General features: G+C 40.0%; 1 protein-coding gene across 1 annotated transcript; it reads left to right on the forward strand.

The window, feature by feature from the left end:
- Positions 1-7,375: 7,375 nt before the first annotated feature.
- On the forward strand, positions 7,376-57,604 carry LOC139744747 (vang-like protein 1). Its single transcript, XM_071655170.1, has 4 exons — positions 7,376-7,575; positions 38,389-38,548; positions 40,986-41,225; positions 55,634-57,604. The coding sequence occupies exons 2-4, from the start codon at positions 38,486-38,488 to the stop codon at positions 57,023-57,025; spliced, it is 1,695 nt and encodes a 564-aa protein (XP_071511271.1). The 5' UTR covers positions 7,376-7,575; positions 38,389-38,485; the 3' UTR covers positions 57,026-57,604.
- The last annotated feature ends 1,157 nt before the right edge of the window (positions 57,605-58,761 follow it).

Consider the following 58,761-nt stretch of genomic DNA (forward strand, 5'->3'; position numbering starts at 1 on the left):
GCATTTATGGCTGCATTTATCTAACTTGAGAGAGAGAATCACGTTTCAAAATGCGTTTGGAATGGTGTTCGCAAACGTGGTTTGAAACGTGATTCTCAGGGTGTAGCGTTTATCTAACCATCATCCAATCGCGATTCGAGTGGTGTCACTGCACAGCTGCTTTGCGCCGTTTGACCCGGGAAGTTAAGGTCAACTGCATACCACCAAACATGCCTCATCAGTCACACACAAATAATGGGTAGAGAGCACAACTGCAAACAGCAGGGATTTGACCTTGAGATACTGTATAAACGTGTTTCAAAACGGCATTGCGTTTATCTACTCACAGAACGGCGATCGTGCTCTCAAACGCGTTTCAAAACGCCCTTGGAAAGGCATTTCAAAACGGCGTTTCTAAATGCGTTTGAAAACACGGTTGCGTTTATCTAACCCCTGAAAATGCCTCAAACGCGTTTAGGATCGTGATTCTGCCTCAGACAATTTTTAGATAAACGCAGCCTATGATTACATTGTCTGTCAGCCACTTGACACAAGTCCACCCCTGTGATGACTGTACCTTGGTAAATTATGGTGATTTTGAGATGGCGCCACATCGTCATGAGCTACAGGTCTTGCATTTAACAGGGCCTATTGGGCGTGGTGGGAGTATGTATGGGTGGTTTGTTATGTGGGGTGTAAAGATGTGTGGGTTTATGGGTACATGGAGGGAAAAGGGTTGCAAAGGTTTAGAGTTGGGTGGATTTTTATTCGAGAGTATTATGCAAAGATTATTGGTTACCAATCTGTAGGATAATCCAGAATATGACTCTGGAGGGACCGATGCAGCAATGCAATGCATCCCAACAATTATACAATCATGTGTACATGTGAACAATTGCCTAATTGTACACATTATACAATTGTACATTTTTAATGCAATTGTACACAATTGCAATACAATTGGTCACAATCAACACTAACATTCGAGTGTCGCTCAGGGCTGCCATGAAGTTGGCAACTTGGAGAAGGTGGGTTTAAAGTAGAGGGGGAAGTGAAAAAAAAAGGGTGGCTTCAAAACTTCTTGCTTGCCCAATTCCAGGCAATCGGGCAACCACTTATGTAGCACATTGGTATCTGTGGATGATTCACAGTATGGGTGGCTAGCTGCACGTAGATGTGATTGAATGGGACGGGGATGGGGTCGGGAGAGTGCTGTCAATGTCGTTTTCAGAACATCATTACAACTTGAATTCTATGTTAAGCATTGCTATGATAATATTTGTCTGCCATCCACTTGATACAATCAAACCTTCCTAAAGGACGACTATACCTTCGAAATTGTGCCAATTTCCTCGAGGGCGCCACTCAGCGAGCAACAGGTTTTGTGCAGTTATTTTTTGTTTTCCTTTCTTAAATTTCCTTTAACAACTATACTATTATTGGCCTCTGCTAACTCTCACTCTATCTTTCTGCCATTTTCTCTACCGGAGCCAATTTTCCCCCTCTGAATCATACCCGTCATCTCAATTGATGAAGAAATTGGAGTTGATGTTTCCCCCTGCTGGGGAGAGACCCCGAAGCTTACTTCGATTATCATCGTTATGCCGGCCACTCTATGCCGTAGACATTTGTAGCAAAAGTTACTCTTCGGGAGTCGATTTCAGATGTACGTGTTCCATGCCCTGCCACCACAAACTTGTTTACGATTGTAGTATCGATGCTATTTTTGAAGCCTCTGCAATACACATCCATACATTCACAACACACAGGAAGGGGCTAAAGTTGTTAGATGTTCTGAGTCCAGTATCAGGGATAGGACATGGATCAAAACTGTGTTTCACCGTGTCAGGTGAAAAAGAAATTTTAGAAAGAAATCTTAATCTTTCTATCAAAGCCATTTTGCTGGACAGAATAACAATGTATAAACATGAATTTAGGCCATGAATGCAGACACTTTTGCCTAATGTACATTATGGGAATCTGGTATACCAGGTTCCTGTATATCAGTTGATGCCACAGGAACCTGGTATATCAGGTTCCTGTAAGGAACAGGTCAATTACATAGAGTGATGATTTCATTCTGTAGAATGATACTACTATGTATAAGCTGTTATTTTCACATACAGATATTTTCACAAACGAGGAGATGACAGACATTTTTGCGAGGTGTTGTTATTTGTGAATTGACACAAAGGCTATTGTAAATGCGCTATTACCCTAGCGTGTGGTGACATTTTCGTATGTTGTTAAATTCGCGGTCCAACTGTGATTCGTGAAATTCATGAAAATTAAACCCTCATGAAAATAATAGCTTATACAGTAATAGATGAATGATAATTTCAATATAAATGTATAATCTAGTGTTTTAGTTACATGAGCTGAAGGACATTACTTGACTGATAACGCTAAATTTTCCTGAGGAAGATACTTGCGACAGTAATTTGTCGGACGTTATGGTCAGTGGATTGTAGATAATAATAATAATAATAATAATTGCATTTATATGGCGCTTCATACTGACGTTTCTAAGCGCACTTTGCTGCTCATACAAATAGACTAGAAAACCTAGATCACCTCCCTGATTACACCATGGACCATGCTACTTTGTGGTAGGGTCCATGATTACATCAAGAGCAACTAGCATCCTTTTTTCCCCTCCTAGACTCTTTTGAATTCTTTTTACTTTGTCTATTTCATTCATCCCTCACTGCTGACCACTTTTACCTCACAATCCAACCCATAATGACTTCCTGTCTATCAAAGGAGGTCATCTCATGTCAGCCAATAGGATTAACTTTTCTATTGAGATACTTCAAATAGTCCTCCCATACCCAATCCAGGAAATAGGTTTGTGTCCTGAGTGTTGCTGAGATTTAGTTGAGATGGAGATTCAGGTTTTAAAGGGTTGGTATAGTTTTGGTTGAGCAGGAGCTCCAGGTTTCCACCTTTTCTGTGATACAATTTTCAATGATGAGAAACCTCTTATGAAATATGAAAGAGCATACAATTCTAAAGAGGAATTTGAAGCTTATTTGATGAAAATTGGCTTTGAAATGGCTGAGATATCCAAAATCAAAGAGGTCCAAATAAAAGGTACAACCCACATTTCATAAGGACCTCTTTGTCTTTTGTTTTTGGATATCTCAGCCATTTTATATCCGATTTTCATCAAATAGACTTTGGATTCCTCTTACAATAATTGTATGCTATGCTCTTTAATATTTCATGTATGTGGTTTCCAATAAACACACAGTAAGTTAAAGTCTGATTCACCATCTCAACCAAAACTATACCCTCCCTTTAAAGGTTCCTGGAAATAGGATTAGCATTTACTGTCACTCTCATTTTGCTGGAGTCTACCAATAACCAAATTCATAATGTCTGAGGGTTAATTAAATTTAAATCTACTGTGTTAGCTTCTTCAGTCTCACAGGCAATATCGTTGCATATAGCAAGCATGCTGCAATGCTTTATGGTCCCAAGATACCGCTTGGTATTAAAGAGAGGAATTCTGTTATTTAATAGCCATAATGTAAAAGCAGTAAAACAATGTCATCATAACATAAGCATTGTTCAAAAGTGGGTGCAAAGGATTTACAGAAAACTGTATTTTTTAATAAACATGGTTTATCTGTGGACTTTCTGATGTGTTTATAGCCATCCTGTTTTTGGACTTTTGAGTGTTTGTACTTGTCTCGCATATTTTCAGAGATCAAATTACTGAACCTCTCAACAGCTCACATATTTTCATCCAAAATAGCTCAAATTCATCTAGATATGCATGGGACCAATATGTTTCTCAAGTCATACTTTAGTCTTCTATATTAGGGTGTAGCAATACTTTATGATCCCAATGTATGAGAAAGTTGGAGAGATATAGGACAGCTGTGTTCTCTCTCTCTCTCTCTTAGGTTTATCTCTCACTCATTTTTCTCTAATCCCATCTCCTTTTCCTGATGTTTTCGTCTGTCTCCATTTATGCCCTTCATGTTTAAATGTGTATGTTTATATATTTGCTTGTGTATCTGTGTGTGTCTGTCTGTTTGTACATCTATGTATCTGCTTATTTTGTGTGTGTGTATATATGTGCCAGTCTGAATTTGGTTGTCTTTTTGCCTAGCTGCGTGTCTGTCAATCTATTTGTAAAAGTGTGTTGCTTGTTTGTCATCGTAGTTTGTGTATGTCTGTTTTTTGGCCATCTGTTACCTTGTTGAGTGTTTTTCTGTATTGCACTTGTGTATGTCTATAATATCTGACAGCATTTGTCCATATAGTTGTTTGTATTGTATATGTTTAACCATGATTGTTTACTCTATATAGATCTGTATGTCTGTCTGTATCAATCTGTTTTTGTGTCTTCTGTGTTTTCGATCATTCCTCTGGATGTAAGTTTTGATGCTACAAGTTTGTCTACATATATCTATTTGTTCTCCCTATTTATCTCTTTCTCTCCCTCATTTTCTACTCTTTGTCATATCTGTCTGTCCATATATTCATATATAAATATGTAGGTATCTGTCGATCTGTCTATTCATTTTTTGTCTATTTGTGTACTAGTGCGTATGTCTATCTTTCTATCCTATAGATCTATCTCTATATCTGTCTATGTACACCCAGGGTAACAGGTATATTCACCTATCTATTAATATTGTTTCTCTACTTATCATTTCATCTATCCTGCCAAAGTATCTGTGTCTCTCTCTCTATTCTATATATCTATCCTATATCTCTCTCTCTATATCTACATGTATATATTCATCTATCATGTCTGTCCATGTATGTATCTCTTTCTATCTCTATCTATCTACAAACTGTATAATCTGCCTATGCATGTATCTCTCTTTATCTATCTACTCATATCTCTATCTGTCTGTGTATCTATCTATCTATCTATCTATCTATCTATCTATCTATCTATCTATCTATATGTCCCTCTCTTCATCTTTCTAGTCACATATCCATCTATCTATGTATCTACCTATCTATCTGTCTCTCTCCACTGACCCTATGCCTGATTAACCTCTATAAATTAAACCAGTCTGCTTTTTAACAAAGGAACCAATATGAACTCAAGCGTGGCCAAGAGTCCCATTGTGTTGACTTGACTGTGTACACAAAGAGTTGGATTGGGCATTGAGCTGCCATTTTTATTCAAATGTGAACAAACCTATTATGCCAGTTAATTCTGATTCTAGTCTCTGTGTTTTACCTGATTCAGACCCCAGTTCTTCTCCAGCAACAGCGGGGCCCTGTTGCATCAAAAGTTCTGAATACTCAATTAGCTGATACTTGAGTGACTTATGTTTGACTTTCAGACTCACATTTGATTTCATCTTTTTATTCAACATGGTCCTGAACATATCTTTTTTTCCCCTAAAGTTTAATCGATTCAGAATTCAACTAATGATGATACTAATGCCAAACTTGGAATGGCAATCAAGACAGAGTAGACAATAGTGTATTCTCTGACTCATATTTCATTGTATTTTCTCTGCGTTTATTGTGGATTTTTTTTTCTAGATTCTATAAAAAGTGAAATACATGCATGATGCACTTGTATGGAATAAAAGAAGAGTTTTTTTTAATAACCTTGGGCTGACCTCGAGGCTCTTTCAATACTGGCTGTTCAAGCTGGGCTGACAGTATGGAAATGAGACTAGATGTTGTAAATGTTGACCTCTTAAAGTTCACAAAGGACTGTTGCTCTCAGAAAGTGAAGTATGATGTCCTTTGAAACATGTGTCATACAAAGTAACACAAGACTTTGTGTATTTTGTCTTGGATCACTGATTATACCTCCTTCTCCCCCCCCCCCCCCCACTTTCCTAATATAATGTGGCAGAGCCATAGATTGCAAACAGGTTGTAGTAGCTGTCATTGTGCTTTATACCTTGCCAATATTCACATTAAAATTTCTCTCATCTCTAAAGACCACATACATTGTACTTGAGTGGTATAACCCAGTGCAGCAACCTGGGCTAGGTCATTTATGCCCAGATATTTATTGTTTTTTATAATTGAAAATATCTGTGGATTTGTTCATATTTAATCATGTCTTGTCATTAAGTGAGAAACTACAGTGTACATTTCAGTCAGTGAGGCTGCTTACTTTAGAGTGGATAGCATTAATGAGCAAACTTGGTCAAACAAAATGTATTATAACCCTTTAAAGAATATTAGTAGTTTTATTTGATTTTTCAAAAGTTTGAATGTTTAACTTGTTTGTTGCAGTTTTGATTTCATAATAATCAGGGCTGAACATGACCTGGATTCACCAAATTTTCTTCCTAGTGGCCTGATTGGGCATTTAAAATTCAAAAGGAATTTTCATATTTCTTTATATTTCGGGTCACCAAAACTTCAGATTTGAAGATTTTAGTGGCCCAAATGGGCCACTAGAGAAAAACTAAGTGCCAAGACCTGATAATGATTTTGAAATAGTGTATAAAATATGTATTATTATGATTTGTAGTTATTATTATCAAATCTATTTCCTCTTCTTTTTCTTCATAATCATAACTAGTATTGTTTTTATCATTAGTGACTACTGTTGCTCTGCAGACCTTCAGTATTGTAGAAATAAGTCATGTACCATACTCAAAGTATTTTTCATGTGCCATACATCTTTATCCCAATGAATTGTGATACCCAGATTTTTAAAGGCAATATATTTTAGCAATCATGTAATCATGCTCTTTCTTAAGGGATAAGAGCACATTGTAAAACAAAGAATTCAGGAGAAGACACATTATTGCACAAGGTAGGCCCTATAGAATTTCAAGCATGTATTCAAAAGTAAAGTCAAGAGCTTCATAAATTTGCAAGTATATCTAGAGATACAGTTTGTAGATGGAATCTGCAAGTTCTCAATCTTATTTTCCTCTGTCAGTTTTTATCCCTTTGAGAAAGATATACTCATATATATATAGAGAGAGAGAGGGAGAGAGAGAATTGGAGACAGGTATATTGATGGAGAGACAAGGGTAGAGAGAAAGAGAATATATGGGAGAGGGAAGATATATGATGCCTTCTTGTAATACCAGAGACTAAAGTATGTATGACAGTCTGTATGACAATGACGTGCTATTAAAGGTGAGATGGAGTGTTGAAAAGACTGCCAAAGAGACTAATTGTTCCTGATGACTTCACAGACACCGAAACCTGTGCAAACTGGTGTGTCAATAACCTCTTTTCTCTTTTTCCCTTCCCCCCTCTCTCCTTTTCTTTTTATGCCAATAGTTATCCCTCCCTCTGAGCTGTCCTACACGCACCCCTGCTAGTGCCTGCTGAGTGGTACAATCCAGGCTCCGCAGGCCTTTGTCACGCTCGGAGACACACACTACTCATGCCAGTGTGCGCTTCAGTGAAGTGCGCGAGCCCACCGATCGAGCTGGGGTGTAGTTGTTGTACCCATCAGCCAGAGAAGACAAGAGACGAGTGGAAGCCGCCCTTGCCTTGTCGCTAGCTGGATGAGGAACTCTTCTGCAAGCTAGCCGCCGTGCCGCGGACAGCTAAACTGGGACTTTATTATCTCGGATATTCTCACACCTTCCATCTTGCCACGGATGAAACATTTTATGGGGTTCTGCTGAATAGGTGAGTCTTTTACAACTTCAGTGTGCTCAGACTCCATGAAAATATGTGTTATTCCTCCCCTCTGCTTGGGCTGTAGTGGAGTATTTGATCAAATGATTGCCACATCTTAGTGGTATCAAGACGGTACGGTGTAGAGCTGGGGGAGGGTGAGGCCGCCCCATTGCCCGCGTTTCCCCGTGCCTTTAACAAGCGAGCAATGGAGTATGTCTGTGTGTGTGTGTGTGTGTGTGTGTGTCATGTGTGAGTCGGCCCAGAGGGGTGGCTGTGTAGAGCTCTACAAGAGATTGGGTTCTCACATAGGGTGAAGATGCCGGGATCGAGATGCGGGGGTTGGGGTGCATTTTTCTCACACCCAAGCTGAGGCATACTATTACTACTAGTGAAAAGGAGCTTTTGCTTTGAACTCCATTACAATGTGCTATGGATAAAGTACTGAAAGGAAAACTAAAGAGAGGGTGAAAAACACGAAACAGATGGAACTTAAACTTCATTGGTGTATTTTGTGTTTTGAAAAATTATCAAAATTGATATCTGTAGAGAAAGATCTACAGTGTATATGCAATCAGCAAACTGTTCCATACCATGGCAGCACAAGGTAATATGTTACACACTGTCATGTTAATATCCCTGATAACTGTTCATGTTTAGATCAAATCAAAATTTTATAATTGTATGATTATATGATCTTACTGTATGTTAACATATAGTTGCTCTGATTATGTTGCAGATAATAATTCCAAGTAGGCCTAGTCCAAATTTTTAGTATTCCAGAGCTTAAAAAAAGAAATCTGCTAGTCATTAAACAAAGAGGAAAGAGAACATACAATGTATTTGCCAAATTGTAGAAAGGTGTATGGATTATTATTACAGTTCGACCTTGATTATCCGGCCTCCTATTATCCGGAAATCTCTATTATCCGGATGCGTTCACGCAGTGAAGGACTTTTTTTTTTCATCCAAAAATTGAGAAAAACAAGTGACCTTAAACTCAATCAAAATTTCTACACAACTCACGATTAACCTACAGTATTCCCGACAGAACTAACATAAATTCACATCACATTATCATCGTAAAAGTAAGCAGTCATGATCTATGAATTCACCATAAGAATATGGTTGGAAAACTTGTCAGTAAATCACGGCGCAGTCGAGGCCATATCGCGATTGGTCAGCTTGGACGGCAGCTATATACATTAACATTGTGTCTCCCATATCCGGCCAATTCGCTTATCCGGATGAGCGCCGGTCCCGACATGGCCGGATAATGGAGGTCGAACTGTATTATAATTTTTTTTTTTTTTTAAGTAGAGCAGTAGTCTGATTAAGGAGTGCTTTCCACCAACAATATAGCCTAATGTTTTGAACTGTAGTCCCTATAGCCTATCAGATTTCCAGAAAAGATTTCTAATTCTCCTGCTCCACACATTCACCATGTATGCCTACTTTTTTTTTTTCGAAATACACTGCCAAAGACATTGAATAGTCATGTAACGATTTGAATAGCATTTGTGTGGAGATTTTCTCTTAGGAATGCAAAATTATCTCAGAAAAATAGGGAGGGCCTACTGTATATAGCTAATTCAGCATCATCCATGGACCCATTGAAAAACAGCTATTGCTGAATGGGTCTTTCCCTGTTGAAATAAATAAATGAAATTAAATAAAATCCTGACCACCTTTTTGGGATATGGGACTGATATAGAATGGGTTATTATCCTTTTTATTTACAGCACACTATATACAATTGTCATGGCAAGATAAACTGTCGTTTAACATGGTTATAACCAATTGGTTGAGTGTTCTTAAAGGGGAAGGCTAGTAACTGATCAGTGGGAATCAGTGGAAATGCTGGGAGATGATTGTTCCAATCCTTATGGGATTCATTCAAGAGTTCATTGTATATCTATTGTTGTGTGAAAATGATTTGCTTCAGTATGGTCTCATGTTCAAGTAATGTGCAGTTTAATGCTTCCAGGTTAGCGTCCCTGGTCAGTGACGGAGCATTAATCTGCACATTACTTGAATATGAGACCGTTCTGAAGCAAATAATTTTCACACAACAATAGATATACAATGAACTCTTGAATGAATCCCATAAGGATTGGAACAATCATCTCCCAGCATTTCCACTGATTCCCACTGATCAGTTACTAGCCTTCCCCTTTAATCTCTGTGAAGGGATATAGTATTGGTTGAGATGAGGATTGAGCTTTTAACTTTGCAAGATACCGTTAAGAAACCACTTATGAAATATTACAGAGCATACAATGCTAAGAGGAATTCAGAATATATTTGATGAAAATCAGTTTTGAAATGGTGGAGATATATCCAAAAAGAAATAAAACAAAGCAATCCTAATAAAAGGTGGGTCCCACCTTTTGTAGGATCCCTTTGTTTTGGATATATATCTTAGCCATTTCAAAACCAGTTTTCATCAACTAAACCTTGAATCCCTCTTTAATAGAATTACATGCTTATTCATATTTCATGGGAAGTTTTTAATTATCTCACCAAAAATTTGGAAACCTGAAGCACCAAACTAAAACAATAGCATCCCTTTAAGCAAGTCTCTATAACACCAAACACCCCAAATTAACACCATAACACCAGAGTGTAGTCCCCATAGTGTCCTGATGAGTTCTATAGTGGACTGCTACCTTCAAGAATCGCCTGACCCATTAATAGGTGTAGTCTGTACATTAATTAGCCTGATTTAGTTGATGCGTCGACGATGCCCCCGATGTCCACAAAGCACCCCAATTATCCAGTTGAGTGGGATTGGATGAGATGGAGTAGAATGTTTTAATTAGCCGAGAATGCGACCAAAGTAGTCGTGCCCCACTTGCTGGATCCCACTTTAAAGTGCTCCCTCAAACCCAAAAGTCAGTGTAATGCATATTTCTAATCAATACTTCTCTGGCATACACCATTGGTACATATATCCACCTGCATTTGCTTATCGGGGACAGCTGTCTAGGTCATTAGCAATAACAATAAATGTACTTAAGTACTAATATCATTAGGCCAGTATTTGAAGGCAACCTGCCATGCGAAAATATCATCACATGTATCCATATATGTCACCTTGAGATGATTTTGCTTTGTTATATTCACATTTTCACACAACTGTGCTTACAGGGATTTTTTGTTCTCGTCTGCTATGTACAGGCTTAACCCATTGAGGACGGGCTGATTTTGCCATAACATGCATTTTCTGTAGACGGCTACCCGAGTATTCTTGGGACTCTTCTTTAGTTTGCAAGGTAGACAGATTTTCGTAGAGAACTAGTTAATGTTCTTGTGTAGGGGTGTGTTTATCTAGTCACTTCTTCCCTCTGGTGTAGGATTAAGGTTTCCAAGCAACTTTTAGGGAGATTTAGGCAGTGAGTTACACATTTCTGAAGTAGCAGTAAAAGTGTGATCACAAATGTGTTTGAGCCAGAAATGCATTTCTGCAGAGCTGATGAAAGTAACTTTTTAGGCATTTTGAAATGCACTTTTAGCTGTGACCTGTGTATGCCAACCACTGCCAACTACACATCTCCACTCCTCAGGTCAAACTGGCGCAATGGAGAGCTCTGCACAGTGACAAGGCCTCCCAATCGACTCATCACATGGAGTCGATAAATGCAACAACTCAAGAAGCGCAATCTGAAAGGCATTTACAAACCCGTTTTGATTGTGGATAAATTGAAATGTGTTTCAAACATGGGAAAGTTGGTACAGTGCTTGTAAGTGCAGCCTAGGTTTCTCAAACTGAAATTCTGTAAGAAGCATTGCTTCTTCTTTTCTCAGGGCTCAAATTCACCTTGATGATACCTTGATGACCAGGGTAGCGTCAGAAAACTGGAGAAGGATGCGTAATGCAGATGTGGGTGATTAATCCGAACTCATCGCATCTAGTCGAGAATTGATTTCTCAGGAGGGCTTCGCTTGAAAGTGCTAGCGTATCGCCCGTTGCAAATCAGCTCTGCAGATGAATGTGTGTCAGTGATTATGTTTGTGTGTGTGTCTGTGTGTGTGTGAGAGATGGCTAAAGTGTCAGAGGAAGAGATAAAAAAAGGGAAAAAATAGAGAAAAAGCATAGGATCATAGGATGCCTAGACCCTTTCATCTACTTAAAGGTGAAATGTACAGAGTGCATAGTAGTTCTCAGAAGGGCTCAAAATTCATCTGCCACCACTTTGAATTTGCTTGTGCACAGCATATTGATAGGGTCTACCAAGAAGCTTTAGAAAGAGAAAGAAAAGAGATAGCAAGTAGGATGCTATTAAAGTTCCTTTCATCTACAAATCATCCAAATTTGTGTGTAAGAACAGTAAGATTCCATTACATATGTACACTTGTGTGTGCTGTGAGTATAAAAAGGGACAGTATACAAGTACAATCATAGTTTTAGTTGAAAAGGGGCTTCAGGTTTCCAATTTTTTGTGAGATAGTGAGAAACCTGTTCGGTAATATGAAAGAGCATACAATTCTAAGAGGAATTCAAAGTTTGTTTGATGAAAACTAGTTTTGAAATGGCTGAGATAACCAAAAACAGTGCAGGTCCTAATACAAGGTTGGACCTACCTTTCATTACAACCACTACATATTACTTTAAGCTTGGATACCTCAGCTGTTGCAAAACCAATTTTCATCAAATAAAATTGGAATTAATGTTAGAACTGTATGCTCTTTAATATTTCTTAAGTGTTTTTCTAATTATCGTGCGAAAAATTTGTAATCTGAATCCCTACCTCAATCAAAACTATACCATCCCTTTAAAGAGAGAGAGAGAGGGGAAAAAAAAGAAAGATAATGAGATTCCATTTGTTTGCTCAGCGAGCTCATGCTGGAGTTTTAATGATACCTCTGCTGTCAATAAAGATGTATTTTCTGGCAGGGAAGATGTACATAATGCCCGCTGGTATTAATCGACACTGACTCACGCACCCACTCGCATAGTAAATGATGCCCTGCTCTTGTGGCATCGTGCGAGTAAGTATTGAGCGTAGTGTTGCGCATAAAAAGGAGCAGCACCCATGTCTCTTTCAGAATCTACCTGTTGGGCCTCCGTCAATCTCAGAATGCTAAATGAGAAACATAAATCTGCCAGGAGCATACTATGTAAAACACTCACCTATTGCCTCTTGTACAGTTGATGCTATGCACATACATGTGCCATTATAATCAGTGGTAGTGTGTAGGGTATGTTAAATGCCGTCAATGCAAGAGTTAATCATGTGGAAGGATTTGTGCAGGTTGTCATGGTAATTAGCTGCTGTTTTCAAGTTTATGGTTAACCACAGAACAATGCAGTGGGCAGGATAGAGTTCCCATACAAGAGATATATTTCTTATCCATTAGTCCCTATGTATTTCAATGTTATAAAAATGCAATTTGTAGGTATCACTGTGTTCATTTGACTAATGTACATCTTGACTTTGGAAGAGAAATGGATGGAAAGTGGAAAAGTATTAAATGGAAAGTAGAGAGCTGTCCATAGCTGAGGGGTGAGTGATAGAGAGTTAAAATGTAAAAAAAGATTTGCTGTACATACAGTGTGCATGTTTGTCTTGGAAGATCGATTCAGAACTTACACAGTACAGACTACATGTATTAAACCCACAAGCCATTTTGAGAGATACAATGTACATTTGTAGTACAGACTGAAAAGAATATGAAACTCGCAGGAAGCGGGGGAAATGTGTCGTTAATTTAAATCAGCGATACCCTGAAAATTAATCACTTGTGATTGTGTTCATTATACACATTCCTTGGAAATAGCAGCTATACTTGCTGACTCAAGGAACCCTGAACCCTCCATCCATCCATCTCTCTCTTTTTCTTCGTCATCTGTCTTCTTCTTTTTCTCCTTCTCCTTCTTCTTCTTCTTCTTCTTCCTCTCCTCCTCCTCCTTCTTCTCCATTTTCTTCTTCTTCATTTCAGTTTCCCCTTCCTTTCCTCCTCCTTTTCCTTCTCCTTTTACTAAAATTTGGTGGTATCTTTTCCTTGCCTCTTTCTTCCAGCTATTCTATCATTCCGTCTTTCTTCTTCATCTACCTTCCTCTTGTTTACTTTCCTCTTCTTTCTCTTCCTTTTCCTTCTCTTTTCTGTACTATTTTCCTCTTTTCCTACCATCTTTCTTCCATAGCTACGGATTTTGTGCTCTGTCCCTCTCTATCTCTCCTTTTGCTATATAATTATCTGTCTTTCTTTCCCTCTATCTATCCTTCCCTCTCTATCTCTCTTTCAATCCTTCTCTCCCTCTGTCTCTCCCCCTCCGTCCCCCTCCATCTTCCCTCTCTCCCTCACCATCTCTCCTTCTCTCTCCTTTGATCAAAATCCTAACCATTACTCTCCAGTATCACTTGTCAGACCTCGTTCTTCCGGCCAATATTTGCTGCCGGCGACTGTTAACGTTGTTGGCTAGCGGCAAAATTGCCCAAAACTCCTTCCCAAATTGCTTCGAGTGGAGCACTCCCAGAGCATGGCAAATATCAACGGCAGGCAGACTCTGGAATTAGCTGCGGAGAAGGCGGAGCAGGCTGGAGGAGGGGAGGGGAAGGGTGCCACTTCATCCTGTTCTGGTTGCTATGGAAACTGAGATGATGTATCGTAATTTTGTTACATTTACAAACTGCAGGTTCAGTCATGGTGTAGACCTAGTAACTTATCTACGTATACAGATAGTTGAAACTCTCACAATAGTCCAAATGAATTTAGTTTACTAGGATACACCATGTATGTTTGTGTGTATGTGTGTGTGCTTATGTGTAATTTTATGTGAATTAATTCCTTTTCTAATTCAGAGCAGCCGAGTCTCTGTGATTTTGCAAAGGCTTCTTGAACACTCAAACATTTCTTCCATCTTCTGTTTGAAGATCGTGGATATCCCTCTGATTCAGGAATTATCATTAAAATACGTCATTCCTACGTATATATGTATACACATTGGATATATAATGTGCCAAAAACAAGAGAACAGACAAACAAACCATATGTGTGTTCAAGTCTAATTTTTTTATATACAGGACTTCCAAACAATTTCCTGAGTAGTTAAGTTTGGAGTGTAGCAATGAACAAAGAAATTTATATTTGTACACACGCGTATGTCACATTCATGTTGGGGTCAGAGTTTATATTTCACATTGAGACATTGTAAAATGTGCAAATACATGTAGCACCCAATGCAAGAAATTTGCAAAAACGAAAGCCATGTGAAATATATGGCGTATATTTAATACTCCCAGATTCCTTTGTGGAATCTCCCTGACTTTGAAGGCTAAATGTTAACTCTTAACGTGCCATGGTCGCCGAACGGCGACCTTAGTGCTGACGTGCCATGGTCGCCGATCGGCGACAAAGAAGAGCGCGAAAAACATTGATTATTTAAGTTCTTATGGTACCATAATGTGTTACACCAAGAAACTGACAATGATATGTACTGGTAGCTGACTAGCATAGCCATCGTTTTCACCAAAAATATGAGTATGCTTACATTGGAAAATTTTGAGTAAATACGTGGTTTTTCGGCTAGATGTATTTTTTTCGCGTCGGGAAAATCCGCAGCGAGCGCACCCTCTGCGAGATTTGTATAGATCAAAAGTCTCATTGGTAAACCACGCGTGTGTATGCTATTTAATCTGCGTGTATTGCCTATGCGGTTCCAGTTGTATTGTTCCGCTTGGATGCTGTCCGGCGGGAAGCTGCTTTGATTTTGTCCCTCAAAGACGGTAAGCTTGCGTTCGTCGGTCAAGTCTTTCATCCTTTTATTTTGGTGAACTTCACTAATCGTCCCCACGCTAGCATACAAAAGAAGAAGACGCTTTTGTTCTTGTCTTATGCACGTGTGCAGTGAACGGAAAGTAGACCTGTAAACTATGCCGCTTGGTACCACACGTAGTTCGTAGTTTGTTTTGGCGTGATTACCTTCTCCTAGTTCGAAGCGAAATGAAATTCAAAGTAGAAATCTAGTGTTTCGGAATTTCAGACAAAATATAGATCGCAAAAGATGAACATTATTTTGCTTAGTTCAGTTTAAAAATTGTAGGCAGCGTTCGCAAAGAGCGAATAGAGCTGTTGTTTTGAGCGACGACATGCAAATAGTACAAATACTAATCAACACTGGTTTTGACCCAAAACCGATTTTTTTTTTCTCAAACTTACGAAAGTGACTGGAACTGTAATTTTAGCGCAAACTGGCTGTATTGGTTTTACTCCACCGATATGAAAGTACATTATAGAGCCTGATTTTCTATATGTATGTGACGATGTGCACGTGAAAATCAGTCAAACTATGTTGTTTTCCATGTACTGGTTTTTGTTTTTGTGCTTGCGTCCACGGTTGCATTTTTTTTTTTCTTTGAGGGTTTCTCTTCAATTGGTCTTCATACTGTACCTCTTTCGGCATGCCTTCTCTCTTATTATGTTGCTTCTTCTTTTCTCTATACATTTTGAAGAAAACTAGTTTTCACGCATTGAGCGTATCTCCGTATCAGTAAAATTTGTCATTGTCCTGCCGTATTTTGGAGGATGTTTTGGTTCTTGTAGCTTTCCGGCTATAAATAGCGTGTAAATAACATTGGCTATGGGAACAGTAAATGTCTCTAACTACGTACTCTCGAATTAGCGACCAGAATCGTTGCGAACGTCAAGAATATTTATCTTATTTCTTTTGGCCAAAAACAAAAACAAAATCAAAACAAACAAAAAAGAACCATCGTCAGTCGATTGGTGTATTATAGAAATTGTTTACTCAACCACGCAAAATGATCAATAATTATTTATCATTTCATGATAACAAAAATCGAAGCTGTATCGTTTATCGCCAAGCAATGATGCAGACACAATCCCTACAGCACAGTCTCGATAAAGTAGAACAGAATTCGTAGACAGCCAATATCAAATTCGCAAACGGGTTTTCTTGTTTGATTTTGATTTCAACTGTTTAGGAAGCTCGAAACCTATAATTTGATAGGTTTCCAAACATTCATCGCTCAGTGAGACACAGAATTAAAGTATATTTACGCATTTATGTTATTTGTTGAGCTTTGCTTATCGTTTATCCTACCTCTTATAGAAACGTGTTATTTTCCCCGAGTCGCAGGTGAAGAGGAAAATGTTCAAACTCAAGCAAATCCATCAAAGTTATTATTACGTAGGACTTTAGATAAGAGAGAGAGGGAGAGAGAGAGAGAGAGAGGATGCAAAGTAACATCAAACTATTTGTTAGCATGCAGATTTTGAAAACTTCAAACTCAGATCCCGCTGTTCAGTCCTTGGAGTAAAACAGTGTTGGAGATCACACAAAAAAAGAAAGAAAGAAATGTCGGATGATGCTGCTTCATGAAAACTGTGTCACAACGCAATGAAGGTACGAATTCAAGTACGGAACTAACATCCATCGGCTATTATAAACCAATGAAGGAACTTCAACAGTAGAGTGATCGATGTTATGATTTCCATGAACGTTCAAAATAATTCTGATGGTTACAAATCGCTCGGTATGAAACCTATATTGGCAGGCGCTATAGAGATTTCTGACGCCATGTGAAAGTATGGAATGTGCCGTTGAATAATGTCATATTCAGATAATCAAATGTTTCACGGCGAATGAGACTAAAGACAATCAAAGACAGCAAACATTGAAAAAGCATACCAGCAATGTAAAACGTGATTTTATACTTGTCGGCACCTACAGTTTTGTCTTCTTGTCACCAATTTTGCTATGCAGATCAGGCCTACTGTCAGGGGGCTTTTGATTCTTTTTAAGTGTTATTTGTACCGTAATGATTTTGTTGAATGTAATTGCATTGTTCGCTCCTTCATCATGATATGTGTAAAGCTGCCTTTCCTTTCACTGTTTATCTGTGTCATGTTTTAGTGTCTTGTCTCAATTCGTTGTTATTTTCGCTGTTCTGATCGGGCTTTTGGAAATTTCAAATCTGACTGAATTCATTCGTTTGCAAGATTCAATTACTTCACAACTCTGGCCGCATAGTTCACAAGTACAGCGCTATTGAACTTTACTATTTCAAAGTGAGATGATCGTTTCGAGAATGAGAGGGCTCCTCCCAACGTAGCGCTATTTTACCGAATCATGAAATGAATGGTGAGCTTTTCAGTTGCACGCACATGGCTTCAAACACCAGCGCTGGGCTTACAAGCACGTGGTGTGCTGCTCCGAGCGACTGACCTCGTGGTGCTGAGATTGAACTGGTTTTCTAGCCAAACCCACTTTACTTTGATTTCTCTGGATTGGCAATAAACACAAAAGTGGTATACTACCGTGAATTAACTTTGTTATAATATTTTGGTAATGTTGTGATCGGATGGACAGTGGCTGGCAATAGGTTGATCGGATCAACATTCTTGATTGATACAGCGTTAGACAAATAAAAACCGGAAGGCGTGTGCACTTTTATCGGTCAGATCACGGCAGCATCTTCGCTTTCGGTCAGGAGTCATGTTCATCCTTCAAGCTGCCCCTAGCAACCGCTAGTGTGTATTGTACTCAATCAGTACTCGGATGATCTCTGCCGTTACCAAGGAATTGCGCGCGCACAAATCCTCGCTGACAAAGGCCTGCCGATTTCAATAGAGTGCGCCCGCCCGTAGTCCGCATAGACAAAAGAAGGATTAGAGGGTGCTTCCTTCTCAAGTGGACAAAAGACACTTTCCAGGGCCCGGGACAATTAGTTTAGTTTCAAATACAGGATCTGGGACTAAAGGACTCAGATTTGGGAATGAATTACTGAGGCAGAAAGAGAAATTGCTAAGACAAAATAAACCGCTTGTATCTTTGGAATCATACAATTCTAGAAGACAATTTTGCTATCATTTGAAACGGGAGATGTAGCTCTAAAACTTTCTCACAGAGTCAAGGAGCGTTCTATTGAAGAAAAACCACGACTGACTCTTTCTTTTCATACTACACAAAAATTCCAATAATTTTTTGATGATATTATTCATTTCTGCAATATTTCAAGTTCAGATAGATATTACGGAAAACTGACTACATGGCACGAAAGAACAATCATTTCTTGATATTTGTTGTGTAGAACTCAATTCAAAACAGTCGATAGTTTGAAAGATATGGCAGTTTTAAATTACATTGTCAGTCCAGTTTCGATATATTCTGGCCTTAAGTAAAAACCTCTGGCACGTTAGGGGTTTTGGGCCTGGCACATTAAGAGTTAATACTAGCCTTGCTAATTGTATCTTTAGACTCAGTTGAACTCCCTCTCATGAGGATTACACTGTACGAGCTGAAATTTTTGCGTACAGATATTTTCGCGAATTGCTACTTGGAGGACATTTTCACGTGTTGTTAATTTCGCGGTTGCGAGGGTCTAACTGAACTTAGTTATTCGCGCGTCGTTATTTTTGCGTGTTGTTATTTTCGCGGTTCAAAGGCGATTCGCGAAATTCGCGAAAATAAAACCATCGCGAAAATTTCAGCTCGTACAGTATGTGTTTGTGATATATTATATATCAGGTGCTAATAAATGCAACACTGAGGAATGCTGCTGAAAATAATTTTCAGCTGGCAGGACAGTCTGCCACTGCATAGTTTACAGATTTCCAAGGCTACTGTAAAACGTGATATATTCGCGGCACGAAATTTTCGTGAATTGGAGCCGACGGCCTTTTTCGTGGCATGAAATTTTCATGATTTGCCACTGGCGTTCAATGCATATAGTGTAGACAAGAAATTTCGTGTGCATTTTAATTTTGCAAATCTTGGCGCTCGCGAAATTCGCAAAATTAAAATGCATGCGAACATTCCTCGTTTTACAGTATTACTGGATGCCCATTGCATTAGTTGAAACTCTTGATTTCTTGGCCTGCATGTACAGTAGTGTGGTGTAACCACACAGTTTTTTTTTTTCATTTCGGTGTGAACAACAATGTCAAATATTGTGAATTTTTATGTCACAATTTTTCCCACATGAGAATAGGCCTGGGTATTGACGCCCAAGTTTCAAATTTCATTTCATTGACCGGCCTGGGAATGGAAGTCAAAAAACGTCTGCCGGCAACGACATTCCAGGACCGAGTGCTCTTTGGATTTTAGTCGAAACGATGGATAATATCAAACATGCACTATACAAACTGTATGTCTGCACAGTGATGCATCATACAAAATTAGTGCATTGCGCAGTCTCCTCAAAGTGTTTGCTTTTGCAAAAAGGGACTTTGGTCACATTGCTGTGTTTGCAGGCACACAGGTTCGAAGTAGATTATTCCATTGTGAAGAAAAAAATCAAGTCTGTTCGCCGCTCGCGGGCAAACAAGGACCGAGGCAAGGCGGTCAAAGGCAGATGATTAGGGGCAATGTGTGATGCATATCACACGCTGATCAAACAGTCACAATGTGTGGACTTCCTGTACGTTGCTATGTGTTTGTTTGTATGCTAGTGTGTCTTTACACTGTAAAAAACCATACATTTTTGCATGCTGGAGTTTCACCAGGAGCCAAGATTCGCCTCCTTAAAATATGTGCACGGAAGGTTGTGTATAGACACAATGCATTGAATGCCAGTTGAAATTTGTGACAGTTTCATGCCCCAAGAGTTTTTGGTTTTACAGCAGTCTGAGTGTCCTCAGGGCTCAAAATAAATGCTTTTATACAAGGGAAGTGTACTCAACCGTGTGTGTTGATTCATGTAATGTAGGAATATCCACTAGGACTCAAGTGGAGGACATTCAGTGAAAGTTTGAGGAAAATTGGACAATACACCCAGAATCTTCAATGTATTCAAGTTTTATTTGTCTTTTTGCTGTCCCTGCTAGATGGGAGCTCTACTACAAGTTGTGATATGACAGTAGTGTAGGATTTTCAAAGGAAAATTTAAAATGAAGTTCATAAAAAATTCTTTTCCTCAGACAAAGACAGAACACTTGACCGACAACTCTGCCTCCTCTGTTAGAAGCAGCTCGAAAATGATGTTTGTCGTATAACGTTTCTCATCTCATGTCAAAGGAATGTAATGCCTACTTTTTTTAACATGGATATATACCATGTGTGAAATTCCTTGTATAAACACTAGAGTTGTTTTTACCTGCACCCCACAAAAAGTAGAATAGAATAATTTTACTGATTACAATGAGGTAATGTTAGGTATTTGGTAGTTTTTTAATTGCAAATTGTTAGCAGTGTTCACAAGTACTGTACATCATGGAAGACTTCCTACATACCTATGTACAAAGTATTTGAAAAGACTACAAGTAATCAGACTTCCTTCATATTACAATACCTCCAACCTGAAAGTTATCTTACGGAAGCACAGAGGTTGCCTCAAATCAATAAAAGGCATCAATATAAGATGTCTTGGGAGATCCCATGCACTCTCTTTTTATACCAAAGGTACATTCCACCTTGTAAACTAATGCGCCCTGCTGGTCATTGGACCGTGTTATTAGAAGAGAATTGCAGTATTACTTTACATGTGCCTGGCCAACAGAGTTTTTTTTCCCCAAGTGTCATTAAATCAGTTTCTTGATTATAAAGAGGGTCCAGAATTTCGTGAATGTGACATTTTCAGAGATCAGTGTCAAATTTTTACATTGCGCCTCCTCCAATCTTGCTCTCGCCACATACAAAATTGTACAAATGACTGACTCTGAATGCACTGCAATCTACATTACAGTATATCATCACCTGAGAACCAGAAAGGCTCTAAAGCGTTCTGAGATTTGAGAATAAATAAAAAATGAAACAATCAATTTTCATGACATTAAAAGTTCAAATTCAATCAAAAGTGGGTAGATTAAAGTTCCAAATATAGGTCAAAGTAGTCCCTTTGTGGTTTTAACTTTGAACATTTTACTGAAAATAAAAATAATTTGAGATTGAAACCATTACGTAGAGGAGATTTGTAGCTCTGCAACATGATACTATCAATTCAGTAGGCCCTACCCCCAAAATTGCAATAAAGCCCTTCTCCTTCTCAGCCGACGATATATGTGCATCATACATATTTCAAGTTCCCATCTGTGATACAAACTCACAGAGTATTTTGTTGTTGCTGTTTGTTTTTTTTTCTAGGATGGTGTATGATTCTTGCTTTGGACGATGACTACACATGCAAATGACAGGGTATGGTGAAAAAAAAAATCAATGATTGTGCATGCAGTACTTGGAGTCTGAACACAGAGCTTGTCTATATCTGGAGGATCAAAGGCACATTGTTGTGTGTTGGTTCAGTTCACACAGCAAAAAGTCTTGATTGAGAAGCGGTGGGCGATGCTGTGAAAGACGTACTAATGTGACGTGCGAGGAATATCCAATTATGAGCACAAAGGGTATACAGGTGCAGTGAGCCTCAATCCATTGTAGGCTAAAGACCTGAGTATTGATTGCTGATTCAGTCTGCTTTACTGGCGTGATCTTAATAACAGGATGTCAAAGTCCTACCTTGAACGCTCATTGTATAGTGATATTGTACATGAGATATTGTGCATCAACTACTAGTAGACAGAATGTAGGTTTTGTTTGTTTGTTTGTTTGTTTTTTGCATCGGAAGTGCAAAAAAAGATCTTGTGCCAGTCCATGTCAGGATAATAGATCTGGAATTAAAGTGATTTTACAGTGGATAACCAAAGCTTGACTGCATCAGTATTCACATCTTATGCATACCCATCAGAGATTATCAAATTGTGCCTCTCGTGTAAACATGATGTGATTCTTGTGTACATTGGTGGACGTACATCTCATTTCGGAGTATGCATGGGACTGATGAAGTGATGTGGGGATCCAGGGAGTGTATCATGTGACACATTCCTTGCATTTCCTGTCAGGAGGAGTCCTTTTGCTGTTCTCAGCGCACGTTGAACTTTGACCCCACAAACATGGGCAAGAAGCAAAGGCATTCTGTTCGTAATGTTTGATGGAGAAGAGAGCATAAAACGCATCATTTGTTTAATATACAATGTTTACATGGCCTACATTCTGCGGACTGAACTTGACTTACAGTTGGTACTAGTCAACTGTTACAGCTGTAGGCCTACCGGTACTTGATGTGTGTGTGTGCACTTGTGTTAGTGTATTTCCTATCTATATGTGTGTGTATTTTCTTTTTCGCTAATGCACCAAGCACCTACCGTACATTTAGACCCATACATGCATACACATAGGATCATACAACCTTCCAGGAAGTTTGAAAGGCTCTATTAGAATCTTTTTTGATGTTACAGCATGGACTCCAGATATATTTGATAATGAGTAGAATTACAATGGTTTTAGCCGTTAAAAATACATATACAGTCAAACCTGTCTATAGCGGCCACCCAAGGGATACGGGAAAAGTGGCCGTTATAGACAGGTGGCCGCTATAGACAGGTAACATGTATCATCGTTGTATACATCTATATATACTTACATGTACATGTATGTGTGTACGTATGCACATGTGTGTATCATACATAGAACAATACCAGTGTTTATGAAATTGTTGCACAGTACATGTAGCATGTGCACAGTCATGAAGAAAGTGCATTATTGTGACTGAATAAGTGATGAATGCAACGATGGTGATCACTGAACGTTGCCCAGGAATGACTGGCACGGCTAACAAGCAGAAAAACACGCTGAATTATCGGCTCGGCTACGGCTCCATCGAGTTTTGGGCCGCTATAGACAGGTTAAAATCTACCACGGGAAACAAAATTTGTGGCCTCTGGCCGCGTTAGACAGGTGGACGCTATACACAGGGTCTTTAACATTGCTTTTCTCTCGGGGGGATTTTTCAGTGGCCGCTATAGACAGGTGGCCGCTATAGAGAGGTGGCCGCTAAGGCAGGTTTGACTGTATATATATATATATATATATATATATGTATATATATATATACATGTATATATATATATATATATATATACAGTCAAACCTGTCTATAGCGGCCACCCAAGGGATACAGAAAAGGTGGCCGTTATAGACAGGTGGCCGCTATAGACAGGTAATCCAACTTTGTGTGCATTGCCTACATGTACATGTATCATCGTTGTATATACATGTACATGTATGTGTGTACGTATGCACACGTGTGTATCATGCATAGAACAATGCCGGTGTTTATGAAATTGTTGCACAGTACACTAGATGTAGCATGTGCACAGTCATGAATTAGTGCATTATTGTGACTGAATAAGTGATGAATGCAACGGTGGCGATCACTGAATGTTGCCCAGAAATGACTGGCACGGCTAAAAAGCAGAAAAACACCCTGAATTATCAGCTCGACTACGGCTCCATCGGGTTTTTGGCCGCTATAGACAGGTTAAAATCTACCGCGGGAAACAAAATTTGTGGCCGCTGGCCGCGTTAGACAGGTGGCCGCTATACACAGGGTCTTTAACATGGCTTTTCTCTCTGGGGGATTTTTCAGTGGCCGCTATAGACAGGTGGCCGCTATAGAGAGGTGGCCGCTAAGGCAGGTTTGACTGTATTTAAGACTCGATACTATCTGTTTTGTTTGGTGGGCCATTCAGGCCACTGAAATCTTAAAACATAAAATTTTGGTGGCTAGAAAAAGGTGTAGTGGCCGAAATATATTCTAAGCAAAAATGACAATCCATTTTGAATCTTAGATGCGCAATCAGACCACCAAAAGATAAATTTGGTAGCCTGACACCAACTTGTAGTGGCCCCAGGGCACTGCCAATGTTGAGCCCTGTTATTACTGGTGGTGTGTAAATTATGAATCTTATGAGTCAAACCATGTAGGCATTGAATTTGCTGATTCATATTGCATTCATAATGATGGGTTGAAATTTTATAATGGTGTGAAGTCACCTCTAGAATTTCAGAATCAAAAAGTATGATTATATGGTTGTTTTTGCTTTTTTTTAAAGAGTAATCCCAACCCAACTCCCCCCCCCCCCCCCCTCCTCTGCTGATGGTGCCAATACGGACCCGTGTCTAGCAAGTGTCTTAAATCTGAGAAGAGATATTCTAGACTCTGGGAAAGAATTATATTCTAGAATGTGTGAAATATGCCAGAACTGTTTAATATTCCTCATTAACATATTCATGATCAGGCGGTAGAGAGGATACAAGGAGATATTGGGGGACAAAGAGGAAATGGCTAATGATGATGAAGAGGAGGAGGAAGATTTAGGATGGTGGGGGGGGGGGAGAGGATGATGCGAGCAGTCGGATAATGAATAAGAAAGTGAGAGATGTCGCTGCTTTGTGACGGCGAGAGGAATGACTTCATCAACATACTTCTCATCCTCCTGATGAGTGTGAGTGGTAATCAGTGTAAAATGACTCATAATTTATCAGACCTCGCATGCTCACCCTCCTCCGAGAGAGATTCTATAAGCCGTCTTCCCCTAGCTCTCCCCCTCCCTCCCTTCATCCTTCGCTCCCTCCCTCCCTCCCCGGAGCGCTTGACTTTAGTCAGCTCCGGTGGCTCCGATGGTCACCACGGTGACAAACTGTCGGCTGGAAGATGGATGGTTCTTCCAGGCGGAGCCCAGTACATCCTGAGCTGCACTGAGCTGCGTTGCACTGGACGTTTCCTTCTTGTTGCATTTTGTGAGACGATTGCGATGAGGGGAGAACACTTTGATGGATGAAATTACTCCATGCAAAATTTTTGAAAAATGGAAGTGAGCAATTCTACGTTCAGAGGCAGAACGTGTCCCGCATTTTGATAGAAAAAAAGAGTAAAGACTTTTGGAGTTAGTGTGATTCTCATATTGAATGATTGTATCAGTGCTTATACTATCAATCAATGAAATGTAAGATTCACAAAATCAATTGTTATAAAAATGTAGGGAGACATTATAGATATCACATTGTGGAAACGTTTTGACACTTGTAATTTTTTTTTCAGAATTATGGATATGACTGAACTGTATAAGAAAAGAGAGATGACAAAATGCTGACCATTTGTTTCAAGACTACACTGATAAAAAAAAAAATGAATTTTGATATGCAGTACATGCACTGGATTCCATCTGCAAGAACAGAATAGTGCCTGGTTCTGCTGACTTCAACAAGCATTAGGTTCTAGCTTGATGTTCTAAAAGTGTGTAACGCAGTGTTTTCCAAGTTCTGCCCCTATGCGGATTATATACTAAGTAGATTGTTGGTAGACACAAAGGAATGTACAGGTGCGTCAGTGGTAGTGCTGTGGGGAGTGGTATTAACGGTGTTGCTGTAGAAACCACAGGAGTGACTCATGAATCGCCTTGGTCACCAGTGTGGAAGAAGTTGAAGCGTAATTTTTTTCCCTTTGTGTGTTGTCCACACATCATAACCAGTGTAGGTATATTACTGAAAGACCAGCCAGGTTTAGCCTGATTTTTAGACTTAAATAAAGGCATTATTTACCATGTGCAGGTGAAACAAAAACCCAGCTTTATATATAGTGCTTCACAATAGTTCTTAAATGTGAGTAACGGTTAGAAACAATCAATGTAAAAATGTTGATAAGACATAATCAGTGCTAAGTATTGCTGAATATATAGAATGTGAACAATAATTATAATAGAATTGTTTGTGCTAGAATAAACCATCTACAGTTTTATTGAGAAATATAGCAATATCTCCTAAATTATGTTTTAGGCTTGATTACAAAATCTTTATATGGTAGGATGTTTTATGATACAACTGACCTACTCATATATGCATCAAACGTGATAACTCGAACACTTTTAAAGTCACTGCCCCCAATGGTAAACAGTACCTTTAACCATTTATATGCCCTTTTCTCTCTCTCCCTCTCTCTTTCTTTCTCTCTCTCTCTCTCTCTCTCTCTCTCTCTCTACCAGAATTCTAATTGATAGTCTTTAATCAGGCTGAATCCTTAATATGCTTCCTTCATGGTATGGTAGTCCAGATTTTCATCTTGTATGCGAGTCTCAGAATATGTTCAGGCTGTCATCGCTATTTACGATGATAGATTCCTTGCGCAAATATTCTTATCAAAGTGAGTCAATAAACTTTAACAGCTTCAATTCCTTTGTTGGGTTCCTTATCAAAATGTCTGTAATGTGCGCAGAAAAGCAACTGAATCTTTATACTCATGAATAGTGATCATTATAGAAAATGGAGTTATGTTCAATACCAAGAATCAGCAATTCTGTTTTGTTAAGTCTTTTCGCAAGTTACTTCACAAATTTTGATATGGTTACTGTGCAACTTCATTTGAAGATACACAGTGTTATGGCTAAAAGTACATTGCATAGCCCTACATGTACATGCAATGTAGTTCTACTTTACATAAATTTGTATCTCAGTGAACCAAGTATAGGATATAAAACAGTAGTAGTGTAGGTTTTGATTATGAGTAGATGACTTATTTAGTAAAGACCAAGAAAAAAAAAATCACTGATAGTATGGGATAAGACTAGTCAATGATGAAGCTGAATGGTTGGTGAGCCAGAAAATGAGAGGGCAGATGGTGAGTGGGAAGTAATTTAATAATGGATGGGATTCAACTCTGCCCGCGTTCATGCGAATTTCGTATCCAGAATCACAAACATGAATCATGATTCAAAACGGCGTTTCAAATCACGGTCTCAGCGGAAGAGCGTTCATGCGGGCTTTCGCAACGCTGATTCTGGCTCTGCTCATCCTTTGCCACTGCGCAGCGCACTGCGCAGTTTGACCTTGTCTCTGCAACTCGAGCCAGACCTCCTTATGCCAACTGATCAGTCAATTCATTATAGGCCTTTACGTTTTTATTTCGGTGAATACTTTCCAATAAGCTGTGGCATTCAGGCTCTGCCCACTGATCGAGGAATAATCTTAATTCTTCGTCTCTCCAATTGTTTCCCTTGGTCACAGCAGCCATTATCAACTCAATCGGAGAGTAATTACATGTATTATTATATTAAACAGCTAGATACTGGCATTGATGTAAACAAACAAGTGCAAGTATGGTACCGAAACACACGATTCATAAGACGTATACAAGCGCGCGAACAGAACAAGAAGTTGTGGGATACCCCATGAGACACGCATGCGCACAGCGCACAATGACGTCATAGAATCATGATTGAAATCACGGTTGCGTTCATGCGGTTTCTGCGATCGTGATTCTGGCAGAATCATGATTCAAAACGCCCCTTTTTCCGCGTTTCAGATCGGCGTTTTGAAACGCGTTTAAATGGAAAAATCGCATGAACGCAATGCAACTAAACACGTTTAGCGACTAAACGTGTTTAGAAACGCAATTCTAGTTTCGCATGAACGCAGCCTCTATGGGATTTTGTAAGGAGATGCTAGTCTAGAAATGAATACAGGTAGTTTGGCTCTTTGGCCAACCTGTTATACTCTCAGTCATCTAAACAAAGATTAGATTGACAGGTAGCAGAAAACAAGAAGTGTGATTTAATGGTAATGTTGGTTCTACACCTGTAACTGTTTTAAAGGGACTGTACAGTACTGGTTGAGGTAGGGATTCATGGTTTGAACATTCCTAAGTGAGATAATGAAAAGCCTCTTATGAAATATGAAAGAGCATGTAATTTTAGGAAGGATTCAACGTTTATTTGATGAAAATTGGTTTTCAAATGGCTGAGATATCAAAAAAAGTGCTAATAATAAAAGGCGACATGCCACAACTTTATTAGGATCTCTTTTTTTCACCTTGTTTTTGGATATCTCAGCCATTTCAAAACCGATTTTCATCAAGTAAAGTTTTGATACCCTTTAGAATTACATGCTTTTTGACATCTCATAGAGTGGTTTCTGAATATCTCGCAAAATGTTAAATGCTAAATCCTCACCTCGACCAGAACTGTACACACCCTTTAAGATTAGATTGACAGGTAGCAGAAAACAAGAAGTGTGATTTAATGGTAATGTTGGTTCCATACCTGTAACTATTTTTAATGTGGGGAAAAAAAAATGAAAGGTGCTCTTTGGCATCCCCATAGTTGTGTTTCTTTGTATGTGTGTGCTTCGTATGAACATTCCAGGCAGTACCTTTATCATTTTACAGGGTGATTCCATCTTGATATCTTGTTACTTTGTATTGTAATAGAAAAAAAAATCAGGAAAGTCGATCGATACAAAGCAACATATTTTTAGATACGACCACAGAATTTTCTTTCTCCATCAGTATTCCTTTAATTGGCCAACAGTTTTCTAAGAATTGTATCCAATGGACAGTTTCATTCATAAATTTGCCCCCCCCCCCAAGAAAATATATATTATCAGTTGTTTGAGCCAAACTTTGACATGAAAATTAACAAGATTTTGATTACTAGTGACACTGCTAATCATACACATATGCCATACTTTTATTGTTGAAACTTTTTTTTTTAAATTGAGCAGAGAGGCTTTGTCAAAAAAACAAACTCCCTAATATCCCCATAAGGCTGTAGCGAGCTCTCTGGTGCTCAACCAAATTAATTTGTCAACATACACTTGTAAAAGTTAGCATCAAAATTGCATTGTTTTTAATACTTAAAAAAATACATGTATCAAACAAACAGATGTTACATTTAGAGAACTTTGATGGAAATTCCTCATTATTTTCTTTTGTGTGTCCAAGATGCATCAATGTATTATTTGAGAACACACCAATTTTCAGCATCCTCTCTAAAATTGAGATAAAATTGTTTTAAAGGACTGATAAATTATAGGGATTTTAGAGTTGTATGTTTTACTTTATGTAACAATTCATCAAGCCACGTGGGCAATATTGATTATTGCAACAGTCCTGAATCCCATTGTGGTGTGTATGTATTTGTCTGTGAGTGTGAATACGTGACTGAGTGTGTGTCTAATAGTGTTTATAGTGTGATTAGAAGTATGTGTGTTTGTTTGTGCATTATCATGTGTCACACTGTGCCAGTTCATCGTCTACAAAATGGCGACAGTAGCTGTGGGGTTTACTTTTGAAATAAGGCGTAGTGTTCCCCACACTGTGGATGACACTTTCAGGGATACAACTATTGAAGTGAATTTCAGTGATTCATGGGAGATTGAAAGAGCAGCATTTGATGGGTTTCCGTGACCTCAGTCTGCAGCTCAGAGAAAAAAGAAGAAGAAGAGGAATCATAGAAATGTGTAGGTATAATGGAGGAAGGACATTTAAGATGACAATAGTTGTGGTGTTGGCGCGTAAAGAGAGAGTTATTTTGACTATTAGAATGTGCGAATGCAACATTCTACCAATATTGGAGGTTACGTGCACAGCAAGGATGTCTGTAGTTGTCATGGAAATATATTAAGTAAACCATACAATATGGCTGTATTCTGTGTCACCATGGAAACAAATCATGTTGGTCATCTGGCCATGATTGACATTTGCAAGTGCAATTCATTTGCTTAATGCATACATTCATAGAGTAGTGCACACATACTTTGTTTATTTTGTGAATCAGAACTTACAAAGATAATTTTGCACGTGGTTAAAGCAGCCAATTTAGAACCAAACCGATCGAAATGAAAACTAACTGTTTATAGCTTTTCAAGAAGGAAAGACAGTGATATCCAACCCAGGAGATGATGCATTGTAACTGGAGGCAATATTTTACCATGTCAACTTCATGAATGCTAGTTGACTCAAAAAATTCTCATGCACACCAAAAAAAAAAAAAAATAAATAAATAAAAAACCCAACAAACAAACAAACAAAAACAAAACAAAAACATAAAAGCAAAGTAGATGAATAGAATAAGAATACTAAAGCAAAACCCTTTCTAGATACAAACTTTATCCCTTCATGAAAATATGATCTCAGCAGTTGTGTAACAAATATGTTCAGGTCTTTATAAACTATCTAAAGCTATTCCACACTCAAACTGAATCCCCCTGATGCTCTGTGAATGCTATGTACAATGTACACCTTTAAGCAATCACCGTGCGCCATAGCTTCCTGTAGAAATTCTATAGCATCTGATGTTGGGAACCAGAGACACGCGGGCAGGAACCCTTCATTGATCAGAGCGGCGTCGGTGACACGCCAGATTCCAGTGTCGGATGTCTTCTCTGTTTCCGCTGGCAACGGGGGTCATCCTGGGTCTCCTCAAGAGATATGGTGAGGAGGATAAAAAGATGAGGAGGAGGAGGAGGAGGAGGAGGTTGAAGAGAAAAAAGAAGAGGAGAAAGGGGAATTATATATTCTGAAAAATAACACTCAAGACCAAAGAATGCAGAGGCTGATCATGATGACCAGGTTTCCAAATCGGAACATTTCACCAGAAAGACAATATGATATTAGATTTTGGGAGGATACAAGAGAGGAAGTTTGAAGATTTTGAACCATGGAAAGGTACTGATGAAGGAAGATTAGAAACAGTGAGAATGAGACTGGAAAGGAGAAGGGGAGGATGGAATAGGAGCATTTGTTTGCCCCGCCCCTCTCCTTTGGCATCATCCGCCCGAATCCTAGCTGTCGATGACAATAAAGCTTATCAACAGGAGACATCGCGGTTTTGGATGGAGGATGTACCGAAAGCTTGGCAGATGGCTCAAAGGGGAGACAAGATTGGGAAGATGCAGATTGTAGATGCCGTCCCTCCGTGGATGCGATTTGTCTCGCTAGGAGCTGGTATCGATTTGTCTCTGCGGTGACATCTTCCTCCACCTCATCCCGCCCTGTCTCTGCAATCTTCCGGTCCTCCCTCCAGCTGAGTTTGCATTCCTACCACGCCATAGAGAGTTGCGCTCTCTACTCCTGTTCACAGAACATTTATTATATGCCTTTGGAGGTTCGTCATAATCGATTGCTGTGATGAATTCTTGTGTATTGTATGTACCAATGTTTGTACCTACACTGTAGACAAGCGGGCATACAATGTCCGTTCTAGGGAGTCAATATTCAACCCGTGGGAGACCAGTGATGGTTGCCTAGTAACGTAGCAGCAGCATCCACTGAAGCTTCAGCCTCATCTTTCAAAGATGCATTGAAAGCGAGTGTCATAACCTATAACATTGCCTGCGTGCAGTTGTGGATTTGATGCCACAGTCTTTGGATTCTCACATGTTCATTCTTCTCAAGAGTCTGCGGTACCCCTCCCCCCCCCCCCCATCTCCACCCTATACAGTACATACCCTAACTGTCTTCCTCAATCAGGAATAGAATGGTTACATATTCACGCGGAGTGTTCAGTCACGCACTCAAATTTCTTGTTCTAATCGAGCACAGAGCAAGCCTGAAGGGTACAATATGTATGATTGAAGCTCAGAGAATATTCATGGAGGATTGAGTGACGTCATTGAGTATTTTTGCGAGTACAGTACTCTCCATATAGTCGGGTATCACGATAATCGCGTCCTCCACTCAATCGGTTAAGAAATGCTCTGCCAGACGCTACCCGATTATTAAAGTGGAGACTACTGTATGAACCATCCTGGGCTGTTGCCATAAAGTCACCTGCTTACTGTTGAGTACAAATCACTGTAGCGGTATAAACTGTGACTTCATCCATGTACATCCTATCTGGTCTGAAAAAAAAAGGAGCTTTCCGCATCAGAAGTTGCCAGATTCAAATACCTGCTCCCTTCCCACTCGATGCTTCCTGAAGCGAGAACCTCTGATGGCTTCGTCAATATTCCATGCCCCAAGATGGTGGGGGGGTGGGGGGGGGGAGGGGGGGGAGAATATCTGCACCCTGGCAACCCCCCACTCTTTACCCCTATGCCTGGAATTGTCAGGTTTCTTAGGTCATAGGAATGAAACAGCCCTATCTGCACTCTTTCATCTCTAAGCTGGTCCCTGTACAGTGAATACTGCTGCAATCTTAGCATCCTAAATGTTGGTTTGCCCACTCCTAGTATGTAAGCAGTAGCTGCTAAAACTTTATACTTTGTTGGCCATTCTGTATCTTTCCCAAAATGTGATCGTCTAAAACGAAAGTCAGTTGTCCCTCTGCTCCTCCTAACAACCCCCCCCCTTAATAAACATTTAAACAGATAATCAACGACAACAACTAAATAAATGACTAACAACAAAACATAGAAATAAACAAACAAACATACAAAGTACAGACAAGGAGAGCAGTGTCATCTGTAGATAAATACAGACTTACTGTAGCATTACAATAGGGTAGTCTCCTGTTTTGTTTTGTTTTTTCACATTGAGCAAGCCGTTTTGTCAGGTGTGAATATGCATAGATCTAGAAAGACCTGTAGGCCTATATTGTATGAAAACACCAGGAATTCAAATTTGTTTGTCTTTTTTTTTTTTTGTCCCACTCGTATGTTGCACATTGGAAGTTCATTTTAGATGCTAAGAATTATCTTTTGCATGCAATCCATTCCTGAGGGTGGAAATTGTTAAATTTTGTTCTTTTGCTCAGGCAACAAAATTTATATCTAAATCTGTAAATTTGTACCATGTTGGATGGTCATTTTCTCTAGCTTCCTGTCCGACTGATGAAAGTCTCTTTAATATTTCTGTGCAAGTATCATCAATATCTTCAACCAAAACTCACCCTGCATGATGGCTGTATTTTAACTCTTTGGAATGAATACAGTGTCTTACTTGAACCCCATTATTCAGTATGTGGCACTGGCTCTGTTATGGGTGTTACGAGTGTCTGCTATGAGGGACAGTTAGATATGAATTTTTATTTAAATGCTCTCTTTTGATATGTACAATTTGTAGCATGCTGCACACGGCTGACACTGTCTTGAGTTTAGACTATGACATGTATTTTTTTTCCCTAAAGGAGAGAGATAATTCTTTTTGAACACATTGCTACAGTTGTTTGAGAAAGGGCTATGTTGTTTGTTCGCTGGCTGCTTTTATTATTTGGAGAGCACATTAGCAAGCAATTCAGCTAGGAGGCCAACTCCATATAAAGCTGTGTACCCTGAGGGCCATTTTCTATTTTGCAAGGGTCTTCAGTCCAAGGCACAAGGTTGACAAGAAGTCAGAAGTCTTTCTGTTGCGCCTTTCCTATAAAACACACACACACACACATTTGACAAACACACTCGCACAATATGCACATATTTTAAAGGTATGGTGCAGTATTGGTGGAGATGAGAATTGGGCTTTTAACTTTTTGCGAGATACCAAGAAAACACTTATGAAATAGTACAAAGCATACCATTTTAAGAGGAATTAAAAGTTTATTTGATGAAAATCAGGTTTGGAATGACTGAAACATCCAAAAATAAAGTAAAACAAAGCGATCATAATAAAGTGTGGGTCCCACACTTATTAGAAATGCTCTGTTTTGGATATCTCAGCCATTTCAAACAAATTGTCATCAAATAAACGTTGAATTCCTCATGAGATTACATGCTCTTTCATATTTCATAAGAGGTTTTATCTCACCAAAAAATGTTACAAACTTGAAATTAGGTCTCAACCAAAACTATATGATCCCTTTAGAATACCAAACATGCACTTGCACAATATGCACACATTTAACACACACACACTTGTGGGATACACTTTTCATGCAGCTGTCCTATACCCAGATGTACTACTGTATATAGACGCAAAGGCACAAGTGCAAGTGTGACACCCAACTATAAATTCTAATGATATGCAGCAGTTGTAAATCCAAACAACTTCCAAGCGTGCTGCGATGATGATGATGAGTGCACCCCAGAGTGTGGGGGAGCGTCCTCGCGATGCCTCACCAACTGCCGCTGACAGCGTGAGGGGGCTCTATTTATAATAAAATGGATGCTGAGGGCCTGCATGGAACATCACGATGATTGCAAGTCATACACTGTTTTCCAGCTACTGTGTCAATTGTGACAGTTTTTATTTCTCTCTCTCTGAAAGTCTTTTAATAGGCCTACAATAAATGAAGGGTTAAAGACATGAATGCAAGAGACTATCACTCAAGGCATAGCGGAAAAGTTACCAAATTCAGGAAAGAATAAACAGTCGAGGCAAGAACTGAAATGCAACCTCATCTTCATAGTGCATACAAATATAGGTGTAGTTCCCGTCGCTGATTATTTGAGGGACAGTTGGTGTTATTTTCAACTGTACTAGTAAAACTGTAATTAATGATGACTTTGAGATAACAAGAAACAGAGGGATGGATTGAGATTTCTCTTTCGAACATTGTAATCATTTTTTTCTGCAAACTTCACTTTGCAAGATAATAATGATAGTAATAATAATAATCGTGTATACATCTATAATGTAACAATACATCAAGGAGGTGTGCAAGGCTCTTTCAAGCTTGATGGTCAAGAAAAAGAAGAAAATAATATTAAAAAAAATACCACACAATGACATGCTGTTCTGTTTTTTGTTCAGGAATGTCAAAATCGTCTTTACCACATTCCTCAGATAGTTTATAAAATGTAGCACTGCTGTATTCTTACAGTTTCCTTCACTGTCCTCATAGCTGTACCACATATTTAACTTATAAAGGGCAATTTTGATCTTTGATTCTGTTTTTGTCAAATTTGTTGAATTTCAGAAGTCAAATGCCATGGCTATTCAATAAACATTGAGAATCACATAGGTACCTCTTTTAGGTCTTATCTCTTATTTTTCTCTATCTCTTTGAATACTCCTGTTACTCACCTGCAGTGTCAGATACTGTATGCGCCGAATATTTCTCAAGGTTTTTATTTCCGTGAATTTCGCGATTTAGGTGCTATTCGCAAATTTAAAGAGACGCGAAAATAATGACTCTGATCCCGATATGAATGTGATGCACATTTCTCCATTCAGTACAGTACTCCACGATCGTGAATTTAACCACTCGCGAAATTGTTTGTAGTCCCGATTCGCGAAATTTAGACTCGATAAATATATGGCATATTTTATACATGTAGGCCCTACAGTTTTTTGTTTTTTGCAAAATCTGCCTCATTGCCCATTTTCTTTTCTTTTTTTTTTTCTTTGAAGTGTGTAAAAATGTCTCTTTCTCCATGATATACAATGTGCTTAGATTTACCCAATTCAAGTTTGTGATGTACATATATAACCCTATGCATAGATACATGAAGGTAGGTGTAGGTGCATACTAATACATACTAGAGACATATCTTTGTATTAATTTCAGTGTTGTACTATAGATCTGCAAATAAGATTGTGCGAGTGTCCTTGTGGGGTCTCATTGTGCAGCCTTTATAGTCAAATTTGTTTTCTAATGAACAAATGATACAATATCAGAGATCTGTCACCATTGTGCAAACGTACTTTGAGTTTGCATGTTGAGCGCTGCATGGTGTGCTGACGTACATTATGAGATCTTATCTGTAGTGTATGTACATATACCAAAGTTCCTTTTGGTTGGAAACTCCCTTACAGTCCGTGATTTGAAGAAAAAAAAAGAAGGTATTAACAAATAAGAGCATAGAATTAAAGAAACAAAGTATGGATGGAGACTAGCTGTGTGGCTGCTTTTCAAAAAGAAAGGGAGGATTCAGCCTGCAATGCTTACAATGTGCCTTACAGGGTTTTGATTGTTGCTTTGATTTTTTCATTTGTTTAGAGTGCTATCTTTTCTTCCTCCTGTCTGTGCATTTTTCATTGACATTAACCCGTTGAGGACGGGCTTATTTTGCTACAACACGCATTTCCCATCGACCCCTGCCCGAGTACACTCGGGACTCGTCCTCAATGGGTTAAGAAGTATTTCTGACAGGTTGTTATGAATGATGCTGAAAATGCATGATTGTGAAAGTTCCTATTCCATTGAAGTTGATCTGTTAACCGCACTATAAAAGTATTTTCAAAATTTTCCTGACAGGGGAATTTAAAAGAATTCAAATTCCGATTTGTATCACGAACTGTCGGAAAATCTCTGCTATCGTGACTGTGAATACGTCAAGCCTGTTTTCTTTGGGAGGAAATTCCGGGCTGTCGCAGTTCATCAAGGCGTCACGTACAAACTTTCCAACCATAGCAACAATATTCTGCTTGATGTCTTGAAGACATTACCTATTGACCTGTCAAACAAATTCATGTTATTCCATGTAAGACCCAGTGTAGTCTTTCTTCAAGGAGAATGATTTTTTTTCTCCAACTCCTCTCCAGAAACTGTCACTTGCATGCATTTATTATCAGAGCTATTTACCTAGATTACTGTAAAATGAGGAATTTTCGCGTGCATTTTAATTTCGCAAATTTCGCGAGGGCCAAAATTCGCGAAATTAAAATGCACGCGAAAGTTTTTGTCTACATTACATGCATTGAACGCCAGTGGCAATTCGCAAAAATTTCATGCCATGAAAAAGGCTGTCGGCTCCAATTCGCGAAAATTTCATGCCGCAAATATATCATGTTTTACAGTATTGTAGTGTACATAACATAAATCATTTTGTGTTTGTTTGTTTATTTGTTTGTTTTTGCACAATTTCTGTTTCTTTTTCTTTTACCATCCATGGCTTGATAGTCTATATTTCAGACCTCCTCTCTATAACTGTTCATCATACTGTTTCTTTATTTCCTTTATTTTGGGGGGCAATGCCTACATTGGGCTTTGTAATAGAACACGAAATAAGTGAAATGATGTAGATTTAGATCAGGTGAACATACAATTCTTCAGACACCAATTTAAAAGCACTTCTTACTATTAATAAAGAGAAAATTCATTCTGGACATGATTTTTTTTTTGGATTTTTTTTGTAAATATATTCTTAAAAAGGAAAAGTCCAGCCCCAGTAGTGGCATTATACCACATTTATGAGTGAAAAAAACAAAAAACAAAAGAGAAAATGTTGTTGGCCTTGAATCTAGGCTAAGGTTAGGGCTGAGACGGCTCTGCAAAAGCTCATGGGATTTCTGAGGCTCCCAGCCAGGTCACATGACCAGCTGTTCAGGTCAAGAAGTGTTGAGAGGGAAAGAGAAGGAGGAGAATGATAGAGAGAAGAAAAAAAAAAGAGAGAAAGAGACATCTGAACAGTCATACAGACAGATGATAATAGACAGAGAAAGACAGACAGACAAACAGACAGACAGACGGACAAAAAGGCAGAAACATTTTGGAGAAGTGATGGAGTGGATGCCAGAGAGGTCTCATAATTTCTTGAATTGGAATTAAGCCATGTAAACTCTTGTGTTGTGTTTGTGCTATGTGATCTGGATGGAGGGGGCTGTTTGACCTGATGACATTTAAAAAATTACCCACTGAAGACAGTTTGATAATGTGCTGAGACATGTTCTATATTGACCCCTTCAGATTTGCTTAGTCCCAAGCCCAGAAAGAGAGAAAAAATTTGCTGTACACGTTTCTTAAGGGCATTTTACACTTGCAAATTTTTTGCTTAGTCTCGTACCAACGGTGGGGCTAAGGGGAGGGGGCCTTAGCCCCACCGTTGGTACCGGACTTTCCTTAGCCCACTTTCTGTTTACACTTGTTTTTGCCAAAGTGGGCTAGCCCCACCGATAATCCGGTACTATCTGGCCCTGCAAAAAAGCAGGGTTAGCACCGCAATTGCGGTGCCAAGCAAGTGAGTGTAAACAGAACGAAAAAATAATCCGGGGCTAAGCGACGGAGACGAAGTCTGACCCCCCACTGACCAATCAGAAACAAGGTAATCAAGTGCTGCCGGTGCGTGCGTGTACTTGTACAGTGCACAGCGTAATCATGAATATTCATGTGGTTTGGAAAGTACGGGACTAAGAAATACGAGTGTAAAAAGGTCAGTTTTCTCCTTAGCCCAGGACAAGAGCTTAGTACGGGATTTATTGGCGAGTGTAAAAAGCTGAAAAAATTGGTACGGGACTAACGATAGTTCTGGGTCAGAGAAAGTACGGGGTTAAGAAACACAAGTGTAAAAAGGGCTTTATTGAATATCATTTTCCCACATGTTGATGGAAACTACTTCCATCAATGAACTGCTATACAGAGGCCTGATCATACATCTTACCATCAGGGAATGAATTGAACATGATTGGCTAGTAAAACAATCACATTTTGTCGTTACAGATGTTGAGGTAAATCCAGCAAACTGACGGTCACCGCGGTGTTCATCAAGACTGATTCGGCGCCAGGAACACCGCCCTCTGGAGCCCGCCTGCTGAAAATGGAGAACGAAAGTACTGGAGAGAATCCAGACGACAACGGGGGCTTCCCTGTCAAACTGCAGGTACGCAGGTCCTCATTTCAAATAGTAGTACTGTTGGAAACATTGTAGTACCCTACAATATCCACACTCCACACCTTTTTTTTTGTGTTGGATGCAAGAGAGCCGTACTTTAAAACCAGGAATGTTCGCGTGCATTTCAATTTTGTGAATTTCGCGAAAACCATGATTCGTGACGTTAGAATGCATGGGAAAGTTCTTGTCTACACAATATGCATGGAATGCCAGTGACAATTTACAAAAATTTCACGTCGAGAAAAAAGCTATAAAGAAAAGCTACAATTTGCAGAAATGTTACGCCTCAGAAATATCTTGCTTTACGGTACTGTAAAAGTGGTTTCTTTCGCGGTGGTTTTATTTTCGCGCTTTTCGCGCTTTGAGGTTGAACCGAGAATTTAACATCACGCGAAAATGTTTTGAACTCGTCGCTTATTACAACGCTATCATTACCCACCGCGAATTTAAACACACGCGAAAAAGTAGGCACCGATGGAAACCGTGAAGGTTTCTGTACACGAAAGAAACCACTTTTACAGTATTCAAGTGATTGAAATGCTTCCTCTTAATTACTGATTGGTACTTCTGAATTATGAGTGGGAGAATAAAGATTTTGTGGTACATATAATAGTTTCTGTGTCAGCATTTTATGATCAAGTTTGGCCAGTTGATTCCATGGTCTACTGGCAGTATCTAACAGGTTTAAGCCTGTAGATTCTCTGTTTTCTCAATTTCATAAATTAGTAATTGATATGTGCTTCAGTTAATATCATTATTTCTTCAGTTAGTATCATAAAGGGACTACTGCATGAACCTCAAAGGATTTTAGTCATTACATGTTTAAAGGGTACAGTTTGCCATTGGGAGCAGTGATTTCAAAAATGTTCGAGTTATCACATTTGATGCATATGTGTAGGTCAGTTGTATCACAAAACATCCTACCATAATTAAAAAAAAAAATTGCAATAAAACCTGAAATGTAAAGAGATATCCATATTTTTTTCACTAAACCATAACTAGACCATTTATTATGGAAACAATTTTATTATATATATTGTTTACATTTTGTATGTTTAACAATACTTAACATTTATTATTCTGGTTCAATTTTTTGTATTGTATACTTCTATTGATAACTCACATTTTAGAACTATTTTGAAGCACTACAGCGGGGTTTTCGTTTTCGTCTGCAAATGGCAAATAATGCCTTTAATGTTGACTCATCAGTCAGGAAGAGGAAAAGTGAAGCAAGTATTAATACTGTGGAAGTTTCTATAAAATCAGACAAACAAAAAAAGTGAATTCTAAAGTCCTAGGACAAAGCCATTATTGGTCAGGGTTACATATATGCAAATTAGACATACCCCAGATTACAGAAGTCCCCATATGTAAAACTCTCATACAAAACTTCTATCCTGCCGTGAATTGCTGTGTAATACACTCACATTATTATGCAGCGGCTGGAAAAAAAAAGAGACAACAACAAACAAGGAAAATACTTATCTAGTAGGAGGTCATTTGCTGAATATATCATATGAACACCGGGAACCAATTTCATATCTCCCTGTGGATCAATTGTTGAAATTTGAGGGTGCCATAAATTTCACCGTGTCTTTGACCGGCTATACCCCAATAAATACTTTGGGCCTCTCTATTCAAGTAGTTTCAGGTATTTCAGTCTCTGCCTGTGTTCCAAAGTTCAATGATTATTCTTCGCTGAAGTTTGAAAATGACATTGCCATCACAAAAGGCATAGACAGTTGAGGTCTATTCCCTGAAAGGTCCAAAAATTATGTCTTGTGTCAGCATAAGTGATCGTTGATTTTTGTTTTTTTAGGTGTGACATTTGTTTTCTATATTCTAAATTTTGGATATAGAAAATTCAGTATGAGCAGAGTGTTTTAAATTTCATTGTTTTATTGTTGATTTTTAAGCAGCAAGAATTCTCCTGAAATGATTTATACTTTGAGCCTTTGGTTATTGTATAGCAACGCCTCCTGTTATAACAAAGTCCTGTGGACCTGCAGTTTGTTTGTTTTTTGATTGAAATTTCGTTATAACTGAACAAATAGTAAAAGATATAGAGCAGATAGTGTTGCAGCCTGAATGTTTATTTGTTTTTAAAATCAGAATTTTGTAATAACCATGTTCATATGATATAATCAACAGGAGTGCACTGTACAGTAAGTATTTCTTAACCTATTGAGGATGAATCCGGAGTATACTCGGGCAGATGTCTGTGGGAAATGTGTGTTATAGCAAAATCAGCTCGTCCTCAACTGGTTAAAGATGTAGCTGGAGTAATTGGCTGTAGTTTCAATGTAAAAAGAAATGAAGAAATCATCTGTTTTAAGAGCACTCAAACATATTCCTCTGTGAATTTTCTTAAACTTTCTTCTCATCTTCTGAACAACCTCTCTCCCTCCCCTCACCCCACCCCCAGGAGCCCCCCACCGCTCGTGGCAGCAGCCGCAGTTCCAAGAGCAAGTACCGCGACCGGGACACGGATGAAGAGAGCGAGCGGAGCCACAGGGGACGGCGGGGCCGGCGACACCGCAACCGCGACCAGGACTCGCAGAACGACGGCGACAGGAGGCGCAGCAAGCGAGTGTCTGGAGTGCCAGGAGAACGGTCGGTCACCATAGCGACGGCTGGCGCGACCACGGACGAAGATCGAGATGAGGTGGGTAGATGCTGGTCTATCCAGTGGCGCACAATGTGCGTATTGGAATTTTACCTCCGTCCTTTTGTTCCTTCTTCATTTCGTCTGTTCATCCTTGTTTCATCATTTCTCTCGCCATCATGATAACTTGACAACAAAGTGGATTGATACTTGGTGAAGTTTTTAGCAAGCATAGTATTACAATGTAGGATTAGTTGACTGGGTAAGGCAGGATTTGGTCAAAGGTGAAAGGATTGATGTCAAAGCTCAAGTTTTCATTTCACAAGCAGTAATCAATGAATATGAGAAAACGTGATCAGTTTATCACAGTTGAGCTGTAATGTGACTGTCATGTGACAAAGCCTCATTTCCTTCTGTGTTTTGATTACCAGGTAGATATGATTAGGATCAGAGGAAACTTTGCAATTTTAGTGACATGTACAAAACTGAAAGCCAATTTGACAGAATTTCATCACCAACCTAGATGCAAGTGACAGACCGGTGTCAGTGTATGGCACAGAATTGATTTTGAACCTCATGCGTCCAAAGTTGCAATTTGAGATGAAGCTTTCGGTGTTATTACGAAAATGAACAGATGTCTCACAGATCATTTGAAAGAATTCACCAGAATACCTGGTTTATCACCACAGGTTAGTGATGGTATGAAAAACACACAAAAAATGAGATATCAGAAATGTTAGATATGGAAACATGCCAGCCAGGGCCCTGTTTCATAAAGCTGTTTGTAAAGTTACGAACAACTTACGAGTGACTGGTGATCAGTTCTTGTGCTTAATTATGGAAATTCTGATAAGTATAGCACATCAAAACTGATCACCAGTCGCTCGTGCAAACAGCTTTATGAAACTCCCCCCAGGGCTGTTTTTAGTGTCCATGTGTCAACTTTATCCCTGAATTGGCATTAACAGTTTTCTGCGTTTTGCTGGTTACCATGAAGGAACGCTAGCACATGAACAACAAGAACAACACGCTCCTCAAGGGCAGTCATTTTTCTATAAATGGTAATCAGTTGAGAAGGGAAATTTGTCTTTCAACATCTTCCGTGTGAGGTCAGATGTAGTAACACCATTAGTTTGTCCCCATTCAAAGTCTTTTGATGCAGGAACCATGGATGCTGTTAGCAGGTGGTTTTAAGAAAAACACACATGGATTTCAGATTTGTACAGTCCCCAGAATTTGACCTCAGGCCATGGTCAAAGAGATGAAAATAGGATCTCTCAACAAGAAAAGGAAGGCAGTCATATCGTCAATGATATTTCCTGTGTGATTTATGTAGGTTTTTTTTTCTCTAATTCTCTATCTTTGCCACTACTCAAAGGTTATGACCCATTGTATGCCTAACAAGTAACCATCACCATAAAAGTTGGCTTAGGTGATGACAGTCATAGTTTGCAAGAGAGCAAAAAAAGCTATTTGAAATCTCTGGAGTAATTCCTAATTTTTGGAAATCATTGGGCATGTGTTACAACCACAGGTTCTCAGCCAGGCAGCCAGTGATGTGCATTTTTACAGCTGCTAGCCATAGAATTAAAAGCCCTTGATAGAGCACGTGCTAATGTTTGGGAATTTGCCAAAAAGAGATGTCAAGGAAGTGACCATTCCATGCCTTTTGATAGTCTGTGGTTCTGGTAAATATTTGTCCATTATTCGAGGAAGAGGAATCACTTTTAATATGATGTCTGTTTAAGTTTTTGTATCGAACAGTGGCTACGTTTATCATCTTTCCCCAGTTTGAAATGGCTTTCCATATCCACTATCAAAAGTCGTTTCCAAAGCCCTTTACAAACACCTTCCAAAATAAGTTGCGTTTATCAACTCGGCGCCAACACAACAACTGGTCTTGTCACTGCGCAGCTGCGTTGTGCCGTTGCATTGCGCTGTTTGATCCGAGGAGAAGGGGTCATATATGGCGCATGCAGTACAAAGTCGTTTCAAAATAGCTTTGCATTTATCTCGCTTCTAGAAACACGTTTCTGGCTGAAACCTGCTTCAGAAAGCACAAGTTTGCAGTTTCTAAAAAGACTTTATGAACCCCATCATCAAAACAGCTTTGCGTTTATCATCCCTAAAAAAAATTCCCTGAAAGCTGTTTGGAAAACCTGATTCTGCCGAAAAAAAGAGTTGATAAACACACCCAGTGAGATGAGAATCTCTCAATAACAATCAGAGCATAAGACAAAGATGAGATGGATGTCTGTTTGTTTGTTTGTTTGTGTGCTGTTTGGAGGGATGGCGCAGGATTTAAAGCAGGAAGAGCCTTAAAAGTTATTTATAGAGAGATAATGGAACATATAAACAGTGGGCATCTTCCTCCCCCTGCCAAACAGTAGTGTCTTAACTTTGGTCTACCAGAATGTAAGATGCCTGTCCCGTAACCCCCCTCTGTAAATCTTCTGCCAAAAACTGCTGCGGATTTTCCAAATAGAATCCGTCCAGAAAGTGACTGCCTTTGACCTTTGCATTGTCGCTTGGGGACCCTGAAAACAGACCCATTAAAGTCAGCACCTCACGGTCGCGTCACGCTAAAGTGGAAACAGCTGGTTGAGCCGAAATGATTTTAGACAGCTTGGGATCTGTTAGCTAGTGAACTTCTGCCGATAGCGCACTGAGCCATAGATTTCCAAGGCCCTGTTCAGACCCAAGAGTTATGCTGGTTTTTCTATAGTACGAGTCAGAAGTGTGCCTGGCTGCCGTGCCATTGACAGTGGTCAAGACAAACCATATACAAATCTGAGCCGTGATCATCTCCTGCTCGAGAAATAGCTTCTGATGTTTTACTGTCAGATTCTCACAGCAAAATATCCTGAGGGTTAGCTCACTTGAGCTAAGGCTGGAGCTGAATTGGAAGGGTGAAAATGTATACAAAGGTGAAAAAAATTTTGATCGGAGTTGGTGATCAAAGGGTTTAGAAAGGGAATATTAAATGTTATCATCTCTCTGTAGTACGATAAACCTGTCATTGTTGAGCAGTATCATGCTGGTATTCCAAAACGCCTACATGCATAAACCTCCTCCACTTGATATTCTATTTTCTTATTCAGTCAAAAATATTAAGTTAGATTCCTGTGTATCTTGTTTTGACAAAGCAGTGCAATTCTTGCTCTGATTCTATAATTTATGTCAGAAAGAAATGGTTGTCTGAAAGGGGTACGAGCAAATCGGGCAAAATTATGATTTATGCCAAGCTGTTAGGAAAAACTCTCCCTGCCCCTGTTGGTGTGAAGTGTCTATGGCAGTCAAAGCGCAGCTAGCGGGGACTCACATGTCGCAAAGGTTAAATCTGGGAAACACAGCCCCACTCTGGGAAGAATGTTATACCAGTGTATCCATCAATAAATTATATACACTCAAGAGCAGCAATTGAAACCTAGGTGGTAGGCAAGAGAGATTTGACAAGGATAAATGGGGGAGCAGGAAGAAGTGAAGTTAACCTGTTGAGGACGAGTCCCAAGTATACTCGGGCAGGTGTCTATGGGAAATGCATGTTATAGCAAAATCAGTCCGTCCTCGAGGGGTTAAGGGTTTAGATTCATGTTAACCCTTTCTGTGTCAGGGACTTTAGACAGTGTGTACAAGGCTATGGGGGTTTCTGTGCTAATTTGCACTCAAAGCACATAAAGGGTTAACACAGTAAACAGACAGGTGCACCAGGTAAATGTAAAGAAACAATAGAGAATGTAACTACCCCAGTCCCCCTTTTACAGCCCAGCAATCTTATAGGACCCTGCTGCAAATTTCCAACTGTTAACCGATTGAGGACAGACTGATTTTGCTACAACAAGCATTTCCCATAGATGCCTGCCCGAGTGTACCCGGGACTCGTCCTCAACGGGTTAATGACATTTAGTGATGTTGTATTGCGTGTCAACTGAATTTTTTACAAGAGGGAGGAAGGGAGAGAGAAAGGGAGAGTGGTGGGGTTAGATGGGGGGGGGGGGGGTGTGGGGTGGGGAGTGACACTACAATGCCAAACACAGGGGACAAATGTAAACAAATAGACAAGAAAGACATGCAGACACAGTTTGTATACACAGACCGAAACAGATGTCTGTGAAAAGATGGATTGTAGATAGGCAGGCAGACAGTAAGATATAAAAGGAGAGACACAGATAGGGAAAAGAGAAAGGGAAAGGGGGAAGAAAGATTTATAGAAAGAGAGAGAGATCACTACACAAAAAAGAGATATATGGAATGAAAGATAAAGGGGGAGTAAGTGATAGAAAAAGATAGGAAGAGATAGAGAAAGTACAGGCAGACAGATGAGATATTGTAGACAGAGAGAAGAAGATACAGAAAAGAGATTATCTAGATAGGAAGAGACAAATTGAAAGAAAACAAGACACATTAGCCACGGTCAGAGTACATGAAACTATAGGGCCATTCTCATTGCAGGTGAAAACTCGCAATATTAGAAAAATCGCGAAGTTACAGTGAAAGTTGCCTAGCAACTCTCACTAAACCATCGCCCGAAATATCGCAGGACGGAGTGCGATTTTTCTAGCTTTGAGCGAAACTTCGCAAGGAGTATTGCAATGAGAACGCGCGCGGCAGAAATATCGCGATATTAGTACCTACTCACGTGACTTCTGTATCCGCTTTACCCCCATAGAGCTGCATTTGCATACAGCTCTATATGTATTGTATGCGACATTTCAGTTTTGCGCGAACCGAACAACATGCTGGGAATGATCGAGTGAGTAAACTGGGCATGCTCAGTACGTCATGAAAGATCGCGATTATTGGCACCGGAGCTAACTTCGCGATGTTTACCTGCCAATGTGGACACAAAGGTAAAACATCGCAAGTTTTCATATCGCGATTTTTTGCAATGAGAATGGCCCTTTTGCGTAGTTTGCTTCCCGATAACGTCCAGAAGCTTGAGCACACGGTCACACTACAGACAAAACTGCGCATAGTTTCAGTGATAGGAAACTGCCCGTACTTTCATTCTCTCGCAGGAAAAAATGCAAATGTGTAGCCTAAATCAGCATACAAGAGAATGTACAATATGCATAAACAGCATGAATCGATGTGTTATCACATCGCAAACTTCTCGAAGTTTCAGCCAGCGTGATCACCCTGCGCAAAACTATTTTGTAGTTTCGCAAGAAGTGAGAAACTTCCCAAGTGCATGCAGGAAGTTTCGCAGGAGACGCTTGGATTGTACTTTGTAGCTTCTCTAAAAGTTTGCGGTCACAGTGCCCAAACGACGCGAAGCAAAATACCGAGTAATGAAACTACATGTACACACCATTGTAGTTTTGCGTAGTGTGTTTGGGCATTGTGACCGCAAACTATGCGAAGCAAAATAGCGGGTTGTGAATCTACGTGTAGTTTCGTGTAGTGTGTTTGCGCCTAAAGAGATGGAAAGGAACATAGAGAAATATAGACAAACAGACAGACAAACAAAGAACAAGAGACAGACGGAGATAGAGTGAGAGAAGGAAGGATGGAGAAAGTCGCGCACACATTTTTAATGTTCAGACTTCACATACATGATATGGGAGGGGGAAGGTACAAAGGGTTAACTCCCAATTTATCCTGATAAAAATGCCCAGAAAACATACAATTACTCCTCAGTGTATTTCCTGTAACGAGATAGCCCATTTCAATTTCGCGTAGTCAAGGAATTGTGGTCTTGTGCCAAATTGGCACATATTTTTGAGGACTTCTAAAGAAAGGCTTGCTTTTTGATGTATGGCAACAGTAGCACTCGGTCATTGTTCTACATTTTGTATGGGCTTTGTTTGATTTCTTTCTGGTAGAAATATGTTTTGTTTTCGATGGGGGGAAATTCCCAGGAAATGTAACATCTCTCTTCAATTTGACTCATGTGCAGAATCATGTCTGGTCCCATGCCTTTCCTGAGACATTTCACATTCCAAGATAAGAATAGTCCCTCCCCATCTCCTTTCCACCCCCTCCCCCCCCCCCCCCCCCCATCTCCATCCTCCTTGTGGAATAAGTCTGTTTTTTTTTTTTTTTTTTTTTAGCTTTATCAATGTTTGCATGCATGAACAATTGTTGTGTCCATTTCAATTTCCCAAAGTATGTGTGCGTATTTGTGTTCCTGTGTATGAGTGTGTGTGTGTGTTGTGTGTATGTGCCTGTAGGCATATACCAGAATATAGGAGCGTGTTTGTGTGTGTATTTGTGTGTACAATTTGTATATGTTCATTGCATCGGTGCATACTTGTGGGGGCTGCCAGTGATCATATCAGACCCATTAATCATACCAAAGCAATAAACTAAACAGAGAAAGGGATGCTGTCTGTGGCTCCCCAGTGGTACAGTCAGCTTCCAGAGGTCCCATCCACTCCTCCACCCCCACCCCCCTCCCCTTTTACCCCTCTCCCCTCTTCATCTCTCTTCCAAATTCTTCCTCATCCCTTCTTTTCTTTTCAGCATCTCCATTTACATGTGAATTTTTTTGCTGTTATCTCTACGTGCTTCCTTCCAGAAGTTCAGGTTCCATATTTTTGTGAGATATATATATATAATCATATCATTCCTTTCCTGTATCATCAAACTATAAATCTTTAGCAATATTTCTTTCTCTTTCCATGAGCATTCTACTATTTCTATCTCTGTGTGTCTGTTTCCCTCTCTCTCAATCTATTATAAAGTATGTGCCATAATGTCAAAGAAGTAGGTACATAATTATATAGCTGTGTCTTGAGCAATTCTCTTTCCACATATGTTTCTTGATATATATCTTACTTTTTCTGCCTGTATTTGTATCTGTATCTGTATCTCTTTCTCTTTCTGAAGTGTATACCATACATCAGATTTCTTAGTAAATTTGTTAACCATTTTATCTTCCACATTGTATAGGCCCACATAATATCTTCCTCTTTTAATACCCATCTTTACTACTGTCTCTACCTCTAATTGTCTCTATGTCTATCTGTTTGTCTGTCTGTCTTTCTGTCTGTCTATCTGTCTGTCTATCTGTCTGTCTATCTGTTTGTCTGTCTGTCTGTCTATCTGTCTGTCTGTCTGTCTACCGATCTGTTTGTCTGTTTGTCTGTCTGGCTATCTGTCTGTCTGGCTATCTGTCTGTCTATCTATGTGTCTGTCTGTCTGTTTGTCTATCTCTTTGTCTGTCTGTCTGTCTATATATTTGCCTGCCTGTGTGTCTGTCTGTCAGTGTGTCTGTCTGTCTCTCTCAATCTCTCTATCTCTCTCTCCTATCCACTGTCCATCTCCAGCTCCTGTGTGCCATGCCCGCTGGCTGCCAGTCCATCATCCCGATCCGATGTCGTCGAGATCTCTCCTTCCTCATTTCTTCTTTTCTTTTAAGGAGCATCTCTCCCCTGCCCTCTCTCTTCCTCTCTCTCCCTCTCTCTGTCTTTCTCTGTCACATTCCCCCCCCCCCCCCACAAGTCCTCTCGGCTTCCTGTGAAATTTCCTATTCTCATGATTATTGGCATCGGAATCGTACATGTCAATTTTTACATCAAGCTGATTCTTAGTTTTTCAAGGAGGAGGAGGAGGAGGAGGAGGAGGAGGAGGAGGAGAATAGGGGAAAAAGGTGTTGTTCATTGTGGCATCATTTTATCCTCTGAAGTGCTTCAGGCATTGTTCAGTTGCATCTAGCCTACATGGGGATGAAGATTTTTCTTTCGTTCATTTATATGTGACCACAACTGTGTATGAGGCAATTTCTGATTGAATCATCATGTGTTGAAGCTCTCTGTACACAAAGAGATGATGATTAGTTTGGGATATTGGCAGCTTTGAACTAGAAAGTTGTTGAGGTTTTTTTTTTTTAATACAATTAAGTTGACAGGAATTTTAACTAGATACAATGTCTGTATTGAGCAGTCACAGATGAAAGCCAGTGTTTTGCGATAAGTTTGTATGATTGTGCATGTCTACACAAGAACATGTAACACCCACGCACAAAACTCAGGGCGCCAATCTACACTTGTTGCTCTTTTTTATTTTGTTGTTTGTTTTGTTTTGTTCTTGTAAAGGGTGGGGGGGGGGCAACTAGTTTCAATCAAGGCATCGATCAATGGCAAGGCCCTGGATTGGGATACAAACCCCACAGAATTCGATGCCTGGTGCCGATACTGGACACCGTCTGGTGGCCGTAGCACTGGGATTGAGATTCAGCAATAGGCCTTGCGATTGATCACCGACGTTATTGGAAAGAGGCCCGGGCGATAATTGCTTTCTTTCCAGAGGGGGGAGCGTACAATCTTGGAGAATATTGGTTTCACCTTGGCCTTTGACCCCCTAGACCATGCAGAGAGTATGCGAAGTTTGCGCCATGCCATGAAGAAGCCTCTCTTTAGCTGTGGTGTGGACGAAGAGACACTCTCCCGGCAGAAGTTCGATGGAAAATGTTATGATATTGATCGAGATTTTCTTTGCCAAATCCATATTATATACTAAAAGCTAAAGGTGATGATCTCGTAGGGGACAGTGTTGCCATAAGGTCTAGATATAACCGTCCTTCAGGCTTGTGCTGCCAGGCTGACGTTGGCTACCAAGTCTTCATGCAGCCAATAAGAAGAAAAAAATCTCTGACTTGAATGCTGCAAAGCCACTGACACTCATTTATGTCCTATTTGCCTCTCATTCATCTTTGTTGGAAGGAAGGAGATGAAAATGCCATTACAGTTAAAAATTCCAGAAAAGAAAAAGTGAAGCAGGATTCAAAGGAAGGCTGAAAAAAACACACACATAGTAATGGCATTACTGTCGAGTGGGATACATGGGTATTTGAATCATGGTGTGGGGAACACATTCAAGTCATTGCAGACTCAGTCGAGGTTACTGTAAATCAGTAAGTTTTGCATGCATGAAACGTTTGTAAAATTTTACAAAGAGCCAGGATTTGTAAAAGTAAAATACATTATGAAAGGTTAAGGGCGACACAATGCATTGAATGCCAGTGGCAGTTCACGAAAATTTCATGATGCGAAAAATGCAGTTGGCTTATATTTGTGAAAGTCTCATGCTGTGAATATTTCTGGTTTTCAGTTCACCCAGCTTTGCTCACAGTAGTACCATGTACTGTAGCTACATGGTAGGCATACTTCCTCACCTTTACTTCAATGTATTCCAGTAGCTGTTATCCACAAGTATGTGGATATGACCAATATTCCCCATACCTCTCAGACAGGACTTTAACATGGTGAGCCGAAAACATCATCAATCATACGACGTTTCTCCCCGGGAGAAACTGTCAAGTTGTATGTTTTCTCAGAGGGTACGACCCACTTTTAGTGTGGCTAGCATCCCGCCCTTTACCCCCTTTTGACAGTGGGTTGGAAAGGGAAAGACATGCCTGATCTCTGCCACTGTATGTAGGGACCAGTTTCACTTTCTCTGTGTGTGTATCCCTCCCCCCCCCCCCCATCTCTACCCTCCATTTTTCTTGAAATTGTTTCTCTCCTATTTATCCCTCCCTCTCTATCCTCCGTATTCTGTCTCCCTCTTCTCCTCATTTCCCAGGAAGCATCTTACGTGTATGTTTCTCTCTTTCTACTGTCTTTCTCTTTCCCTAGCAACCATGTGTCGTTTTCTCCCGTCTCTCTATTTCCCTAGCAACCATGTATCTCTTTCTGCCAATCCTCCTCTTCATCTCTCCCATCATTCCACTTTCTTCTTTCCCCAGCAAACATGACTTGTATTTCCTTTCAAAAATCGATTCCTCATTCCTCCAATTTCTCTTCCTTCTCCTTTTCCTTCAACAGTGCAGCTTTTTTCCTCTTCTTTCTCCCTTTCCATACAATAGCCCCGCTCCCTTTTTCATGTCATGTTGTCTCTTTTGCCCCCTTTCTGTCACTCCTGCTTCTCCCGTTGCCTAGCAACCATCCCCATCCCATTCTGAAATCTCCCTTTCTTTCCTCTCCTTTTTTTTTCTCTTATCTCTCCCTTTCTTGACAATTATAGTGTATGCTGCTTTTTGCATCCTGTTTGTCATATTTGTCTCTCCTGCTCCCTTTCTGTCACTCCTGCTTCCCCTGTTACCATAGCAACCATCCACATCCCTTTCTACCATCTCTACCACTTCTACTCTTATTTGTTTACACATTCTCCCGTTCTCTACAATGTATCACTCTTCTTGACATGTTTCCTACTTTCTACTTCATTCATTCTGTCTCTCATTTTACAGTATCTCCTCTTCACCACCTTCTCTTTCATCATCTCTCTTTCTCCACCATCTCATCCTCCTGCTACTACTTTCTTATGTCTATTCATGTTTCCATCTCCCCATCTTCCACTTTTTATTTTCTCATGCCATCTTTGGATCACCCTCAATTACACATAGGCTACTTCTCTGTCTTTCTCTCAATACTCAGTTTGTTATTGTGGTCTTTTTTTTTTCTGCCATCATTTCTTTCTTTCTTTCTTTCTTTCTTTCTTTCTTTCTTTCTTTCTTTCTTTCTTTCTTTCTCTCTCTCCTTGTCTTTTTCCCTCTGAGATGAGTGCAAACCTGTCATTCCTTCTATGATCTTTAAATACCATGGAGATGTAAACTCTAAGAGAAGGTATGCTGATGCGGTTGGCCCAGTTTCCACCTCAAATGTCTGACCCCTGTTCAGGGATGTAAACCTCAGTGCATGTTTGAGGTTGTCTCTCAGTTTACTTCTGTAAAGAAACCATGAGATGGTGTGCCCCCTCCCCCCCCCCCCCCCATCCGCCCCTTTAAATGGGATGGGGTCAACATCTGAAGATGTGAGCCATGACATTGTGTCAGTGGCTGCTTGTTGAATACAATAGTCGATTAAAGTAAAATAGGACCCACTCCTTTTTTCGTCAAAGGTTTAGAGCTGGATACAGTGACCAAACTTCATCACAATACTGAACGGAGTGCTCGTTTGATAGTTAAAAGAGATATCTGTGAAAATAGAAAATTACAGAATTTATACCATTGTTGAGATGTTTTGAAATGCAAACGTTTGTGCAAGTTTCTATTTGCATGCATCATATTTCTACGCTATTAAAAAGCTTTAACTCTGTGGAGAAGGGTTTTCTTTCTGTACACAGCATTTATTTAGGGAGGTGAGACACCTCCGTGGTGTATTTTATCGTGTCTATATAGTATGTCTACTCATTCACATCTCTGCCTCTCTGATTGTGTAGGCATTCTTGCTGTCTGCTATGATAGTGTCCATGATTATTCAGCTGTTATCTTTGTTTTTATACAGCTCAGATTGATAAAAGTTGTCCTTCACGTATCTTTAACTCCCTAATTGGTATAATTGTTTAGATTATCATGATTATGTTCCCTGCATCTATAAACTGAATGGCGTAGCTGTTCAGAATGTATTCTATCTTACATCATAGACTATTGCTCTCTTTGTACATTGCATGATGTGATAGATGTATAGCCTGTATGATGTACAATTGTAGGGCCTATATCAATACAGGTATATCTCATCTTTAAGGAGTATTGTATGTTTTTCTTTCTCTCCCTCTCTATATAATTTTTCTCTCTCTTTTGCATTCTGTTCCCTATGACCTCATCTATCTCTTCTCACACTATTACTCCTTAACAAGTCTTCAACATTGGGGCCTTCTTTTATTTCCTTTCATTTTTTCTTTATGAATGAAAATGAAAAGTTGGCCTGAATTGCCATTCTCACCTTTCTTTTGTGTGAATGTTTGCGTGTGTGTGTGTGAATGTGCGTGTCTGTGTGTCTGTGTTTGTGTGTATAAAAACATCACTCGCTGGAAGCTGGTAGAATACGAAAGGGGGGGGGGGGCTTTTCTGTGGGGTCACAAGAGGGTCAGTAACAGCTATTTTTTCGAAAGCGGGAGAAACATTGGCACAATGCTTCCAAGTAGATTGGCATGTTGAGGGGTAAAAGGTCTCAACTCACTAGCTTCACATGGTCAAAAAAAAAGAAAGAGTGACAGAGATCTCTATGGATAATTCTCGTGGGCAAAAAGCAGTGCTGCTTAGTGATGAATCATGAGCCAGTGCTTTTTGCATAATGCATGTATTGAGGGACCATCAATATTGGTGCTAATGTCAGTCACCTTGCAGAGAGTGAATTGAATAACTTGCTACATTTCCTCCTAATGTATGTATCATTGTAAAGGTGTTTTTTTTATGGACTGAAACTTGGTCAAAATGTTTTCATTCTCTATTCTGTTTTTTCATTCTGTAATTTTCCAAGTGCTCTGAGCCTTAAGGGGAGATCAGAGGGTGATAATCATTAACAATATTGAATTATATTTCATTCTTCTGTTATGTTTTTATTGTATTTTATTTCATTTCAATAACATGGGAAAATATCGCAATATGTAGCACTTACGATGGCCTCGTCATCGCGGCATGACATTTATGCGGATTGGAGCCAACAGCTTTTTTGGTGGCATGAAATTTTCATGAATCGCCACTGGTGTCCAATGCATTACTAGTATAATGCAGACAAGAACTTTTGCCTGCATGTTAATTTCGCGAATCTTGGCTCTCGGGAAATTTGCGAAATTAAAATGCTCGTGAAAATTTCTCGTTTTACAGTGATCTTTCGTGAAGAGTTTATGAAAGGATCTAAGGCAAATGAAACCCCCAAAATGGTGAGGAAGAGAGGTTTGAGGTAACACCATGTGTATGTAGTCCTTGATGAAAAGAGTGCTGTTTGGTGAAAGAGAGCCGTACAAGAGGAGAGTTGAGGAGGGAAGTGACATAGGGAGTATGTAGGGAAGGCAAGTAGTGACAATCAAAGGGCAGATGTGAGAGTCTGAAAGTTGAAGTTGCACTGGTGGAGATGGGATGGGTGGAATAAGAGATGGACAGTTGTAAGGGAGAATAGAGTGAGAATCAGGAAAAGTATTGACAGTCGGTTGAAGGCAATGGTGGTTTCTGTTTTTGGTACTCCAAGCAAATGGGAAAGAATTGGAAATCCCAAGATACAGTCTAATGCAATGAGAATGAGACTATGTCTGAAGTAGCAATCCCCTGAATTTATGACCTTCTGCAAGTAATGCCCACCTCACAGCTTCATATCGGATACATCTCAATGGCCCTTTACAGTCGTGCGGTAGGATAAGGTTGCATCTCTGGGCTATTCATTTGAAATATGACCTCCTTTCTTTGTCCTCTCCTGATTCACCCCATTCAAGTCCACTGTCAGATTGTCGGTGATCGAAGTCTCGTTGCATTCCCAAGCAGCCCCGCATTCAAGTGCCATTTCAGCTTCTCATAACATCCAGGGTTTACTGCCCGTCTTAATTTCGACATGTCTGCACAGAATTGCCCATTTGTGTTATCCATTAGAGCTGTTTGCTGGCAAGCCTTCACTCACACACACAAAAAAGAGAAAACCAACGTGATTCCTTGATAATGGTGGCTTAATGGACATGCATCCACTTAGAACGTTGTTAAACTGATTGTGTGTGCGTGTGTGTGTATGTGTATACCCGTAAGATTCCACACAATTTGTCTTTGTGCTATAAAAAAGCCATGTCTCAAGAATGCTTTCTAGTAATAACTGCTATTACTTATGTCATGCACATAATATGCATACACACACAAACACAAAATAACAGTGTACGTGTATGTATGTGTACAGATACTCGTAGCATTAAATGTAAAATTATCTCATTACCCATATTGTTCTCACAGGCACTACGTTTCAATATCGAACTATTCAGACAGATAGATGCACATGCATACTTACATACATATACATACACACTATACATAAATACCACATACATTGAAATGATATGCATACATATGTGTATAGACTCAAATACACATACTGTTACTAATGTATGTACACATGTACACACACACACACACTTTACATGTACAGTGTATATCTGTGAGAGTCTGTAGGCCCTATGTTTCTATCTAAACAAGATCCTCACCCCTCCCCCCCAAAAAAGAAAGAAAAAAAAAATTAAAAAAAAAAAAACAAAACAAAACAAAACAAAAACACAACATTCTAACATTTGTATGTATGATGACAAGGAACCCTTCTTTTGTTTTGATAGACTTCAATCAATATTAAACATTGTGGTCATTGGTTGGAATGAAATGAGGAAAATACCCTGTTCTTAGAATGAGAAGCTCTGTTGTGAGTATTTCAGTGGATATGAGGAGAAGATGTGTGTGAAGGTTCCATGACATTTGCTCCTGCAACAATTGCTCACATGAAATATCCACATGCTAAGCCAAACATAAATTCTACCCACAAACATAACCTTAACCCTAATCCGAATCCTCAAGTCAAACTAAACCCTAAGTCCTTGGAAAAAATAAGACTAGAGGAATTGTTGCAGGAGCAAATGTTATGTCACCGTGTCTTAGATCTACACAACTGGTATGTCAATTTTGACTTGGACCACGTTACCAGTATATTAAAATATGAGAGGAAGACTTTGTTCTTGTTGGTTTCATTATATGCTCTCTTCTCTCTGTCTGTCTCACACAGGTGATCGAGGTTCAAATTCTTCCCCAAGATGACAACTGGGGTGAAAACACCACAGCCATCACTGGCACGTCGGACCGATCATCTCAAGAGGATCTCACCAGGTTGGCCAAGGACATGGATGGGAGTGTCGGCCTCGACTGCACCCGCTACTTCAGCATCATCATCGCTGGGGCTCTTTCCCTCGCCGCCTTCCTGTCTCCCATCGCATTCGTGGTGCTGCCCAGCGTTATGTGGGTGGTGGATGAGTGTGGAACGTCCTGCGACGGCCTCTTCATCAGCATGGCCTTCAAGCTCTTCATCCTCCTCATCGGGAGCTGGGCGGTGTTCTTCCGGAAACCCAAGGCCACGCTGCCGCGCATCTACCTCTTCCGCCTCACCATGATGGGCCTCATCTTCACCCTACTCCTGGCCTACTGGCTCTTCTTTGTCATGCGCGTCATCACGCCCCAGGAGCCCAAGTACGAGGGCATCGTCACGTACGCCGTCTCCTTGACAGACGCTCTCCTGTTCCTGCACTATATCGCCGTGATCCTCTTTGAGCTACGGCACATCCACCCTGTTTTCATGCTGAAAGTTGTCCGATCGCCAGACGGCCTGAGCCGTTTTTACTCCATAGGTCAGCTGAGCATTCAGCGCTCGGCGACGTTTGTCTTAGAACAATACTATCGTGACTTTCAAATCTACAATTCGCACTTGCTCCGCGTGCCGACAACGTCGCGCGTGGCACAGAAGCTGAGTAACTTTAAGTTTTATGACGTGGACGGGGTCGGCAACGATACCGTGACGGGCCACTCAAGAGCCATTATGACAACGGCAGCACATCGGCGCGACCAGAGCCGCAACGAGCGATTCTACGAGGAGCAGGAGTATGAACGGCGCATGAAGAAGCGCAAGGCAAGGCTAGTGGTGGCCACTGAAGAAGCATTCACGCATATCAAGCGCGTCCACGAGGACACCCACCCAGGGAGCCATGCCATGGACCCCACGGAGGCAGCCCAGTCCATCTTCCCTTCGATAGCCCGCCCCCTGCAGAAGTACCTGCGGATCACCAGGCAGCAGCCCCGATGGCCAATGGAGGCCGTCATCGAGCACCTGGCCCTCTGTGTCAGCTACAACCTGGCCCCCAGGAGCTTCCTGGAGGCCTTCTTCGAGCCGGGACCTTCCATCATGCTGTCGGAGCACTGCCACCAGCCCACCCAGGGCTGGGAGCTGGTCTCCGACACCATGGTGAACCGACCACTCAAGGAGGGCACAACGTTTCAACTCAGGCAGGGAGAAGTCTCCCTCCAGGTCTTTGTCATGAAAGCACCACACTACAAACTCAAGGAAGAGGTCTACGACTACAAGCGGAATCGCTTTGCCCTTAGGCTCCAGTCAGAGACATCTGTGTAAATGAACACGTATCGCACTTCGCTGCTGCAGAAGGAGACGAGGATGTTATCTTTAGAATTGGTCAAGCCTTTTGTGCAAGGGTCGTATCTTGAGTTACCGTATCATGCATCTTTCGTGATCTGTGTTGAGCCCACTGCTGCTCGACACGCACTGTGCTGCACATTTTGCGAGAGCGCGTGCATCGTGCATGCTAAAAGTGTGCAGAGGTTGGTAGAATTTTCCCAGAGGATCAAGTTTCTGCGAGGGATCCCAGCAAACAAGGGGTCCTGGTGGTGTGGCCGATCAGTCTCCTGCGCGAGTTCAGACTCTACCCCAACTTGATTGTCCACTTCTTTGAAGAGCACTTGCAAAGGCCACTCATTGGAGCTCCTTGTAGAGATGCCAATTCTTGGATTTCCCACATCACAAAGTAAATGAACAAGGGGTGCTAACATTTAAAGCATACGATGTTCGTGACAATGTTGAAGTGTCCTCATTGTTTTACTCTTCAGCCGTTGACTACAATTTGACAATTCTCTTGCACAAGACACCCACCGGGAGACTGCACAGAAATATCATCTCAGCCCAAACCAGAAACTAGAAGCCACTGTTGCACCTGTAACTTCTTCGTCTAGTTTGACTTTACTACCACTTAAGGAGTTCCTCTCTGAACAGTGTATGGCCTATTTTGCCACAGTACTGCTAATCATGTTAGACTGTGCTACCAATGGTGCAAGAAAATAGTCTACTGTAGCGTATAGGCCAGTGTGGAACTCCCTTCATGGTGCGAATTAGTGTTTGGAAGTACAATCTATCACATCTGCATGCATTATTGTGACAAGTTGTGGATACACCAAACTTCTTTGCTGTACACCTTGTACACTGTCTCGCAAACCTCTGCTGCGAATGGCTCAAACGTTAAAGTTGTCTGTGCATTTGAATTTCTATCAACATTTAGGAATATTGCCGTCTGCATCTTGATGCGTTTCATTTTTTGGAAGGTGTTTTTGTTGTGTCTACTTGAGGTAGCATTAACTTATCTTCCAACCCTAAAGTTGCCTATTGTCAAAGAGGAAACGTCATGACCACCTTTTTGTAAATAGCATCCTTAAAATCGCCCCTTCCATCTAGGCATCTGAAAAGTTATTATGACCTCCATTTCTCACCACATCAAGTTTTCTCGGTCAAGCTTTATTTGGTAGCTCTTTCCAGATTGTAATCTTAGCCCCTTACTTGTGAGTTCATCTTGATCATTTTAGGGTACTATGTGGTGTAAAGTCGCATTTGTGTGTATCATAAAACTGTAACAAATGCAAACAGAAGGAAACTGACCGGAAATGAATATATATGTGTTGTTAAAACTGGGCATAAGATATGTCAACAAATTGGCAAGTCTCTGACTGTCATACACACTATGTTTCCCGCAAAGGTACCGGTAATGTTGTCGTATAATGACTTGCCTTTTGGCATGAAGAAATGGCACTTCCTTACATCATGTAAGGCGATACTCAAAACTTAATCTCAGATTTACTGATGGGAGGAAAAACAAAACAAAACAAAAATTTAAAAAACGGAGAGGATTATTCAGATACCTACTACTCGTTTGTCAAATCTAGTCCATGTCCAAACACATTTGGTGTGTACATACCATGTATTTATCGGTAGACATATATTTTCAGGTTAGATTCAAACTACTGGACAATTTTTCTCTTTTTTTTTCTACTCCTTTTTTCAGGCTAGAGTCAAACTATCGGACA

The sequence above is a fragment of the Diadema antillarum genome, unplaced genomic scaffold (assembly GCF_040938485.1).
Source record: "Diadema antillarum isolate AM-2024a unplaced genomic scaffold, OU_Dant_1.0 seq00001207_RagTag, whole genome shotgun sequence".
NCBI lineage: Eukaryota > Metazoa > Echinodermata > Echinoidea > Diadematoida > Diadematidae > Diadema > Diadema antillarum.

Excerpts from the sequence above, each read along its gene's own strand:
- LOC139744747 (XM_071655170.1), top strand. The coding sequence starts at position 38,486 with ATGGAGAACGAAAGTACTGGAGAGAATCCAGACGACAACGGGGGCTTC. Across the intron at positions 38,549-40,985 it reads GCTTCCCTGTCAAACTGCAG|GAGCCCCCCACCGCTCGTGG; the intron begins GTACGCAGGTCC and ends CCCCACCCCCAG. Across the intron at positions 41,226-55,633 it reads CGGACGAAGATCGAGATGAG|GTGATCGAGGTTCAAATTCT; the intron begins GTGGGTAGATGC and ends TGTCTCACACAG.